This window comes from Rana temporaria, chromosome 4 (assembly GCF_905171775.1).
Source record: "Rana temporaria chromosome 4, aRanTem1.1, whole genome shotgun sequence".
Classification (NCBI taxonomy): domain Eukaryota; kingdom Metazoa; phylum Chordata; class Amphibia; order Anura; family Ranidae; genus Rana; species Rana temporaria.
The window spans coordinates 12798916-12871004 of NC_053492.1; the positions used below are offsets into that span (position 1 = coordinate 12798916).

Consider the following 72089-nt stretch of genomic DNA (forward strand, 5'->3'; position numbering starts at 1 on the left):
TATACCGCGATAAATACGGTACAAGAGAAGTTCCCCTCTATATAACCCCTCCCATATGGAGAGTACCTTATTTTTTTTTCTCCAGTGTCTAAGGTCACGGTTAAAGTGGTTGTAACCCCCACTTTTTGACTTTTACCTACAGGTAAGCCTATAATAAGGCTTACCTGTAGGTATAAAGAATATCTCCTAAACCTGTACGGTTTAGGAGATATTCCCCCCCGCAATGTGCCGCTGATTGCAGCGGCGCATGCGCAGCGGGGATCCTCGGCTAAAGGACCGGCAGCCACCGGACCTTGCCGAATTGAAGTCTCCCGCGCGCATTCGCGGGAGTGACATCATTGCCGCTCCAGCCAATCACAGCGCTGGAGCGGCGATACCCGGAAGACACGCCGGAGCAAGATGACATCTCGCTCGGCGTGGACCAGGTAAGTTCTCTTCACCTTGTTTTAAGGTAAGTATTTCATAATGAGCTAGTATGCGGTGCATACTAGCTCATTATGGCTTTTCCTTTACAGGTGTAAAAAAAAAATTTTTTTACAGGGTATACAACCGCTTTAAAGATGCGCTAAGAAGAGAGCTCTGCTGAGGGATCCTTGCAGGGGTCAAAAAGCTACACAATTGGATCTATCCCACGGGCCAAAATATGCCAAAAATGGATGGTACCCGGGCCACATGGAAGAACGAGGTTTTGCCTGTAATGTCGCTCTTGTAGGACTGGGCTCTGGGATCCAGCACATTGGGCACGTATTAAAACATGCGCACAGGTTTCTGGCAGAGTCTTGTACAGGTCCAGGGAAGAGGTCTCCTTTAAATAGGAACCCAGAACCCTGAAGGTTGGCACAACACTACCCGCTGTGATGGGTGAAGGCTGGATCTGTCTGTGTTCAGCAGCATCCTGCAGCTGGGATAAGGTAAATCTTATGGATTATCTTCTGTGATTAGTTGAATGTCTTACCTGTTTTCCACCACTAGAGGGAGTAAAGAGACATACCTGGTGTTTTACCTACATGCTCTCCAGGACAATAAGCTCAGTATTGCCGGTCTGTGGATCTGCTCACCTCTTTCGCTCAGGCTCTGCACGCAGGTAGAAGGGGGGTCCCACGAAGTTCTCCATACAGGGTCTTTTCTTGACGGTTTGGCATAGGGCTAGAGCGGTTTACCTTTCCCCTCAAACACCTTAGTGGGGCAATCCTAACCTTCTCATATGCGTAGTGTGCCTGACCCACAGGTGTGGGAGTGGCTAGGGGATAGTGGGATTGAAGCACCTGGTGACAGGACGCAGGTTAAACACGTTCCCAGAACTCTAGGCAAAATATAACCTTACTATAACTGGATGTTCTTCAGGTTTCTGCAGGCGAGGCATGCCTTCCAGCATAAATCCCCCCCAACCGTGTCAGCTCGGTCGGACCCGTGGAACGTTTTGTTGTCCTCTAAGGTCCTGATAGGCCCCTTGTCCGTGTTGTATTTCCACCTATCGGCATTCACACCAGCTATCTAAAGCCTTTACAAATGGAAGCAGAACATCCATCTCTCACGAGGAGACCCTGGGAGGATGTGTCTCCTCTTATGTGACCAATATGATTTCTGCTAGAGACCGTTTTTATACAACTAAAATCTTGCAACCAGGCTTGTTATAACACCATGCAGGCTGGCTGGCATCTATCCGGAATAGGTCCCTCCTGCCCTAAATTGTGGAGATCCGGAAGCTTCCTTTTTGCACATGTCATGTCCCCTCCTGCGGGGTTTTCTGGGTATCGGATCTTGGGGGATATTAACCATGCAGTGGGGACCTCACTCCTCTGACCTCCAGAACTCATGCTGTTGAATGTATCAACTGACCCCACAGTGAGAAAGTACACCAAAATTTTTATAGCATATTCTACCGTCTATGGCCGCAAGGAAATTTTTGCTGGAAGAGTGGGGCACCACCCACTGCCACTGTTTGGAGGAATACCCTAGAATATCTAGTCTCACCCCTGTAACAAAATAACATCCCATCAACAGGAACTGCTTGAGCAAGTTTGAAAGATCTAGTCCTCTTAAATAGATTCCTGGGGATCCTTACAATTGAAAGTGGCCCCATCAGATCCAGATGAGAAAGTGACTGCTCCGATACGAAAAACTGATGTTTTTGTTTGTGCTGCCAGAAGGTCCCAGAAAGGGCCAGGCAGCGTCAAATCTACTAATCTCTTAGCGGATTCGGCAAGTTAATTCAGGCTTATGGTTTAAAGAAGAAAATTCCTCCTTTTTCATATGAGAGCGCACTCTACTAAAGCAGTAAGTGGTTCCTGGGCAGTGCATCACCAGGCCTCCATGGCTCAGATCTGCAAGGCTGCAACTTGGTCTTCGGTCCATACATTCACCAAATTCTATCAAGTGGATGTAAGGTGGCATGAGGATATCGCCTTCGGGTGCAGTGTGCTGCAGGCAGCATTATAGGTCCTCATGTCTGAAGACGGTCTGCTTTTTGATCTGTGTCTCCCTCCCCTCAAATTGGGCATTGCTCTGGGACATCCCACTAAGTAAGTATCAAGGCTCTGTGTCCCGTGATGTGTGAAAAAGAAAAATAGTATTTTTAAAACAGCTTACCTGTAAAATCCTTTTCTTGGAGTACATCACACAGAGCTCCCGCCCCTCTTATTGGGGATATATATATATATATATTGGGATTACTTATTGCTTTGCTACAAAACTGAGGTACTCTCCATATGGGAGGGGTTATATAGAGGGCACCTTCTCTTGTAATTAGGGTGTGCCAGCTACCTCCATATTTGGTGGGCATGCCCGGCCGTTCAGCCCCTTTGGTCTCAGGTCTTTGCCATATATAATAAGCTCTATAATCGACCCCTGATGCCGTCACCGGAAATTAGCTTACTGTCCGTGTTACAGGGTTCTATAGCATCACAGAAGGATAGTCTGCTACGTTTCTTTCTATCGGCCACACGGCAACTTATCCCCCTATTCTGGAAATCTACCTCTACCCCTCCATTATCCCTGTGGGTCTCTTTAGTTAATGATATCATGCGGATGGAGGAGATGTTGAACCCTAGATTCTGACACCTACGATAAATTCAGGACCTTATGGCTCTTATGGATTGATTACTCTTCCTCTGATTCCTTGAAGACAATGGCCCAGATTCAAGAAGCAATTGCGCCTGTGTAACCGTAGGTAACGCAGCGCAATTGCTTACTTGCTCCGGCATTACGAATGCTCCTGATTCAGGAACATCGTAACGCCGACTGCAGCCTAAAATCTGCGTGGCATAGGCTCTTATGCCACGCTGATTTTAGGCTGCATTCTTGCGTTGACCGCTAGGGGGCGCTCCCATTGTGATCAGCGTATAGTATGCAAATTGCATACTAACACCGATTGACAATTGTTGCGCGGACCCTGCGTAAGCAAGTTACGTCGTTTCCGTACGGCGTGCTTAGCGTAAGGCTGCTCCTGCTAATAGCAGGCGCAGCCAATGCTAAGGATACCCGTCGTTCCCGCGTCGCGAAATTTGAAATCTACGTCGTTTGCGTAAGTGATTCGTGAATGGCGCTGGACGCCATTCACGTTCACTTTGAAGCAAATGACGTCCTTGCGACGTCATTTGCCGCAATGCACGTCGGGAAAGTTTCCCGACGGAGCATGGGCTCTACGCTCGGCGCGGGAGCGCGCTTAATTTAAATGATTCCCGCCCCCGGCGGGATCATTTACATTGCGCGCGCTTACGCCGGGCAATTTTGCCGGCGTGCCCTCGCAATTTACGGGGCTACTGCTCCGTGAATCGAGGGCAGCGCAAAATATTTGCGGGGGCGCAGGGCAAAATCGTTGCCCTGCGCCTCCGCAAATAGAGCGCAAATGTACCTGAATCTGGGCCATTGCTGACACCTCCAGTTCAGCCCTGATACTAGTTCCTTATGCTCTTTATGCAACTGAGACGTCATGGCCCGCTCGGTTCTCGGTCCCTCCCTCCCTCCTCACCCACCCATCTTTTTCCTCCTCTTCCTCTCTTCTTCCTTACTTTCTCTCCTTCTCTCTTTTATAATGACCAACAGTAGTTCTACTACTTTATGTTCTCTCAGTTCTCCCTGTTTCTCCATGTCTAACACTATTAACCGTCCGACATAGGAGACAAACTCATTAGACTCTTATAGAATATTAATTTTACTGAATTTGAAACAATATATATTAATATGTTCTATCCTATACTATAGACACCTAGGGCCATATTCTTATAGATCTCCGGCGGCGTAACGTATGTCCTTTACGTTACTCCGCCGCAAGTTTAACTGGCAAGTGCCTGATTCCCAGACCACTTACCTGTAAACTTGCGGCGGCGTAGCGTAAAGTCCACCCGCGCAAGCACTCCTAATTCAAATGATCCTGGTAGGGGGCGTGGATCATTTAAATTAGGCGCGCTCCTGCGCCGATCGTAATGCGCATGCTCCGTCGGGTAAATTACCCGACGTGCATTGCGCTAAATGATGTCTCACGGACATCATTTGTTTTGACGGTAATGTAAATGGCGTCCAGCGCCATTCACGGACGACTTACGCAAACGACGTTAAATTTTCAAATTTCGATGCGGGAACGACGGCCATACTTAACATTGAGTACGCCACCTAGGGGGCATGTTTATCTTTACGCCATGTATCGCTTACGGAAACGACGTAAAATCACTACGACGGGCAAGCGTACGTTAAAGAATCGGCGTGACTAGTCATTTGCATATTCTACGCTGACCGCAAAGGAAACGCCACCTAGCGGTCAGCGTAGATATTGCAGCCTAAGATACAACGGCGCTGGCCGTCGTATCTTAGGCATGTTTAAGTGTATCTCAGTTTGAGAATACACTTAAACATAGGACGGCCTTAGAATCGGACTTACGTCGGCGTATCTGCTGATACGCCGGCGTATCTGCTGATACGCCGGCGTAATTCTTTGAGAATATGACCCCTAATGTTTATATGTATTGTATTAAACTGAAAATAATAAAAACATATTTAACCCTAATTATGGTGTGCCAGTGTCCAATTACCTGATGGTGACATATAACACACTAAGTAATTATCAAGGCTCTGTATCCCGTGATGTACTCCAAGAAAGGGATTTTACAGGTAAGCCGTTTTAAAAAAAAAAATTTTTTCTGTTGCATTTGAATTTTGACCAGAGTTGGCGGCTAATCAGGATAATTGCCAGAACTTGGTCTGCGACGCTCCAATCTCCAGCAACCTGCTAACTGATGGGATTGATATCACTGAAACTCTCTGCAATAAGAGAAGGGATTAGATTGGAAAGCAGGAGGATGGGGTTGGTGGGGGGGGGGGGGGGCTAGTGGAGTAGAGACCTGTGGGGTGGAATCTGTTTTCTTCCCTCCAATGGTGGCCCAGTGTGGGTAGGAGAAGGGCAGCAGGGGGGAGGGGTTTGGTTGCCAAGTATGCTGCAAACAGACCTTCTCTAAGAATGAGTGCCCACCAAGGGGTGAAGGATTGTTCTTCTTCACTTCACTTAGTATCTTGTAAAAAAAATATTTGACCAGTGAGATGGTAAGAAGGTGAAGGTTGCCTTCCTTTCCTGGCAGGAGTTCTAAAAGTAAATTCAGGTGGGAGGATCGTCATAAACCAAGAGCCCCCCCCCCTCCTTTCTTATGCCGCATACACACCATCACTTTATGTGATGAAAAAAAACGACATTTTCTGTGAAGTAAAAAACGATGTTTTTGAAACTTCAATTTTCAAAGACGAAGTTGCCTACACACCATCGTTTTTCTCACAATGTTCTAGCAAAGCGAGGTTACGTTCCACCACGTTTTACCATTGAAGCTCGCTTCATAACTAGCTTCTGGGCATGCGCGGGTGTAAAAACGTTGTTTTAAACGACGTTTTTTGCTACACACGGTCAATTTCTGTGAAGTAAAAAACGACGTTTTGAAAAACGACACATAAAATTGAAGCATGCTTCAATTTTTTTTGTCGTTTTTCAGAAGACATAAAACAACGTTTTCCCCCACACACGGTCATTTAAAGTGACGTTTTTAAAAACGCTGTTTTTTTTCATCCCATAAAGTGATGGTGTGTACGCGGCATTAGGGTCCCCTGAGCTCCACAACCTTCTCTTCCCTCACAGCACTTCTGCCCACCAACCCTATCAAGGGCCCAGAGTTCTTCAGCTACACTACCTCCCCAGGGGTCCCAAAATTCTTCAACTTCAATACCCCTCAGCTTCCCTCAGAACCCTCTGACACCAATGATGGAACATCTTCTTTTTCTTGCAGGCCGGGGAATGATTTCTTCCTACTGACCAGCAATGTAGGGGGCTTTATACTCATACTCCTGCACTCTATCATTGTGTTGGCTGATTACCCATTTGTTGACTGTGTAGTGTAATAATTGCCCTTTGTAGGTCATGTATGGTCATTGTCTCATCTTTTAATTGTCAGTACTGTTCGTTTAGAGCAGTGTTTCTCAACTCCAGTCCTCAAGGCACCCCAACAGGTCATGTTTTCAGGCTTTCCATTATTTTGCACAGGGGATTTAATCAGTTTCACTGCCTTAGTAATTACCACAGCCATTTCATCTGAGGGAAATCCTGAAAACATGACCTGTTGGTGCGCCTTGAGGACTGGAGTTGAGAAACACTGGTTTAGAGGAACATATTACTAGAATTTAAGTCCCAAATTAAGAGAATATTCTGGCCCCATAAGTGGGTAAATGTTCTGACCCTGAAGGGGGTAATCTAGGTTTCCCTACTATATATGTGTGTATTATCATCTACTGGAGATAAAAGACGTCACAGTGACTATGGAGGAAGAGGATGGACATGACGGGGGTTACTGGGTGTAAAGAGAAAATAAGATCTTATTACCTCCTCTACTGCCACTTCAAGCAATATCTTCCCTCTATTTCCACCCGACTCACCTCTCACCCAGAACTTCCTGTTTGTACCTGACATCACTTCCTGTCTTCCATAGAGCCGTCCTTGACGTTAGCAGAAGTGAGATCACCAACATGTGGAGCTCAGAGGAACTGTAGAATAGCCCCAACTGTCCCTGATTTCGAGGGACTGTCCCTGATTTGGAACAAAGTCCCTCATTCCTTCTCATTTGTCTCTCATTTTGGTCTGATTTACATAGTATATAAAATGCACTTTTTATCTATCAGAAAGAGTTTTCCAGAGCTAAACCTTTCATCAAATTCTAAATTGCTGCATTTGTAAATACAAAAAGCCAATATAAAGGAATAGTAGTGGTAAAAAGCATTTGTGGGTTTAACCAATCTTTTTTTTATACAATTCTCCTTTAAGGTGGCCTTGGCAGGGGGCGTGATGACAAAGAGTTATCTTAAACTCAACGGAGCGAAAACAGAACTTCTCCTGTTTCACGCCAAGCATATGAATCAACCTGCAACAACTTGGATACCCCCGCCCATTCTGGGCAAAATCATCACCCCTAGCGCCAAAGTCAAAAGTCTCGGGGTCATCTTCGACACCTACATGACAATGGACGCACAAATAGGGTCAGTAGTCAGCGGATCTCACCATTTGCTGCGCCTACTACGCAAACTCACCCCTTTTATTCCAAAAGAAGACATAGCGGCCGTGGTGGGAGCAATTGTAAACTCCAGATTGGATTATGCAAACGCCCTTTACCTCGGACTCCCAAAGTACCAAATCGCCCGTCTGCAAGTCGTTCAAAATACGGCCGCCAGACTAGTGACTGGGAAAAAACCCTGGGAATCAATCTCACCTTCACTGAGAGCCCTTCATTGGTTGCCAGTTAAAGACAGAATTGTCTTTAAAGCACTCTGTCTAATGCATAGATGTATCCATGGGAATGCTCCACGTTATCTATGTGAAAAAATAAAAGCTCACAACTCCAATCGCGTTCTGCGATCCACCAACAAAAATCTGCTCCAAATACCAAAAGCCATATACAAGTCCAAAGGAGAAAGGAGATTCGCGGTTCAGGGCACCAGACTATGGAACGCTTTACCAACCAGCATTCGGTTGGAGGAAAATCACTTAGCGTTCAGAAGACAGATCAAAACTCATCTCTTTTGATATCAAAGGAGACAGGAACAACAAGCGCCCAGAGGCGATTTAGTTTGCATGTGCCGCGCTATATAAGTTTTTCATTCATTCATGCCTATATGCTTTTGCTTATAGGTGTCCCTCATTCCCATTTCAGAAAGTTGGGAGGAATCCTGCAGTCCTGAGAAACATCATGTAGTGTGAACACGGCCTTGTGCTGTGTGTGTATGTACTGTATATCCTTATAGATGGATCATCTCCACCCCCACCAAGGGGGATTAAAATATATTACTGCCTTGTCCAGCCTTTTTTTTCAGACAGGATTCCTCCAAAGGTTTCTAGAGGTTCCTTAAGTAATGAACAATTTCTGTCTGTCAGTAACTGACATCAATGATCTGTAATGGGGGAATCATCCGTTCGTTAGTTTTGTATCTTCAGCATTCGTTTCATTTAATTTGGAATCACTGGTTGTTAAGAAGCAGGCGACCGCTAACAACCAAAGTAAACAAAATAAGTGCTGACATAAAAAAACTCCACAAAAACAGTGTGGGCGTCCCCCCCAAAAATCCATACAAGCCCCTTAGGTCAGGTATGTATTTTAAAGGGGAACCTCAATCCAATTTTATTTTTTAAATGGCGTAGGGTCCCCCCCAAAATTTATACCATACCCTTATCCGAGCATGCAGCCCAGCAAGCCAGGAAAGGTGATGGGACAAATTTTCGGAGAGAAAAAAGCATGGGGTAAAACCTCCCGCTCCCGTGGATAATGCATGCAGATTTGAAGGGACATAATAGAAAGTGCCCATTAGTCAGTTTCCCATACACCTGAATTAAAAAACTTACCTGACAAAACACCCCTTACCTTCTTGGAGATGGCTGACCACGAAGATAATGCCATAATCCTTGGTTCTAAACAGAAAGCACACGTCTTGGCAAAAATATGGTAGTAATAAACGCAAGAAGATAAGGAGTGTAAGCTTTAAAGCCGCAATTTCACTTTTTAAATATAAATACCCCTGTAATACACAAGCTTAATGTATTCTAGTAAAGTTAGTCTGTAAACTAAGGTCCATTTTGTTAGGTTGTTACAGCATTTAGACACTTTATAAAATAGAAATTGACTGGGGCCATCTTAAGTGTGGGCATCATGAAGCCAGACTGTATGACTTCCTGGATTTCAGCCTTGAAAATCTTGCACATGCCCAGTGCTGCACAAGCAGTGTCAGATCAGGTTTCAGCACCTGTGCTGTCCAAGTCACATGATTCTTTGAGACTGGGGAGTGCACAGACTCCTGGAAAGTTACACCCACTACATTCCCAGGAGTCTGTGTGGTGTAGGTTAGGAAGCATTAAGCACCTAGGTGCAGGAAGTGGGAAGATTAACTATTCTGCCTAGCAACAACACTTTGAAGGCATCTAAAAAAAAAAAAAAAAATTGTAAAGGACTAATGACAATTTTTTAAAACTACTGATGTAATGTTATATTTATGGGTGGAACTCCACTTTAAGAGACCCACGGAAGGATGGACAATGCGGACAAAAATGTACAGTAAGAAAGATACTGCTGTCTACAGCTATAACCTGAATAGAGCAGCCACAGCACAGAAGCTGGAAGGCTCTTGGATGCCGCAGGACCTGGCCGCTGATACTTTCAAAAAGTTAAGGGGGTTGTAAACAATAAAAACAAAAAAAATAAATATGTTATACTTACCTCCACTGTGCAGCTCCTTTTGCAGAGTGGCCCCGATTCATGTCTTCTGGGGGTCCCTCGGAGGCTGTCTCTGGTCCTCCCCGCAAGTACACACATTCATGCAAGAGAGCTTGCATTGTGTGTAGTCCTTGCAGGCGCGCTCCCGTGATATAGCGAGCGGCCATAGCCGCTCACTGTATCACTCGGCCCTGCCCCTCGGCGCGCCCCTTCACTGGATGTGATTGACAGCAGCGCCAGCCAATGGCTGCGCTGCTTTCAATCCATCCGCTCTAGCCAATCAGCGGCCAGGCTGAGCGGCGAAGAGGATCTCGGGACCGAGTGCAGGACTTTCGAGGGGTCAGATACAGGGGTTGACAAATTTGCTTGGAATCTAGGAGCCAGCTAAAAAAGTTAGGAGCCAGAAAACGCACCCTGTCCCGACGAGCTTGCACGCAGAAGCGAACACCTACGTGAGCAGCGCCCGCATATGTAAACGGTGTTCAAACGCAATTTTGAAGCGTGACATGTTGGGTATGAATTTACTCTGCGTAACATTATCTTTCATAATATTAAAAAAAATGGGGATAACTTTACTGTTGTCTTATTTTTTAATTAAAAAAAGTGTAATTTTTTCCCAAAAAAGTGCGCTTGTAAGACCGCTGCGCAAATACGGCGTGACAGAAAGTATTGCAACGATCACCATTTTATTCTCTATAGTGTTAGGATAAAAAATATATATAATGTTTGGGGGTTCTAATTAGAGGGAAGAAGATGGCAGTGAAAATAGTGAAAAATTACATTAGAATTGCTGTTTAACTTGTAATGCTTAACTTGTAATACCAACGGCCACCACCAGATGGGGCCAGCTCACATCTGGTGGTAATAACTTGTAATACCAACGGCTCACCACCAGATGGCACCAGCTCACGTTTGCCCACCTTCCAAACCAAGTCGCCAGGACACTATTTCTAGTCGCCATGGCGACCTGGCGCCCGGGATTTGTCGATCCCTGGTCAGATAAGTATAACGGGGGGCCGCTATACTCTGAAGTTTTTTCACCTTAATGCATAGAAAGCGCCAAGCATCAAGGGTCCTAGGAGGATGACAAAAAAGGAGCACTGTCTCTTTCTCAAAATTCATGGGAGTGAGGTCCTATAGCATGGGTGCTCAACCTGTGGCCCTCCAGCTGTTGCGGAACTCCAATTCCCATCATGTCTCTGCTTTTGGGAGTCATGCTTGTAACCGTCAGTCTTGCAATGCCTCATGGGACTTGTATTTCAGCAACAACTGGAAGGCCACAGGTTGAGTACCCATGTCCTATAGGGTAGGAGAAAGGGCAGAGCTACCGAAACATATGCTGCCATGGAGTCTGTCCGAAAATATGGTCATCATTTCTGAAGGCTGGGCAAATTTGTGCCACTTTCCTCCTCCAAATTTTTTTTTTTTAAATAGACCTTTAAACATTTGTAAAGATTACACCACAACAATGACTCCGCCAACAAAATGTAATGACTCCATTTTTATATTTTTACTGCTATCAATGGTTAACACTTCATCCATGTGTTATGCGTTTGCGTTAGGAATTGCCTGAACGATTATGTTGCGTAATTTGATTTTAGACCAAAGCAGAAATCTTTAAGAACACAAATCGATCCATATGAATACAGACTAAATATGGAAATAAATATTTATTCATTAAGTACACATATTCACAATATTTAGTTAGATGAGTGGATGAATATAGACAACAATTTTACGTAAATATAACAAAATCGTATGCAACACTCGCTAATATGTATATCGCTAGGTATTTGAATAAAACCAAAAATGTATTTCCCACCATGGACAAAATAACCATATATATGTAACTATCAGACAATAGGCTGTGTTTTACGAAGTCAAACAGTTATACTCCTGCAGGGAGTGTAAGTATTAAACTACATAAAATTGGTACAATACTATAGCACAAAAAACAGAAAATGATTAAAATTGGAAAAACAAAAATGTAATTAAAGAAAAATTTGAACGGGTATGATATCGGGGGAGAGCAATCTAGGTATCACAAGAAAATCAATGGGGCAGATTCACGTAGATGCGCGGCGGCGTAACGTATCTCATTTACGTTACACCGCCGCAAGTTTTACGGGCAAGTGCTTGATTCACAAAGCACTTGCCTGTAAAGTTGCGGCGGCGTAGCGTAAATTCCACCGGCGCAAGCCCACCTAATTCAAATGATCCGGGTAGGGGGCGTGGATCATTTAAATTAGGCGCGTTCCCGCGCCAATCGTACTGCGCATGCTCCGTCTGGAAATTTCCCGCCGTGCTTTGCACAAAATTTTTAGACATTCGACGTGACTTACGTCCATTCCTATTCACAGACGTCTTACGCAAAAAAAAAAAAAAAAAAAATTTAAAATTTCGACGCGGGAACGACGCCTATACTTTAACATGGCATGTCTATTTTTACACCACCTAAATAGCAGGTGTAACTTTAAGCCGGAAAAAGCAGACTACAGACGACGTAAGAGAATGAGACGTTCGTGGATCGACGGAAATAGCAAATTTGCATACCCGACGCTGAAAACGATGCAAACTCCACCCAGCGGGCGACAAAGTATTGCATCTAAGATCCGAAGCCGTACGCCTGTCGGATCTTACCCAAATGCCGTCGTATCTTGGTTTGAGAATACAAACTAAATATACGACGCGGGGTAATTTGAAAGTACACCGGCGTATCAGTAGATATGCTGGCGTACTTCTTTTGTGAATCTGCCCCAATATGTCTATCAAGCTAAGCAATGAATTATTAAAATGTCAATGTATAATAGTGACCCTTTTTAAAATGGCTGTTTTTCGAAAATGGTGTCTCGTTAGGATAAAGATGCGTCTTAGTGTCCCTGAGTTGTCAGATTTGCCATGGAAAGTCACTTGATGTTTGCTGGTTTCAAGGCTTTTTAGCCAAGTTCTATTTGTAAATAATGAAACAGCTTCTTCGAGATTCCAGGTGGTAAAGAAATACACACTCGTTGATCTTCTAACCAGTTCTGCAAACAGCTTGTTTACAGGCCCTCAGAAAATTGTGAAAAACTAGAATGTCTTTGTGTGGCACTTGCATGACTTCAGACCTGGAATTAACCCCTCTAATATTTTGGCCAGTCCACAACTTAGATCAGTCAGTATTAAATCCTGAAATTTATGTCATATTTTTAATTCACTGATGCTCTGACACGTGTCTTTGGTGATCTCTGATCTCCTTATGAACTGTTTCTTACACAATGAAGATCAGCCATGGAGTATATCTGAGGTGTATATCAGGGTGTGCTTCTTCCCCACATGAGAGCCGTGATGTCCAGCAACATTCCTATAGAAGACATTTCCCACACTCAAGGAACCAATACACCTCGAGGGTTGTGTGGGATCCCTGATGTACAGGAATTCAGTGACTAACAATTCCCTTTCTCAGGACAGGAAAGTGGCTTCTCCTTCGTGTGCAATTTCTGGTGTCTATAAAGATTGAATGTATTTAAAAAACATTTCCCGCACTCAAGACATGAATATGGTTTTTCTCCCGTGTGAGACCTTTGATGTTGGACAAGCCGTGTTCTTTGTACAAAACATTTACCGCACTCAGGACAGAAATAAGGCTTCTCCCCTGTGTGCGATTTCTGATGTCTGTAAAGATGGGACTTCTGTGAAAAGAATTTCCCACACTCAGAACAGGAGTACGGCTTCTCATCCGTGTGAGACCTTAGATGTCGGACAAGCCGTGATTTTTGTACAAAACATTTATGGCACTCAGGACAGGAATGTGGCTTCTCCCCTGTGTGCGATTTCTGATGTCTGTAAAGATGGGACTTCTGTGAAAAACATTTCTTGCACTCAGAGCAGGAATATGGCTTTTCTCCCGTGTGATACATCTGATGTTTGACAAGGTCTGCTTTTTGTACATAACATTTCCCACACTCAGGACAGGAATACGGCTTCTCCCCCTTGTGCAAGCTCTGATGTCTGTAAAGATTGTACTTCTGTGAAAAACATTTCCCGCAATCAGAACAGGAATACAGCTTCTCATCTGTGTGAGATCTCTGATGTTTGCAAAGACGGGACTTCAGTGCAAAACATTTCCCACACTCAGGACAGGAGTACGGCTTTTCTCCTGTGTGAGATCTCTGATGTGTGACGAGTTCTGATTTTTGTACAAAACATTTCCCACACTCAGGACAGGAATATGGCTTCTCCCCTGTGTGAGACCGCTGATGTGTGACAAGTTCTGATTTTTGTACAAAACATTTTCCGCAGTCAGGACAGAAATAAGGCTTCTCCCCTGTGTGCAATCTCTGATGTCTGGAAAGATGGGACTTCTGTGAAAAACATTTTCTGCACTCGGAACAGGAATACGGCTTCTCACCCGTGTGAGATCTCTGATGTTTGTAGAGACGGGACTTCAGTGAAAAACATTTCCCGCACTCAGTACAGGAATATGGCTTTTCTCCTGTGTGAGACTTTTGATGTTGGACAAGCGAAGATTTTTTTACAAAACATTTATCACACTCGGAACAGGAATACGGCTTTTCCCCTGTGTGAGACCTCTGATGTGAGACAAGTTCTGATTTTTGTACAAAACATTTCCCACACTCAGGACAGAAATAAGGCTTCTCCCCTGTGTGCAATCTCTGATGTCTGTAAAGATTGTTCTTCCATGAAAAACATTTCCCGCACTCTGAACAGGAATACAGCGCCTCATCTGTGTGAGACCTCTGATGTGTGACAAGTTCTGATTTTTGTACAAAACATTTTCCACACTCAGGACAGGAATATGGTTTCGCTCCTGTGTGACATTTCTGATGCATGTAAAGAGAGGAATTTTCTGAAAAACATTTCACAGTCTGAGGTTCCTCAGGATACGAGGAATACGATGGTCCATCTACACTGTGTGGTGCCGGATGGACATTTGAGGTAGTCAGGTTTTCTCCTGGACTATACTGTGTGATGTCCTCATCTTCTACTTTACAGTCTGGAGACAAAGTGAGACAATCCTCTGAGGTTTTCCTCATCTCCCGTCCATCTACTAAAATAGAAATACAAAGATTATTACTAGACATGAGCAGATTGGTTCCCCTAAACCAGGACTCCACCCACATCAGGCAGCTTTGTCTCTGAGGATCGTAAAAAATAAATTCACCCATATTTGGGGTGTAACATGTTCTGAATGCACCGGCCCCCGGCACCTCCCGCTCCCTGCTGTGACAGTTCCCCTTGCCCCTCACTAATAATTGGTGTGCGGGGCTCTGCCTGGCCGCGTCACTCATTCACAGCGCTTTGTGAATAGAAAACTACAAGGTCCAGCCTTCCAACGGCTGTCAGCTTGCAGTTTTTAATGAACTACCATGGCGCTGTGAGTGCCGTGGTAGTTCATTCATCCTTCCTTTCAGAATTTATCAGCTTGCTTGTATGAGGTATGAGCAAGCCCATACACTGACAGATCTGCATGGAATCAGCAATCTGCTGATCATGGGTGCAATGCTTTACAGGCTCCTGCAATAAAAAATAATAAATGCTAATTTTTTCCCCTGCAAAGGTAAACGTATCCTTTAATATTTCACCTGCAGGGTAACTAATAAATGGATCTTATGAATCTCCTACCAGTTCATTTCTTTATTCACGAACCTTAGTCAGAGAGTGAGGAAACAACGAAAACTGTCTTTTATAGAAGTGACAGTGATGAGGGGGATTATAGGACGAATGTCCCCTCCCCCTCTATCACTCATTGTCATCTTCCCAACCCAAGTAGTACTGCACTTCCTTATTTAGTCCATGATTTAGTCATGAATAACAGCGGGGCTCCAATTAAATCATCATATATAAAATGTCCAGCTGGTAGAAAATGGGTGTAACAAAAGAGAATACTTATTATGTTTATATTCAGCAGTGGGTAGAGGGCAGAAGTCAGGACCATGTAATGTATAACATACTACAGATAGGACTATATAGTATCAGGACTATGTAAAGCACAATATAGAGTATATAATGTAGGGGTCAGGAGTAGGGATGGCCCGAACGACCCCCCTGTTCGGTTCGCACCAGAACTTTTGGAAAAACTGGAAAGTTTGGATACCGAATAACAAACCCCATTGTCTATAGTCTATAGGACTCGAATGTCAAAAATCAAAAGTTCCCATTTTGAAGGCTTATATGCAAGTAATTGGGCATACAATGGTTATGTTGTTTCGGATACTGCACTGGGGGACATCCATCAATGAAAAAAAAGTGAAAAAAAAAACGTAATTTTTAAATGAGCAGTGATTTATTGATGCCTAAAGTGAAAGTTTAAAAATGAAAACTTCCTTTCAATATAGTGCCTGGGGGGTCCCCTTAGTCCACCTCTAAAGTGGCACATCTGTATTGTGTATAGAAGCTGCTGCAGCAATAATTGCATTTATAAAGCCCAAAAAATTGCATTTTCCCTGCAAGCTTTCTTTATTTTGTAAGCAATGGCTTGGGCAACCAGTCTGTATGATGAGGCCACAATGTAGCACCCTGGGAACAAGATTAGATTTTTGGGATAAATTCTGGTGTGTCTACCACAAACTTTGGATTTCTATTTGTGTAACGGGTACGGATTTTTTTTTATTTTGGTGTCGGTGGGGCCCTTACACCGTAACCCTATAGCGGTACTCTTGATGAAAGCAAGAAATGGCCTTGCTGTCAAAAATTGTAATCATATGCACCTGTCAAACAGGGATGGATAAATTAGTCTTTGGGTGTTAATTGTGCCCATGAAACCTACACCAAAAACATTCTTCCAGATGAAAACAACACCCATAATGCTAGGCAGCCTAGAAGTCCTGCAGAGATTCCACATCCCAAAAACAGTTAATCAGTATCAGGTGCTTCATAGCTGCTGGTAATACAGGACCGATTAATTTTGATAAAAGTCAGACGGTCCACAGAGTCTTTGGACAAACCCGTTCTATTATCAGTAACAAAACCTCCAGCAGCACTCAATGCCCATTCAGAAAGCACGCTGGATGCAGGGCAGCCCAGCAGCTCAATAGCATACTGGGCAAGTTCTGTCCAGTGGTCTATTCTCATGACCCAGTGAGCCAGTAGATCGTCAACTGTAAAGCTTTCGACCCTAGATAATCATCCACACCATGTGATGCAGACGCTGCCGATGGGATGTGGAAGCTGACAGCCCTGTGGCGAGGACTAAAAATCGAGAAATGCATCACTTAGATGGCCGTCTTCTCCAGCACTCCTCTCTTGACCAACAGAATCCTCAAAACAATATATTTCACGATACTGTAACCAACCAGAGTCGGGAAAAGCATTCAATAAACTTCTCTTTAAGGTGTCCTCAAGAGATTTCATCTGCTGCACTCTCTGTGGGGATCCCTTATAATGGTGATCAAGGAGGGTTGCCAACCAATAGTGATCCCTTTCCTTTATGCCACTATTCTTGGGTCCTTTTGCAGGCTTTAAATTTGCGGAAGCATGAGAAGCAGACTCTTTGGGGTCACTAAGGATTATAGTATCTGGAACTGCCTCCTCCCAGCCACATACAACTCCCAAGGGTATTGCGGATGAAAAACCAACTTTTATTGTTTGACGTATGTCTTCCTTTGCTTCAATGCCTCCGAAACTGCCAGAATCCTCCTCCTCTCTCTCCTCTTGTGTGTTCTGTGGCATAGGAACAATGGTGTCTGCATAAAGTGGGCCTTGAGAGGAAAGAAAGTCCTCCTTTTCATCCTGCTGCTCTGCCTCGAGTGCCCTGTCCATAATGCCATGCAGAGTCTGCTCCAGCAGGAACACAACAGGGATAGTGTCACTGAATCATGCATTGTCACCGCTCACCATCCTTGTGGCCTCCTCAAATTATGACAGTATAGTGCATGCATCCTTTATGAGCAGCCATTGGCGTGGGGAAAAAAATCTGAGCCGGCTTGAGCCTGTTGTTGTGCCATACTCACACAGGTACTTGTCGATGGCCCTCTCTGCATGTGCAGCCGCTGCAGCATTGCCAAAGTCAGGTTCCACCTGGTGGGCATGTCACAAATCAGGCAGTTTACGGGCAGGTGGAATTCCCACTGAGTTTTAGCCAACCAAGCACTGGCTGTGTATGACCACCTAAAATGGCTACATACTATTCTGGCCTGCTTTCAGTAGATCTTCCAACCTTGGGCACCTATTTAGGAAACACTGCACCACCAAATTGATGACATGTGCTAGGCATGGCACATGTGTCAACTTTCCCTGTCTAAGGGCAGACAGGTTTGTGCCATTATCCCACACCACCATTCCTGTCTCCAGCTGGCGTGGCGTGAACCACCTCTGGGCCTGTCCCGGCAGAGCTGCAAGAATCTCTGCTCCGGTGTGGTTCCTGTCCCCTAGACACACCAGCTGAAGCACTGCATGGCACCTGCATGGGACTCATTGAATAGCCCCTTAAACGCTTAGGGGGTACTTGTTGTTCCTAGGACAACTCAGTGGGGGGGTAGAGCTTACAAATCTGGCATCATCACCAGCTGTATGGAGACATGGGGACACAATAAGCTGCAGCACTGAGCCTTGTCCTGCCTCCTTCCGAGTTGCAAGCAGATTTACCCAGTGTGCTGTGAATGAAATATATCGTCCCTGCTTGCTGGACCATGTGTGGGCAGTAACATGGACTTTGCGGCTGACTGCCTTGTCCAACGATGCTACAACATTGCCTTCCACATGATAGTAGAAAGATGGAATGACCTTACGTGAAACGAAACAGTGACTGGGAACCTACTATTGTGGTACAGCACATTCTGCAAATTCACGGAAGGGGGCAGAATCCACCAGGTGAAAAGGCAGAAGTTTTAGAGCCAGCAGCTTTGCCAAGCTTGCATTTAAACGCTAGGCATGTGGATGGCAAGGACTGTATTTTTTTTTTCCACTGCAGAAGATGGGGCAGAGAAATTTGCCGTCTATAGTCTACAGCTGGTGGTATGCTGCTGGCAGATGTGCTGCAAGGACCTGGGACACCCTGCGCTATACCATCATCCCTGTCAGTGGAGGCTGCTGAGAGGTCATGAGGTATAGCAGGGACAGACTGAGGTGAGTAAGGAGAAGGGACAGATTTGTGCCCCTATTGTGTGGCTTTTAAGTTCTCTTGCTAACGGGCTGAGTGGTGGGAGGTTAAATGCCTGGTCAAGCATGTGGTGAAGTGGGCCGGGAGATAACAGCTCCATAATGTGATGGAACAGTGTGGCTGCTCTCTACTCTTCCATGATGGCTGAATCTTTGGGGTTGTGCCTTACCCTCACTTTCCTCTGAGGTCACTGATGAGTCAGTGACCTCATCATCATCTCCTCCATCCTCAATGAACTTAGATCGAGCACATGAACACTACAATCCATAATTTCTCCAGGTATATGAGGCCTAGCTTAGTACAGGGCTTGACAAACCCCAGTTGCCAGGTCGCTGCAGCGATTACAAGATTTGAGGGGGAGGGGGCGCAGCCGGGAGCAAAATTGGCAGACGTCCGGAAGGCGTCCCACGTGTTTCCGGATGCCGGAGGTGGGAAGGGGCGGGGCAGTGAAGGTTGGGTTAGTGCGGATGCAGAGCTGTAGGGTAGTAGGAGGGGTGGGTTGGAGGAGGAGCGGACAGGGGTTGGATTGAGCCCTTGGCATGAAGTATTCCCTGTGTTTTATTTCAAAATATGTATTTAACAAAAAAATAAAAACCCCAGTGGTGACTAAATATCACCAGAAGAAAGCTCTATCCGTCATAAAAAAATGTCATATGGGTACAGTGTTGCATGAGTGTGCAATTGTCATTTAAAATGCAACGGCGCTGAAAGCTGAAAATTGGCCAGGGCAGGAAGGGGGTGAAAATAACCGAAAAGGTTGAAAAAATGGTCTCCTAACTCCAAAACAAATATGTCAAGCCCTGGCTTAGTGCACAGAAGTCACTTATAAGTTTTATAACTTCATATACCAAAAGTGGGCAGTGCATATAATTCACTATATTACCAAAAGTATTGGGACGCCTGCTTTTACATGCACATGAACTTTAACGGCATCCCAGTCTTAGTCTGTAGGGTTTAATATTGAGTTGGTCCACCCATTGCAGCTATAACAGCTTCAACTCTTTTGAAAAGGCTTCTGGAAGAATGGTCAAACATTCCCATAGACACACTCCTAAACCTTGTGGGCAACCTTCCCAGAAGAGTAGGAGCTGTTATAGCTGCAAAGGGCGGGGCCAACTCAATATTGAACCCTACAGATGAAGACTGGGATGCCATTAAAGTTCATGTGAGTGTAAAGGCAGGTGTCCCAATACTTTTGACAATATAGTGTATGTCTGACTGATTACCAATTAATATCATAAAGTTAAACTATATCTACAATTACAATTCTACAGATCACATCTCAGCTACGCTCAAAACTGCCCTACTGTTACATCTACATTCACATTTATGTTACAGGTACAGACAGAGGAAAGAATTTAGGGTTAATGACCCACCTGTGCTGATCTCTGTAGGAGTGTCCTCCTCTATAAATGTCCCCGTTATTCCATCCTCCTCCATAGACTGCTGATCATCCCTCACATACATCTCTTCTTCTTCTTCTGCTTTAACCTCAACTTTAGGATCTCTCAGGTTTCCACTCTGAATATATAATAAAAATGACATCAATTGTAATAATGCAGATAATGTTCAGATCCTAATATTAGTGATTGTTCCTCATCTACCTGATGATGGTGAGGGATGGTGTGACCTTCCTGTGTGGAATACCAGGAATACAGAGGACGGGGACATCTCTCTGGTGCATTCCTGATATTAGGCGTCTTCATTATTTTATTGTGTCCTTCTGAAAACTCCTCATCCTCCTCTTTATATTCTTCTTTAACAGTATTGCCATCCCCAAGGTTTCCACTCTGAAAGATATAATAAAACATTCACTGTGAAAAACATATTGGGCCGGATTCATAAAGATTTACGCCGACGTATCAGTAAATACGCAGTCGTAAGTCCGAATGCGCGCTGTCGTATCTTTGCACGTATTCTAGAAACCAGATACGCTTGAATTTGACCAAGATACGACCGACGTAAGTCTCCTACATCCGTCGTATCTTGGATGCATATTTACGCTGGCCGCTAAGGGCGCTTACGTTGATTTACGCGTCGAATATGTAAATGAGCAAGATACGCCGATTCACGAACGTACGTACGCCCGTCGCAGTAAGCAAAGCTGTTTACGTAAGACATACGCCGGCGTAATGATAAAACACCTCTATAGGTGGCGCAGCCCATGCAAGGTATGGACGACGGAACAGCCGTCGTATTTTACGTCGTTTGCGTAAAATACGGCTGGGCTGGGCTGGGCGTAGCAACGGCCCTTCATTTACATGGGGTCACGGTTAATTTACATGTAGTACGCCCACTACCTGCCTAATTTGAATTAGGCGGGCTTACGCCGGCCCATTTTCGCTACGCCGACGTAACTATGGGAACAAGTGCTTTGTGAATACAGCTCTTCCCATTGGCGTAGCGCATATGAGATGCAATACGCCGGAATAAAGAAGCGCCGCTCTACCTGAATCCGGCTATATGTGTATAGATCATAACTCCCAGTAATCGTTAATCATCTACCTCATCATGATGAGGGATGGTGTGATGTTCCTGTGTGGAATTCCGAGGATGGGGACATCTCTCTGGTGTGTTCTTGTAGTTGGATGACTCCACCATGGTGTCCTGGTACAGATCATTGTGTCCTTTTAGAGATTCTGACTCCTTCATCGCCCCATCCTTATCATCCTCCTCTTTTATCTCTTCTTTAACCTCAACTTTAGAATTGCTCAGGTTTCCACTCTGAATATATAATAAAAATTACATAAATGGTAACAATGCAGATAATGTACAGATCCTAATGATACTATCAGTGATTGTTCCTCATCTACCTGATGATGGTGAGGGATGGTGTGATCTTCCTGTGTGGAATACAGAGGACGGGGACATCTCTCTGGTGGGTTGCTATTACTGGAGCCATCTGTAAGAAACGCACACTAAATGAATACAGGTAGGTTAAAGCGGGAGTTCACCCAATTAGGTTTTTTTTTCTCTTTTCCCCTTAGATGGATGCTCGTTTTGTCTAGGGGAATCGGCTAGTTGTTTTAAAATATGAGCCGTACTTACCGTTTACGAGATGCATCCTCTCCGTCGCTTCCGGGTATGGGTCTTCGGGAGCGGGCGTTCCTTCTTGATTGACAGTCTTCCGAGAGGCTTCCGACGGTCACATCCATCGCGTCACTCGTAGCCGAAAGTCGGTGTGGCTCTATACTGCGCCTGCGCACCGACGTTCGGCTTCTTTCGGAAAATCGTGACGCGATGTATGCGACCGTCGGAAGCCTCTCGGAAGACTGTCAATCAAGAAGGAACGCCCAGTCCCGCAGCCCATACCCGGAAGCGGCGGAGAAGATGCATCTAGTAAACGGTAAGTACGGATCATATTTTAAAACAACTAGCCGATTCCCCTAGACAAAACGAGCATTCATCTAAGGGGAAAATGTGTTCTCTATGGGTGAACCTCCGCTTTAATTTACTAAAGGCAAATAAACTGTGCATTTGCTGTAGATCTGAAGAGAAGCTTTAAAATTAGATGAAGCTCTGCTGATTTCTATCATCCAATCGTGTACAAGCAAAAATGCTGTGTTTTATTTTCCTTTCATGAGACTGGGTATTCTTTGTAAAGTGAAGCTTTACCTTAGTTACTAAGCTCTGGAGCAAATGCACCTGCAGGGCTCATTATATTTACCTTTGGTAAATCAACCCCATTGTTTCTATGTGTTTATCAGATGATGGGGGGTCTAGGTGGAGCCTCCGTACTGCTCTCTCCTTTACAATAAAGTCTCCTCTTACCCGGTGATGTGAGGGACGGCTGATTCTCCATCCTCATTGGTGCCGTCATTTGATCTATACAGGTCTCCATGTAGACGGATAACTTTGGGAAATGAAAATAAGAATTATTTGGATGGTATTGGTCACATAATAATAGGATGTGGGTGTGAGGGGGGTAACGGGAAAATCGCTGTACATTTAGGAACTTCTGTCCCCATTGGAACTGATTAGTATTTTCTACATTTTCGAGAACCTGGGACTCTCATGGTGGATCAGAAATTCTCTTTTCTCTGTTGGGTTTGAAACTTGGCCAGAGTTGGCGGGTAATCAGGATAATTGCCAGAACTTGGTCTGTGAGGATCCAATCTCAGGCAACCTGCTGGCTGATAGGCTTGATATCACTGTCACTCTCTGAAGTAAGAGAAGAGATTGGATTGGATAGCATGAGGATGGGGCTGGTGGAATAGAGAGCTGCTGGGGAGGAATCAGTTTTCTTCCCTCCAATGGCAGCCCAGTGTGGTTAAAAGAAGGACAGCAGGTACATTGGACAGAGTGACAATGGGTTTTTGGGGCCAGATTCACGTAGATCAGCGGATCTATAGATCCGCTCGATCTACCTGATTTAAGATCCGCTCCCGCAAGTTTGGGAGGCAAACCACTTACCTCCAAACTTGCGCCGGCGGATCGCAAATCCCCCGGCGGAATTCAAATTCGGCGGCTAGGGGGAGTGTACTATTTAAATCAGGCGCGTTCCCGCGCCGATTTAAATGCGCATGCGCCGTCCGCGAAATTTCCCGGCGTGCATTGCTCCCACTGACGTCGCTAGGACGTCAGTGGTTTCGACGCTTACGTAAACGACGTCCGTCCGTATTCGAGAACGACTTACGCAAACGACATTAGAAAATTCAAATTCAACGCGGGAACGCCGGCTATACTTAACATTGGCTGCGCCTGATAAAAGCAGGGGTAAGTATACGACGGGTACGCCGCTACGGAAATGTCGTAAGAAGACTGCGTCGGGTCCGCGTACGTTCGTGAATTTGCGTATCTCGCTGATTTATATATTATTTATCGTAAATCAGCGGGAACGCCCCCGGCGCCATTTTTAAATTGAAAAAAAGATCCGACAGTGTAACACTGTCAGATCTTAGCCCTATCTATGCGTATCTGATTCTATGAATCAGGCGCATAGATAGGACCAGTGTAAGTCAGAGATACGATGGTGTATCTGTAGATACACCGTCGTATCTCTTTGTGAATCTGGCCCATGGTGTTTTAAATTCCAGCACTGGGCACTGCCAAAGCCTGTCATTGGAAAGTATTAGATTGCTTCCCCCAGATGTACAGCACTGATCCCTGGCCACCCATTACATGGTGCTCTGCAAACAGACCTCCTCTAAGAATGAGTGCCCACCAAGGAGTGGAGGACTGTCCTTCAGTCCACTTCGTATCTTTGACCAGAGAGACGGTGAAGGTTGCCTTCTTTTCCTGGCAGGAGTTCTGTAAGGAGGTCTGAAAGTAAGTTCAAGTGGGGGAATCATCATAGACCACGATCCCCCTCCCTCCCTTAGAGTTCCCCTGAGCCCTACAACCTCCTCTTCCCACAAAGCCCTTCTGCCAACCAACCCTATCAAGGGCCCAGAATCCTTCAGCTACACTACCTCCTCAGGGGTCCCAAAATCCTTCAGCCTAAATACCATCTGAGGGGCCCCTCAGCTACTCTACTTCCCTCGGAACCTTCAGTATTTTCCTCCCTCTGACACCAATGATGGAACATATTCTTCATGGCAGGCTGGGAAATGTTTTCTTCCTACTGACCAGCAATGTAAGGGGCTCTATGCTCCATACTCCTGACCCCTGCACTCCATCATTGTGTTGGCTGCATATTGTAATGATTGTCCATTGGCTGCCTGTGTAGTGTAATAATTGCCCTTTGAGGCCATCTATGGTCAGCATGGTCATCTTTGTTTATTATCAGTGCTATTTGTTTAGAGGACCATAAAACTAGAATGTTGCAGCTCCATAATTGGGGAATCATTCTGCCCTAAGAGGTTAATCTAGGTTTCCACACTATATATGTGTGTATCATCATCTGGTGGACATAAAAGACATCACAGTGACTATGGAGGAAGAGGACGGACATGACAGGGTTACTGGGTGTAAATAGAAAATAAGATCTTATTACCTCCTCTGCTGCCACATCCAGCAATGTCGTCTCTCTACTTCCTCCCCACTCGCCTCTCACCCGAAAATTCCTATTTATATCTGACATCACTTCCTGTCTTTCATAGAGACTTCCTGATTTGGCGGAAGTGAGCTCACCACCTTGTGGAGCCCCGAGAAACGTCTCATAGTGTGAACACGGCCTTGTGCTGTGTGTGTATGTAGTGTATATCCTTATAGATGTGTAGCGCCTGTGTACTTTCAGTACAGGTGCTATGTTAAATTTAGAGGGGGAGGAGAGAGTTACTTTGCTCTCATCCATGTTGATTCATTTAAATTGGGCTTCTGCCGTGCTGGGTTTCATTCCGTGTTCCAAAGATACCGTTCCATCTTTGGATAGCAGGTGACGCCAGAGGGGTCCAGGCGGAGGCGCCTTTCTCCAGCAGCCAATCAGAGGAGTGTTTCCCTTGCGGGGCATGCTGGGGGAAGGTATTTCTGTGGCAAATGCCATTTTGTGGGGTCTTCGCTCATTCCTGGTTCCAGGTGCGGCACCCACCTTTAGGGTGTGTGCACGATCACGGGCCCCGGCGAGATGGCCTACCAGGCCGGGGCGCACGTGCTACGCGGAGTTCCTGACTCTGGGCCCTCATGGTCCGGAGCAACTAAAGCTGCAAAGGGGCTCCAGTGACTTACTGGGTCCCCATACTTCATGAGGAAGATCCCAATCGAGTTATGCTGTTCGGTGGGGAGTTGGTCTGAGGTGAACCCGGAGGCAGGTGATCCAATAGGGCTTTGACAATCCATTGGGGATCTGCGTGGCCGAACACTGGGAAGTTGTATGCTGCAACTTGTCAGTCGGTGACCCAAGGGCGGATCCAGAGTCTAGTCTCGGGAGGGGCACTGCCAGAAAAAGAGATTTTTAATACAGCTTACCTGTAAAATCTTTTTCTTGGAGTACATCACGGGACACAGAGCGGCATTCATTACTATATGGGGTTATATGGAGTACCTTCAGGTGTAGACACTGGCAATCTCAAACAGGAAATGCCCCTCCCTATATAACCCCCTCCCATAGGAGGAGTACCTCAGTTTTGTAGCAAGCAGTATGCCTCCCAAAATGGTCCTCAAAAAAGAGGGGTGGGAGCTCTGTGTCCCGTGATGTACTCCAAGAAAAAGATTTTACAGGTAAGCTGTATTAAAAATCTCTTTTTCTTTATCGTACATCACGGGACACAGAGCGGCATTCATTACTATATGGGATGTCCCAAAGCAATGCTTACAATGAGGGGAGGGAGAACATCTCCAAGACAAAAGGATTTAATTTAGAGATATACTCAAATCATAATAAATCCAACTTAGTTGAGAAAAATAATTTTAAATTTTAAATTTAACTCAAAAAAGAGGAGCCCCTGGAATCCGAGGGTCTCAAACTGCAGCCTGCAGCACTGCCTGCCCGAAGGCAGTATCAGTATTCCTTCTTACGTCCAACTTGTAGAATTTTGTAAACGTGTGGACAGAAGACCAGGTTGCCGCCTTGCAAACTTGAGCCATAGAGATCTGGTGGTGTGCTGCCCAGGAGGCGCCCATGGCTCTAGTAGAATGAGCCTTTAATGATACTGGAGGAGGCAACCCTTTCAAAGCCGTAGGCCTGAGTGATTAATTGCTTAATCCACTAGAAATGGTGGACTTTGCAGCTGCCTGCCCCTTCTTGGGCCCATCCGGTAGAATGAACAGCACATCTGTTTTCCGGATCTTCTTTGTAGCTTTAAGATAGGCCTTCATGGCCCTGACAATATCCAAGGTATGCAGCAACCCTTCCTTTCTGGAAGTAGGTTTATGGAAGAAGGATGGTAATACCAAATCCTGGTTCAAATGAAAACTGGATATGACCCTTCGGTAGGAAGGAAGGATGAGGGCGGAGAACGACCCTGTCCTTATGAAAAACAAGATATGGTTCCTTACAGGATAAGGCCGCTAGCTCCGAAACTCTTCTTGCGGAAACTATGGCAACCAAAAATACTAACTTCCCTTGTCAGTAGAACCAAAGGAATTTCAGCCAACGGCTCAAACGGTTGTTTCTGTAAACTTGACAGAACAAGATTTAAATCCCACGGACAAAAGCGGGGATTTAACTGGAGGTCTAATACGTAAGACCCCTTGAAGGAAGGTCTTAACCAGCGAGTGGGTGGCCAGCGGCCGCTGAAACCCACACTGACAGAGCAGAAATCTGTCCTTTGATTGTGCTTAATGCCAATCCTTTATCCACTCCTAGCTGGAGAAAACTTAATACTCTATCGATGGTAAATTTGCGAGAAAGCCATCGCTTGGACTCACACCAGCCTACATAGGCCTTCCAGACCCTGTAATAAATCACCCTAGAGACCGGTTTCCTGGCTCTGATTAGGGTAGAGACTACTTTCTGAGACAGACCTCTACCCCTGAGAATCAGGGATTCAGCTTCCAGGCCGTCAAATTTAGATGCCGTAAGGCAGGGGGTGGAGGATCGGACCTTGCGATAGCAGGTCTGGCCGTAGAGGAAGAGTCAAGGGTCTCCCACTACCATCTTTAGGATGAGTGAGTACCATGCCCTTCTGGGCCATGCTGGAGCTACCAGGATGACTGGTATGTGTTCCACCCGGATCCTGCGCAGCAGGCGGGGGTAGTAACTGGAGCGGGGGGAAAACGCATAAAGAAGTTTGAACTGATGCCAAGGGCAAACCAACGCATCGGTTCCGCAGGCCATCGGATCCCTTGAGCGGGATATGAACCCTGTCTAGTTTCTTGTTGAGTCTCGATGCCATGATATCCACGTCCGGCACTCCCATCTTTGGCAGAGTGCTTGAAAGACTTGTGGATGCAGAGACCATTCCCCCGGCCATAGAGTCTGGCGGCTTAAGAAGTCCGCCTGAAAGTTGTCCACTCCTGGAATGAATATTGCCGATATGCAGGGCACATGCGCCTCTGCCCATAGGAGAATCAAGCTCACCTCTCTCTGAGCGGCTTGACTCCTGGTTCCCCCTTGGTGATTTATGTATGCCACGGCCGTGGCATTGTCTGATTGAATTCTCACGGGGAACCCCTGCAATTTTGACGTCCAAGCCCTGAGGGCTAGTCGAGCAGCTCTGAGCTCCAAGATGTTGATGGGCAACTGCTTCTCTGGCTTTGCCCAAGTACCTTGGCGAGTGCAACCATCCAAAATTGCTCCCCAGCCCGTCAGGCTGGCATCTGTGGTCACTATCTTCCAAGCCACTGGGCTGAAAGACTTCCCCTTCAGTAGATTCTGAGGGTCTAACCACCAACACAGACTTTGTCGGACTCTTGATAAGAGCGGCAACGGGATATCCAAGGCCTGTGGCCTTCTGCTCCATGCTGACAGGATGGCTGCCTGTAGGATGCGAGTGCCTTAGAACAGTAGGATTAATTCCTTGATGGCTTTTACCTTCCTCAGAGGTAGGAACACTCCTTGTTGTTCTGTGTCTAATCTCATGCCGAGATATTCCAACTGCCTTGTGGGCTGGAAAGCTGACTTTTCTCGATTTAGGACCCAGCCGAACCTCTCGAGGTATTGGACCGTGAGGGCCACTGCTCGCTCCAAGCCGGGAGACGAGTGGTCTATGACTAGGAGGTCGTCCAGGTATGCTAGGATCGTGACCCCTTGGATCCTTAGCTTGGCTAGGATCGGAGCTAGGACCTTCGTGAACACCCGGGGGGCCGTAGCCAACCCGAAGGGAAGCGCCACGAATTGGAAGTGACGCGAAGCCACCATGAAGCGTAGATATCTTTGATGTGGCTGATAAATTGGAACATGAAGGTAGGCATCCTTTATGTCTATGGACGCCCATGAAGTCGTCCTTCTGGAGTGTGGCAGCTGCTGACCGCACGGATTCCATCCGAAATGAGCGGATCTTTAGATATGCATTTACCATCTTTAGGTCCAAAATTGGCCTGACATCTCCATTGATTTTGGGATGATGAATAGGTTGGAGTAGAAACCCAGCCCCTGTTCCAGGACTGGTACCTCTACTATTACTTCCTGGGAAAGTAGATGATCTAATGCCGATCTTAATGCGGCTCCCTTTTCCGGATCGTTTGGAATCCTCGACTTCTGGAAATGAGGAGGAGGAAACCTTAGGAAATCTAATTTGTAGCCTGTGGCCACGGAAGACCGTACCCACTCGTCGGGAATGCTGGCTTCCCAAATCTCTGAAAAGAGTCGCAGCCTTCCCCCCACCTTCGTGGGTGGGGGCGCCCCTTCATAAGGTTGGCTTGGGGGCTGGTTTTGCTGGTTTGCGAAACCACTGCCTTTTGCCTCTAACAGCCTGTCCTTGTGATTTGCTGTTGAAGCCGAAGTTTGCTTTTGCAGGAGGCCGTCGATACTGCTTGCATTAGAGGGCCCCTGCCCAGGGGAATACTGTCGTTTAAACGCAGGCCCCCTGAACCTTCTTCTTAGTTGGCAAGAGAGTACTCTTGCCGTTTGAAATGGTCTGAATGTATTTATCTAGGTCTTCTCCGAAGAGTCGTCCTCCATGGAAGGGGAACCCTACCAGGAGCTTCTTGCATGGGGGCTCAGCCTCCCAGCTTTTTAACCATAAGAGTCTTCTCATATGGATAAGGGATAACGATAAACGTGACGCTTGCTGGATAGAATCCTTGATTGCGTTCTACCGTAAAACATATGGCCTTAGGGACATCCGAAAATTCTTCTGCCTGCTGGGCAGGAATAAGTTTAAGCATCTGCTTAAATTGATCCGATAATGCTTGAGCGACCCCAATCGCAGCCACAGCTGGCTGTACTACTGCCCCCTGCAGTAGTGAAGGAGTTCTTAAGTAGTGCTTCCAAGCGCTTATCAACTGGATCCTTGAACACCTGTATGTTTTCTACAGGGCATGTTAACGATTTGTTAACACATGAGATGGCTGCGTCCACTGCAGGAGTAGCCCATCTTTTGGAAAATTTTTCTTCCATAGGATATAGGACAGAGAACTTCTTAGGTGGTAAGAAGATCTTATCTGGCTTGTTCCAATCTTGGAACAAAACTCCCTCTAATAGAGGATGGATCGGAAACACAGCATTGCTTTGAGGCGCCCTCAGTGAGCCCAAAGCTGAAACCGTCGATACCTGGAGATCTGGTACTGGCAAGTTGAATGCCCTATGGACCAAGTCCGACAATCCTTGAATCCACCAGCTCTCCCTCAGGGAGACTGCCCCAGACTCCTCTGTATCCGGATCCTCGATCCCTGAACCTACTTGGTCCTTGTCCAAGAGGTCGTCCAATTCCCCTGAGGAAAGGACCTCCTCTTCTGAGGGTCCGCGCTCGGGCGACGGAGATCTATTCCGCTTACTGCCCCGCATAGCTGCGGCTATCATTTTACCCATGCTTTTCTGCATCTCTTTTAAAGAGGTGAGTAATACCTCCTCCGTGACCATCTTAGGGTTGGACTGACCCGCGTCAGCTCCAGCCCCAGATCCCGATGGCCCCAAGGCTCCCTGTGGGGAAAGCAGCGGCATAGCTTTGTCCGAGACCTCAGACTCTCTGGGGGAATCCCCACCTCTTGTACCCTTGTTTTTTGATGCCATGGTACAATACCGAGGTACACCTGCTACTTATTGGTACCTGGGACTTATAAATAGTTAAATGCCCAAACACCTGTTTGGGGGATAAAAAAATGCTTCCTCTCCCCTAGATGACACTTTTTTTTTTTTTTTTTTTTTTCAAAAAAAAATCTTTTTTTTTTTTTTTTTCAAATCTAGGAAAGAAAAAACATTCTGTCCCCCTGAGTAGTATTGCAAGAAAAACTATGAGATGGAAAAGAAACAGCCTATTCCTAGGCTTGAAAACAGTCTTTCTGAAGACTGCAATATTCTTTCTGGCCACTGTGTGTCCTCGGCGCCCCGTGCTTGCCGTTCTGGTCTTTCCTCCTCAGTTCCAAAGTATTGAATGAGCTATATGGAACAAACAAGGAAGGGCCGCCCCCTTCCTTAAGCCACTGACCCGCCCTTCCCCCCCAGCAATCTCAAACAGGAAATGCCCCTCCCGACAGGGGGGGGGTGGGGTTGGGAGGAAGGGACCTCTCTGCTCCAGCAAACTGCAGCCTGCAGCCTGGAACCATGAGGAGGTCAGCGTTTTGCCTGCTTTGCAGGCCGTGAGGAGGAAGACTGAATGGAGCATCGCCTGGAGGCTTGCAGGTAAGCACAGCTCTCTGACACACACATATACTTTTATATCACACAGGCCCCACTCAATGCTTTTCCAACACTACAAGGGAGGTCACATCTTATGGGGAATAATACATATAGAGCCATCCTATCTTTATGATATGTGACTAGTTTGCCAGATGCAGTGCATAACTTTAGGCATGTCCCCTGTGACCCCCCAGAAAAAACCTGCTAAGAACCAAGTTCCGCAAGTTTTCCCCTCACTTACCTGCTCCATGCCGCAGGACTTTGCCAAGCAAGAGGCCCAATCTTCCCCCATCTCGGTGGGGATGTCTAGACCTTCAGGCCCTGGGTTCCTATGAAGGATCCACTGTCCTGGGCCCATATAGCACTCTGGCAACAGAAACATTAGGCACCCAAAGGTTTCTAAGTTCTGGGCCCAGGGTCCAGCTCTCTAAAAAGAAAAGCATTATGGGCTATACCCCAAGGGTTTGGGGTCCGGTTACTGACCACTTTAGCGCTGAGGCTTTTTTGGACAGAACCGGTTAGCTCACCTAATCCCAAGGATGTGGAGGCAAGCTAAACCATGACTAACACCTAAGACACTGGCGGAAAAACTGAGGTACTCCTCCTATGGGAGGGGGTTATATAGGGAGGGGCATTTCCTGTTTGAGATTGCCAGTGTCTACACCTGAAGGTACTCCATATAACCCCATATAGTAATGAATGCCGCTCTGTGTCCCGTGATGTACGATAAAGAAAATAAGGTGTTGCTTACAGAAATCGATTACCGGTGTGTCCGCTGCAATGTTGCAGTACCGCTAAAAAAATCAATGATCGCCACCATAACTAGTAAAAAATATTTAAATATAAATGCCATAAATCTATCCCATAGTTTGTAGACGATTGTCAGGGACTGCAGACATGGTACAAGAGATGGTCAGAGACTGTAGACGTGGTACAAGAGATGGTCAGAGACTGCAGACGTGGTACAAGAGATGGTCAGAGACTGCAGACGTGGTACAAGAGATGGTCAGAGACTAGACATGGTACAAGAGATGGTCAGAGACTGCAGACATGGTACAAGAGATGGTCAGAGACTGCAGACATGGTACAAGGGATGGTCAGAGACTGCAGACATGGTACAAGGGATGGTCAGAGACTGCAGACATGGTACAAGAGATTGTCAGAGACTGCAGACATGGTACAAGAGATGGTCAGAAACTGCAGACATGGTACAAGAGATGGTCAGAGACTGCAGACATGGTACAAGGGATCGTCAGAGACTGCCGACATGGTACAAGGGATGGTCAGAGACTTCAGACGTGGTACAAGGGATGGACATGGTACAAGGGATGGTCAGAGACTGGAGACATGGTACAAGAGATGGTCAGAGACTGAAGACATGGTACAAGAGATGGTCAGAGACTGAAGACATGGTACAAGAGATCAATGCAGCCTCATCAGTGCCCATCATTGCAGCCTCACTGTACATATGAACGCAGCCCCACTTTTGTATATAAATGCAGCCCCACTTTTGTATATAAATGCAGCCCCACTTTTGTATATAAATTCAGTCCCACTTTTGTATATAAATACAGCCCCACTTTTGTATATAAATTCAGTCACACTGTATATATAAATTCAGTCCCACTTTTGTATATGAATGCAGCCCCACTTTTGTATATAAATGCAGCCCCACTTTTGTATATAAATTCAGTCCCACTTTTGTATATAAATGCAGCCCCACTTTTGTATATAAATTCAGTCACACTGTATATATAAATTCAGTCCCACTTTTGTATATAAATGCAGTCCCACTTTTGTATATAAATGCAGTCCCACTTTTGCATATAAATGCAGCCCCACTTTTGTATATGAATGCAGCCCCATTTTTGTATATGAATGCAGCCCCACTTTTGTATATTAATGCAGTCCCATTTTGTATATAAATTCACTCCCACTTTTGTATATAAATTCAACCCCACTGTATATATAAATGCAGTCCAACTTTTGTATATAAATGCAGCCCCACTTTTGTATATAAATGCAGTCCCACTTTTGTATATAAATGCAGCCCCACTTTTGTATATTAATGCAGCCCCACTTTTGTATATTAATGCAGTCCCACTTTTGTATATAAATGCAGCCCCACTTTTGTATATAAATGCAGCCCCACTTTTGTCTATGAATGCAGCCCCATTTTGTCTATGAATGCAGTCCCACTTTTGTATATTAATGCAGCCCCACTTTGTATATATATATATATATGCAGCCCCAATTTGTATATATATATGCAGCCCCAATTTGTATATTAATGCAGTGCCAATTTGTATATTAATGCAGCCCCATTTTGTATATTAATGCAGCCCCACTTTGTATATTAATGCAGTTTTGTATCTTCGGCATTCGTTTTATTTCATTCGGAATAGCTGGTTGTTAAGAATCAGGTGACCGCTGACAGCAAAATTTAAACTAAAGTGCTGGCATTAAAAAAAAATATACCAAATATATACCAGTCCCTGATGTCTGGTATGTATTTTATAGGGAAACCTCAAGCCAAATATATATTAAAAAAATGGCATGGGTTCTCCCTTAAAATTCACACTATACCCTTATCCAAGCATGCAGCCCAGCATGCCAAGAGAGGGGGGTGCAATTGGGGGAGGGAGGCTGCATCCAAGAACTTTGTTCTCATGTTGATGAGGACAAGTGCCTCTTACCCACAACCCTGGCCCAATGGTTGTGGGGGTGTGTGGGGATCTCTAATCGGAATCTAAATGCCCTCTTTAACAAGGGGGTTCACAGGTCCTGCCCCCCATGTGAAAGAGAATGGGGTACATCTCTCTTCATTCACCCCCAAAAAATTTCAAAAGTAAATAAAAACTCAGACATTTTTTGACAAGTTCTTTGTTAAAATAAAAACATCCCCCAATGTAAAACCAACATCAATCATGATAAATGACGAGCACGACCTGTCCCATCGTGAAGCACTTGCCGAATGACAGCTGCTTGCAGTTAAGTAAACATGGGGCTGGGGTCACCTGGTGACCATGCCCACATGACATCACTCAGAGACCCCAGTCCATATCATAGGGGGGCATGGTTACCTGGTGACATCACCGTGTGACCCCCCCCCCCATGTTTACCTACCAGCAAAAGGCTGTCGTATGGTGTGTTTCTTGACAAGACTGGTGGTGGCCTTTTTTTGTGGGTCAGCATTTCATGTGGGGGGCAATATAATCGCCTCCTCTTTCCAGGCTGTGTGCTCTGTTAAGGGTGTGGTATGGATTGGGGGGATTCTTCTGGCAGCGGGGAATACTGCTGACAGCAAATTAGTCATGGTTGTTAAAGAGCCAGCAGCCTCGGTGTCCTTAACAACCAGCTATTCACAATGAATGCAAATGCATTTGTTAATTTCTTTATAACTGTTTTTTCGAAATTGGTTGACGATCAATGTCCATTTGGAAATTCGGATACATCCGAATCAATGTAGCAGAATCTCTGACCTCTCCCAGTCTAATGAGAACCTTCAAGGTCAAAGATAGCTGACATCCTTCAATATGAGGTGGGTTGTGAGGCATAGTGGGTGCAAAGGTGGTAAAAGTCTTTGGGCCAGATCCACAAAAGAGATACGACGGAGTAACTGCTGTTACTCCATCGTATCCCTTGTCCTAACTTTGGAACTGATCCACAGAAGCAGTTTTCCAAAGTTAGGCAGAAGATCCGGCATGTGTAATTGAATTACACTGCCGAATCTTAGGATGCAGTACCGCATCCGCCGCTGGGGGCATTTCGAGTCGAAATGCTGCTTCTAGTATGCAAATTAGCTTTTCAGCTTAGTTTTTTCGCCGTAAGTTTTAGTTTGCAAGTGTAAAACTAGGGCTGGTTTTACAAAGTGGAAAGTTAGTCACACCATGTAAAAGCCCATTCAAGCGACGGCATTTGGTATGCATTCCTGAGGGAGAACTCCACGGCAATTTGTAAAATCAAAACCGGCATGGGTTCCCCCCCAGGAGCATACCAGGCCCTTAGGTCTGGTATGGGTTGTAAGGAGACCCCCCCTACGCCGAAAAATCGACGTAGGGGGTCCCCCTACAATCCATACCAGACCCGTATCCAAAGCACGCTACCCGGCCGGCCAGGAATGGGAGTGGGGACGAGCGAGCGCCCCCCCCCCTCCTGAGCCGTGCCAGGCCGCATGCCCTCAACATGGGGGGGTTGGGTGCTCTGGGGCAGGGGGGCGCACTGCGGGCCCCCCCACCCCAGAGCACCCTGTCCCCATGTTGATGAGGACAGGACCTCTTCCCGACAACCCTGGCCGTTGGTTGTCGGGGGCTGCGGGCGGGGTGCTTATCGGAATCTGGGAGTCCCCTCAAATAAGGGGGCCCCCAGATACCGGCCCCCCACCCTAAGTGAATGGATATGGGGTACATCGTACCCCTACCCATTCACCTGGAGGCAAAGTGATAGTTATTAAACACACAACACAAGGGTTTTTAAAATAATTTATTAGTCTGCTCCGGAGGCCCCCCCTGTCTTTTTTAGCTCTAATACCAGGGGGGGCTTCTTCTTCCGCTCTCCGGGGGTCTTCTCCGCTCTCCAGGGGTCTTCTCCGCTCTCCGGGGGGGGTTTCTTCTTCCGCTCTCCGGGGGGGGGGGTCTTCTCCGCTCTCCGGGGGTCTTCTTGTATCTTCGCCGCTCTCCGCTGTTGACTCGGCGCACCCCGGTTCTTCTCCAGGTGTCCGGTGCCTTCTCCTTCAGCGCTGGCTGCCTGCTATCTTCGTGTGTTAGCTCAATTACTAGCAGGCAGCCAGCGCGGTCTTCTGTGACGTCATGTTCTTCTCTTCTGTTCTTCTCCCCTCTTCCGATGTTGACTCGACGCCTCTTCTCACTGCAATGATGGAAGCGCGCCTTGCATCCCATTTATATAGGCATCACCGTCCCATCATGCTCCGGTAGGTACCCACGTGGTGGGTGCCTACCCACGTGCACCCACCACGTGGGTACCTACCGGAGCATGATGGGACGGTGAGGCCTATATAAATGCAGCTTATGATGCATTTCCTATTTGTCCACATGATGGCAAGCTTGAGATCGTTCAAGTATTACTTTTGACATTTAAATTTATGTTTCCCCTTTTCCTAGCCCTGCCATGTGAGCCCACTTTCTAAAACCCTTTTTCTTACTATTTATGGTCCATTTTGTTTAGTGGCCTAATCCTTTATATATGCGCCTCTTTATAAGCCTATGCTTGGCCGCGATTCACGGCTATGCTATAATATCCGTTCCGTCGTCACATCGAAAATTGCGACCTGTTTATGCGCCGCCGGAACGTGTTGGCGCGCATCTAATGACGTCATACGTCGCACGCTGACGCAGGGATGTGCCCTATTTAAGGGAGACACAGACGCATCTGCCTTGTGTTGCCTCGTGTACACCCTGGGACACAGATATCCGTTACTAACGCTGCTCCATGGTAAGTACTTATGCCTCTGCGCCTCTTGATATTCCTTGGTGCTTTCTGAGAGTGTTATGTGTTACACTCTCACGTATATCTCCTCTTATTCATAGGCCTCCTGTTTTGACTGCAGTGTATGGTTACTAGCGGCGTTACCGGCTTGAACAATTGGATTCACATGTTGTACATGCTGACTACTATCTGCTGTCCCAGTAAGCCTGAGACCATTTTAATTAGGTGAATTAAGGCTCATATTCTTGATTTTGGTTATTATCTAACTAAATTTGGGCTGCTAATCATGGGGACTCCTATATTTATTCTCATCCATATACTGTCTTTTCTCTCTCTTTGTAACCACAGTCTTTTTGAGCTGTGCAATCTGCCTGGGAGTTTCTAGCCCTGCAATCCACGGACCACTTGCTTGACCTTTATTGGTTCACCAAAGGTGATTTTCTGTGTTGCCACATCATAAACGCCATTTTATTACTATAGACATATCTGTCGTTTTTGTTTTGTTTTATTTATTTATTTATTTTTTTCTATTTATTTATTTTTCTTTTTATATTTTTTTTTATTCTTTTTTATTTTTCCTCCCTGTCTTTGTATATACTTTGGCTATATCTGAACTTCTATTATATGTTTTCTCTTCTTTTCTATGAGTGTGCATGCATTGTGGATAATGACTACCATGATTATACTGAGTATATATATATATATACATATTTTTTTTGCGAAAATTAGATTCCTGGTGCTGTGTGTGAAAATTCCTGTCAAAACTGCACTCCCGACGTATGCTGTCGTTTATTGTGCATCGCATATGCCCTATGGATACTTCCGCTGAGGACCATATGTCATGTAATTATACACCTAGATATTCATTCTTTTAATTTTTTCTTTCTTGATATATGTTATTAACCCTTTACACTGTATCATTACAGACACAAATCTGTTTTTCTGCTAAACATGCTTTCCTCGTCTTCGTCCTGAAGAAGCCCCACAGCGAAACGTGCGTTGGCGACTTCTGAGGAATATACAGTGGCTAATAATAATAATATTTTTCTGTATTATTTCTGTACTTGTTTTTGTATTTATATGCTATCAAATTAAACTTTTTTAACCTACTTCCTTGGCCTTAAAGTCTGACCATCAATGTCCACTCGTTAGATATTGTTTCCCTTCTCTAATACTTTACAGATGTGGCCCATGTGAGTGCTTTCCTTACGTTTCTTTCTATTCTCTCTATTTTCTTTCCCCCCCTTTCCTTCTCTTAATATCTATCTAATTTCCCTTTTCCCTCCCCTTTTTTTTTGCAATTTTTCCTTCCCCCCCCCCCCCCTCTTCTTATTGCCCCCCATCTATTCCCCCTCTTACTTTGAATCAATACATATACCAGGTGGTAGACACCTTTTGTCTTTTCGCACTCTGAGGGTGCGTGAAGTCCTTTGTTTTTCAGAGGCAATCACCCCTTGTTAGCACTAGTTTATGAACAATTTGTTTTTTATTTACTTTATTTTATTTTTAAACAACATATTCTTTTTTCTTTACATATACAATTTTTTGTAGTTTAAACGATATTGCGAGGTGACATTGATGGCTGACTTTACGGGCAATAATTGGGAAGGCTTTATGCTAGATATTCAAAAAACATGTTCTGTTAATACCAAATCAGAAGTTGATTTTGAGATAGTGTATCACAAACTGCTCCAAACATTTGAGAGGAAATCCAGTCTTTTCTGGCACATAAGATATTTTGAACAATATATCACTGAAAACATGAATCCTAAAGGCCTACGAGTACAAGTCTTCCCCAATATTTGGTCTATTGATGCAGACTTTAAAACTAGGTGGGAACAAAACCTACTAGGCTGTTCTAGGAAAATGATGGAACTCATGGTAGAATACTATATGAAGGAATTGAAAGTTGTTGACTGTGAAATTAAAAGAATCTATGATGAAAATGTGACCACTCTCAATAAGGAAGGTTTTGCAGCTTATGATGCACGTTTAAAAGAAAATATCCAGGGCTTTACTAGGGATCTTTTGGTTAAAAAAGAAGAGAAACTGGCACGAGACCAAATGGCATTTGCCGGTCTTTATGCCTACTCTTGGCCAACTACAAATGGCCCCAAAATAGGACGCAGGAATCTTGGACAATTCAGGGAGGGAAGAAAAGGGACAAACAACAAAGATAAAACTGATTCTGACTCCTCTACCAATTCTTATGTTTCCCAGCAAACTAGGACGGTTGAGAAAGGACAACGACATGGACGGAATACCCGGAAAAGGACTCAACAAGGTGGTGGGTACTCTAACGGTGCACAAACTAAAAAAAGATTAACAGATAATGACGATATACACACTACAAGCACTCCAGTGACAGATTCTGTAACAGAACAGCCACTCCCGCTATCTCAGCTAACATCTATGTTTCCTCCCTCCACACTGGGTGCCTCATCTGAGCTGTCTACTTGTTCTTCTTCCTGTACCCCTAGAATAGACCCAACCTTACGTCAAAACATTCTGGAATCAGCAAAAAGCCTAGCCAGACCATACAACACCAATCTATCGGGTGCAATACCTAAAGACACCCCTAAAAAATGACAGATTGACCATTATTTTGCACCAATGACAAAGACTATTCAAAATGACGGTGGAAATACACCAGACCCTAATATACACAAATCTCCCTACTTGACTCTGTCTAGACCCCCCATTATGGTCAATGATACACTTAAACTGGAAATAATTAATTTGTCCAAATATGCCCTTAATCGATCTGAGGAAGAACTTCTCAGTCTAGGTCTCAATTTCTGCCCGAATCAAGTAACAAACAAGTTCAATCTTATTAAAGATTTGTACTTGTTTGCTCGAAAACTAACATTGAAATTCATGTATGATAGGGAAAGAAAAGAAAAACAAGCTGAAGTCGTCAACCAAGAAATTTGGAAAAGCTTCACAGTTGCCGACTTTCGTGCTTTAAAAACACTAATCTCATTATTAGACGAAAATGATAGCTGTCCAACACAAGACACTACGCCTGAATCTTATGAGTCAAAAGGAGAAAGGGTACAACTATCTATATACAGGCAAGATCTAGAAACACTTGAAAAAGCAGTAAAAAAGAAATCTTTAAATTTTCCACCACTCCAAACTAACTCGAATGTTTGGGCCTTCCTTATTCAAACAATAAGGGAGGTAGAATCACTCTCTCTTGTCAAACATATTAATCCTAAATTTTCGCCCATACACACCCAAGCCCTGGATGCACTGAGTAAAAATTCAGAAATTATTATAAAACCATCCGATAAGGGCGGTAATATCGTGGTGATGAACGACTTACAATATAGGAACATGTGCTGGGATATTCTGAAAAACCGCACATGGTACTTACCAATTAATAAAGAGATCATCACCAAATTCAATCAGCAATTCGATGACCTATTACAATTGGCACTTTTTGACGGGTCTATTACCAAAGCCATCTTTGATGGTATTCAGGTCCCACACCCTAGAATCCCCACTTTTTACGCGCTACCCAAAACGCACAAAAATTTACAACATCCACCAGGCCGCCCAATCATATCAGGAGTTGGCTCTAAAACTGAAAGAGCAAGTGTATTCATTGACCAATACCTCAGGCCACACGTGACCTCATTACCCTCCTACATTCAAGACACGCCCGACTTACTCAGAACAATTGATGGATTAACGGTGCCGGATGGCTGCCTTTTGGTCTCAATAGATGTGGAGGCCCTCTATTCATCAATACCACATGATAAAGGCCTCCAAATTATCTCCAACTTCCTTGCTGAAAGGGGACCAAAAATGGATAAACTCAATGGTTTTGTGCTTAAATCTCTCTCCCATATCCTTACGAAAAATGTTTTTTCCTTTGATGGGTCCCACCTCCTCCAGGTACAGGGAGTCGCTATGGGCACATCATGTGCCCCCAGCTACGCGAACCTGTACCTGGGGGGGTGGGAGCGAAAACTTTTTTCGTCTGACTCTAACACCTATTTTTTATCATTTATACTAAGCTGGTTTCGATACATCGACGATGTGCTGATGTTCTGGACGGGTACAGTAAAGGATTTGCTTGCTTTTATGAGTTTCTTGAATTGCAATGAATTTAATTTAAAGTTCACTATGAATCATAGTGACTCGGCCATTGCCTTCCTGGACATATTGATCTATGTCGATGAGGTCAATGGCGTACAAACATCTTTATACCGCAAACCCACTGCGGGCAACACTCTGCTACATGCAGCTAGTGCCCACCCGGCACCATTGCTAAAGAGCATACCGTACAGCCAGTACCTTCGGCTACGTCGAAACTGCTCAGATAATGCGAAATTCAAAAGCGAAGCGGATAAGCTTTACACCAGACTCAGTACGAGAGGATATAGCAGATCCTGCTTAAAGAGGGCATTCAATCGAGCTGCTGAAAGAAACAGAGCTAGTACTCTGCTTAAGAGTAACCCCAAAAAAAAGTCTGACAATGCCGTGACGCGTTTCATCACGACCTTTTCGGACCAGCACGTCCAAATCCGTCAACTTATCCAAAGACATTGGCATCTAATCACGGCAGATGCCACTCTCTCCAAATATGTGGCAAAAAAGAACCCTAATATTACATTTAGACGATCCACATCGGTAAGAGATCGGTTGGTTAAAAGTACTTACTGCAAGCCTCTATCAGGTTTGTCAGAAACACCGGGCCTCTATAAATGTGGGCACTGTAATTTTTGTCACCTAATTAGAGAGGGTCAGACCATTGACCTTCCCAATGGGGAAACACACAAATTACACAAACATGTCACGTGTCAAACACAAGGGGTTATATATATAATTTTCTGTACCTGTGGATGCTTCTATGTGGGCAAAACTATCCGCCCCTTATGGAAACGGGTTAAAGATCACATGTATTATATTACCAATGGTCTACTAAATAAAACTATGGGATATCATGTTGCTTTTACACACGGCTATGTAACCCCCCGAATACAATTTTCGGTACTGGACTGCATAGCCAAGGACCCCAGAGGGGGCAACTTCGATCAGAAAGTCCTACAGCGGGAAACTCAATGGATCTATCGCCTCAAGGCAAACGTGTGGCCAGGGTTGAATGACTCAATGAGTTTCAAGTCATTTCTATATGTTTAATGATCCCCAAACAGGTTCTCTGTTGTTTATCCGTCTTTATTTATTTTTTGTATTTTTTGTGTTATTTTAAGCCTATTATCATCTTTGTTAACCCGCAACATCTTAACCTTTCCCACTTTTTCCACCTGGGATGGTTTATGCATTAGACTATATATATTCTTTGTATATGGACGCTCTTTATAAACACAATATAAATGATATTTTGGTAAATCCCAAATAAGAAGAATATTTGTTTACCAGTTATTGTTATTTTTGTCCAATATTAGTTGTTTTGTTTTTCTCTATAAACAGTAATAAAATATAGGTTATGTGCTATTTTTCAATACAATGGTAATGGGACTACCATACCAAACCCAGGAAGTAATGTGCAATCATATACCCTTGCACATATATACACAATTTATTGATGAATATTTTTAGACGTTTGGATATCTCTCTGCTGATTGCTTGATTGTCTGGTCCTCCAAGGTTGTACCAGGGGTATATGTATTTAGCTTCATCTTATGATTCTATTCATGGATATGGTTGCGACAATTCACCAATTTCTTTTTTTATGTTTTGGCTCCATAACGGTCAACCAGGATTTGGTTAATCACTGGTTGTATATTTTGTTTAGGACATAGTCGTTGCCCTCTATGTATGTACACACTCTTCTAATTTTTTCCTTTTGATCTATACTGTGTGTCTATATAATCACTTTTTCTAGAGTCGAATTGGGCAATATTTGCCTATTAATATAGGATGTGCGTTTCCTATTTGTCCACATGATGGCAAGCTTGAGATCGTTCAAGTATTACTTTTGACATTTAAATTTATGTTTCCCCTTTTCCTAGCCCTGCCATGTGAGCCCGCTTTCTAAAACCCTTTTTCTTACTATTTATGGTCCATTTTGTTTAGTGGCCTAATCCTTTATATATGCGCCTCTTTATAAGCCTATGCTTGGCCGCGATTCACGGCTATGCTATAATATCCGTTCCGTCGTCACATCGAAAATTGCGACCTGTTTATGCGCCGCCGGAACGTGTTGGCGCGCATCTAATGACGTCATACGTCGCACGCTGACGCAGGGATGTGCCCTATTTAAGGGAGACACAGACGCATCTGCCTTGTGTTGCCTCGTGTACACCCTGGGACACAGATATCCGTTACTAACGCTGCTCCATGGTAAGTACTTATGCCTCTGCGCCTCTTGATATTCCTTGGTGCTTTCTGAGAGTGTTATGTGTTACACTCTCACGTATATCTCCTCTTATTCATAGGCCTCCTGTTTTGACTGCAGTGTATGGTTACTAGCGGCGTTACCGGCTTGAACAATTGGATTCACATGTTGTACATGCTGACTACTATCTGCTGTCCCAGTAAGCCTGAGACCATTTTAATTAGGTGAATTAAGGCTCATATTCTTGATTTTGGTTATTATCTTTTTGAGCTGTGCAATCTGCCTGGGAGTTTCTAGCCCTGCAATCCACGGACCACTTGCTTGACCTTTATTGGTTCACCAAAGGTGATTTTCTGTGTTGCCACATCATAAACGCCATTTTATTACTATAGACATATCTGTCGTTTTTGTTTTGTTTTATTTATTTATTTATTTTATTTATTTTTATTTTTTCTATTTATTTATTTTTCTTTTTATATTTATTTTTATTCTTTTTTATTTTTCCTCCCTGTCTTTGTATATACTTTGGCTATATCTGAACTTCTATTATATGTTTTCTCTTCTTTTCTATGAGTGTGCATGCATTGTGGATAATGACTACCATGATTATACTGAGTATATATATATATATACATATTTTTTTTTGCGAAAATTAGATTCCTGGTGCTGTGTGTGAAAATTCCTGTCAAAACTGCACTCCCGACGTATGCTGTCGTTTATTGTGCATCGCATATGCCCTATGGATACTTCCGCTGAGGACCATATGTCATGTAATTATACACCTAGATATTCATTCTTTTAATTTTTTCTTTCTTGATATATGTTATTAACCCTTTACACTGTATCATTACAGACACAAATCTGTTTTTCTGCTAAACATGCTTTCCTCGTCTTCGTCCTGAAGAAGCCCCACGGCGAAACGTGCGTTGGCGACTTCTGAGGAATATACAGTGGCTAATAATAATAATATTTTTCTGTATTATTTCTGTACTTGTTTTTGTATTTATATGCTATCAAATTAAACTTTTTTAACCTTCCTTGGCCTTAAAGTCTGACCATCAATGTCCACTCGTTATATATTGTTTCCCTTCTCTAATACTTTACAGATGTGGCCCATGTGAGTGCTTTCCTTACGTTTCTTTCTATTCTCTTTATTTTCTTTCCCCCCCTTTCCTTCTCTTAATATCTATCTAATTTCCCTTTTCCCTCCCCTTTTTTTTTGCAATTTTTCCTTCTCCCCCCCCCCCCCCTCTTCTTACTGCCCCCCATCTATTCCCCCTCTTACTTTGAATCAAACCAACGTCCAGGGTTGTCGGGAAGAGGTCCTGTCCTCATCAACATTGGGGCACGGTGCTCTGGGGTGGGGGGGCCCGCAGTGCGCCCCCCTGCCCCAGAGCACCCAACCCCCCCATGTTGAGGGCATGCGGCCTGGCACGGCTCAGGAGGGGGGGGGGGCGCTCGCTCGTCCCCACTCCCATTCCTGGCCGGCCGGGTAGCGTGCTTTGGATACGGGTCTGGTATGGATTGTAGGGGGACCCCCTACGTCGATTTTTCGGCGTAGGGGGGTTCTCCTTACAACCCATAACAGACCTAAGGGCCTGGTATGCTCCTGGGGGGGGAACTCATGCCGTTTTTTTATTTGAAAATTGGCATGGAGTTCTCCCTCAGGAATGCATGCCGAGCGACGCTGTCAAATTTTTTTTTTTTTTTCCCGACGCAACTTTTTTAAGCCGGCGCGATCCACAAAACTCGGCGTAACGTAACTTCGCGCATGCACAGTACGGCCGGCGCGGGAGCGCGCCTCATTTAAATGGGACTCGCCCCATTTGAATAGGAACGCCTTGCGCCGGCCGGATTTAAGTTACACAGCCTGAAATTTCTAGGTAAGTGCTTTGTGGATCGGGCACTTAGTTAGAAATTTTAAGGCAGTGTAACTTAAATGGGATTTTTTAAGTTGCGCCAGGTTTTTGTGGATCTGGCCCTTTGAGCGCAAGACACTTCTTGGATGTAAAATAGGTTTTATTTCTTTGACAGTCCTTTTTATATTTTGAAAGAGGAAAAAGGGTCAGGGCCAGGACATCCTTAAGTAGTTTTCAATTCAAATGGCAGACTCCGAGACTTCAACAGGACAGCAGTACAGTGAAAGGCGCCACTTCTGCCCGTGCAGGATTGCTGTCTCCTATGGTAACAGTTCCATCAGCTGTACTACAACTTCTCCTTGTAGTTCAACCCCTTGAGCTCCTAGTCTCTCACTAGACCCTCTGATTCACTGACTCTGAATCCTGTGAGCTCCTCAAGGCCCTTGCGGTGGTATTTTTCGCAAGGGTCACCCACCCTTCCCTGCTGAGTCCTTAGCTTGACACTCCGGCTACCTTCAAGCTTCACCCCTGCTGACCGGCTCGGTCCCTAGCTTGACACACAAGGTTGCTCTGCAAGCATCACCTCCGCTGGTTGGTTCCCTGACTTGATCACCTGAAGTTTCCCAATTCTCCACCGTGCCTGTTTGGTGAGAATACTGCTCTGATACTTGCTTCAGTTACTCATGCTGGTCCCAGGTAAAGGCGATTGGTCCCTTAGTGGTAACAGTTTCCCTTCTACCTCCGACCACAACAGGTTCTCCGGTTGGCAGAACCGTCATTTGTCCAAATTTTAATTCGGAACAAAACAAACCACACAAGTCTACGCTGTAGACCACAAGGCAAGGTCTAAGTGCAGCAAAGGTGTTTATATAGCCCACTTGATGACACTTTAGTGACAGGCGGGCGTGCACGGGTCAGGCTAACAGGAATTCTCTGTCCATGGGTTTGGCTAATAGGATTTCTGTGTCTGTGGATTTGGCTAACAGAAATTCTCCGTCTGCACATAGTTCTTCTCTGACACATGTACAAATGTAAAGATAACATTCCCAATTCAAACTACAGCTGCTGAAGTTTCCTAAGCTGTCAAAAAAAAAGACAAATGTGATAGCTGTTTCTGCTTGCTAGGTGAGAAAACCCCCTAAAGGGTAAACCACTGCTAAAGGAATACGGACACTGCAGACTTCTCATATTAGAGCATCGTGATTTCACCAGGTGGCTAATGAACCTGACCCTGCCATACAGAAAGCAAGACATGAGTAAACAGTTATCTGCTCAGGACAGAAACATTTTTAGGAAACCACATGAAACATTGATCACCCAGAGCAAAGTCATCTCCATATGGATTGTTTTAGCACAAGTGGAGTTACCCCCTTAACCACTTAAAGCGGGGGTTCACCCTTAGAGGGCACTTTTCCCCCTTCGCTTCCTGCTCGTTATTACTAGGGGAATCGGCAATTTATTTAAAAATATGTGCAGTACTTACCCGTTTACGAGACGCATCCTCTCCGTCGCTTCCGGGTATGGGCTTCGGGAATGGGCGGTCCTTCTTGATTGACAGGTTTCCGAGAGGCTTCCGACGGTCGCATCCATCGCGTCACGATTTTCCGAAAGAAGCCGAACGTCGGTGCGCAGGCGCAGTATAGAGCCGCACCGACGTTCGGCTTCTTTCGGCTACGAGTGACGCGATGGATGCGACCGTCGGAAGCCTCTCGGAAGGCTGTCACTCAAGAAGGAACGCCGGCTCCCGAAGACCCATACCCGGAAGCGACGGAAGAAGATGCAGCTCGAAAACGGGTAAGTATTGCACCTATTTTAATATAAATAGCCGATTCCCCTAGACCGAACGAGCAGGAAGCTAAGGGGAGATTTTTTTTTTTTTTTTAAATGGGTGAACTCCCGCTTTAAGCCCGGACCAATATGCTGTCTAAAGACCCAAGGTGTTTTTACAGTTCGGGACTGCGTCGCTTTAACAGACATTTGCGCGGTCGTGCGACGTGGCTCCCAAACACCTCTGCGGTTTTTATTTTTTGCGCTATAAACAAAAATAGAGCGACAATTTTGAAAAAAATTCAATATTTTTAACTTTTTGCTAGAATAAATATCCCCCAAAAACATATATACATTTTTTTTTCCTCAGTTTAGGCCGATACGTATTCTTCTACCTATTTTTGGTAAAAAAAAAATCGCAATAAGCGTTTATCGATTGGTTTGCGCAAAATTTATAGCGTTTACAAAATAGGGGATAGTTTTATTGCATTTTTATACATTTTTTTTTTTTTACTACTAATGGCGGCGATCAGCGATTTTTTTCGTGACTGCGACATTATGGCGGACACTTCGGACAATTTTTACACATTTTTGCGACCATTGTCATTTTCACAGCAAAAAATGCATTTAAATTGCATTCTTTATTGTGAAAATGACAGTTGCAGTTTGGGAGTTAACCACAGGTGGCGCTGTAGGATTTAGTGTACACTTAGTGTGTGTTTACAACTGTAGGGGGGTGTGGCTGTAGGAATGACGTCATCGATCGAGTCTCCCCTATAAAGGGGATCACTCGATCGATGCAGCGTCATAGTGAAGCACGGGGAAGCCGTGTTTACACACGGCTCTCCCTGTTCTTCAGCTCCGGGGAGCGATCGCGACGGAGCGGCTATAAACGAATAGTCGCGCCGTCGTCCCGGATCGCTCCCTGAGGGAACCCGACCGCCGCGTGTAGCGGAGGGGGGTCCCGATCGGACCCCCGACCCACCTCTAGGCAGGGACGTACAGGTGCGCCAATGTGCCTGTACGTGCCATTCTGCCGACGTACATATACATGCGGCGGTCGGGAAGTGGTTAAAGGGATTGTAAAGGAATTTTTTTTTTTTCATAATAAGCATCCTTTACCTGCATACATTCCTCTTTTCACTTCCTCATTGTTCGTTTTTGCTCAGAAGTTGCTCTATTTCTTCTCTGTTCTGTTCACTTCCTGCTTGTCTGATTGTTACTCACCACCGTGAAGGGAGGCTTTACTGCGGTGGTCAGTGACGTGCTCGCCCCCTCCTGAGAACTACATCTCTACGTGTTAGAGACTTCAAGGAGGTGTGAATTACTGGGCGTGCCGCAATGCTTACTGGGAAATGTAGTTCTTACATGAACGAGCACCGCAAATCAGGAAGTGAGAGAACAGAAACTAGAATGCCGGAGGTGATATAGATGAAGGAATTTAATAGGTATTTACTCTTTTTTTAACAGAATCATTACACTATTCTGTCTGTCTACCTTGCAGACAATAATTTTAGGCAAAAAATGTTTTTCCTTTACAACTCCTTTAACTCATGTATCCTAGACCAGTGGTCATCAACCCTGTCCTGCAGGGCCCACTAACAGGCCAGGTTTTATGTATTACCTTGGGAAGATGCAGACTAGAATACTGCAATCACTGAGGAGCAAATTATATCAGCTGTGATATATTTCAGTTATCTTGCAAACCTGGCCTGTTGGTGGGCCCTGCAGGACAGGGTTGATGACCACTGTCCTAGACCTCTTCCAATGGATGCACCTGCTGGGTGAGCCGTATTCCAGAGGCAGGAACACAACTGCTGTATCCATGCTGAGAATACTTAAAAGCCACCCGCTGATAGCAGGGCTCCCGGCAAATACAAACACCCGACGATGGCAGGTCCTACATTCCAGGCCTCAAACCCAAATGTGTACCATATCACCACCCCACCGATAAGCTGGGGACACAGTGAGAACTCCTGTTGAAGCTGGAAGTCTCCTGGATGCCGCATGACTCTCCTTGTATCAGCTGTTGCCGCAAGAGACCGTCTTCTGATGCTTCCAAATAGGTATGGAAAACGCCAAACATCAAGGGTCTTATGAGGAGGACATAAAAAAAAGGAATGCAACCTCTTGCTCAGCCTCAGGATTTATGGGAATGGGGTCCTATGGGGTAGGAGAATAGGCGGGGCTACCGAAGCGTATGCTGCCAGAAAACATGGCCAACATTTCTTACAGCTTATGAAATATGTGCCACTTTCACCCAACAAATGTTTTTTTTTTTTTAAATAGACCTTTAACCACTTCCCAACCTCCTCATGTACATTTACGTCGGCAGAATAGCACAGACAGGCACATCAACGTACCTGTACGTGCCTGCCTAGACGTGGGTGGTCCGATCGGGACCCCCCCGGTACATGCGGAGGTCGGGTCCGCTCAGGGAGCGATCCGGGACGACGGCGCGGCTATTTGTTTATAGCCGCTCCGTCGCGATCACTCCCCGGAGCTGAAGAACGGGGAGAGCCGTGTGTAAACACGGCTTCCCCGTGCTTCACTGTGGCGACGCATCGATCGAGTGATCCCTTTTATTAGGGAGACGCGATCGATGTTGTCAGTCCTACAGCCACACCCCCCTACACTAGTAAACACATACTAGGTGAACCCTAAATCCTACAGCGCCCCCTGTGGTTAACTCCCAAACTGCAACTGTCATTTTCACAATAAACAATGCAATTTAAATGCATTTTTTGCTGTGAAAATGACAATGGTCCTAAAAATGTGTCAAAATTGTCCGAAGTGTCCGCCATAATGTCGCAGTCACGAAAAAAAAAATCGCTGATCGCCGCCATTACTAATAAAAAAAATAAAAAAAATAGAAATGCAAAAAAACTATCCCCTATTTTGTAAACACTATAAATTTTGCGCAAACCAACCGATAAACGATTATTGCGATTTTTTTTACCAAAAATAGGTAGAAGAATACGTATCGGCCTAAACTGAGGAAATTTTTTTTTTTATATATGTTTTTGGGGGATATTTATTATAGCAAAAAGTAAAAAATATTGCATTTTTTTCAAAATTGTCGCTCTATTTTTGTTTATAGCGCAAAAAATAAAAACCGCAGAGGTGATCAAATACCACCAAAAGAAAGCTCTATTTGTGGGGAAAAAGGACGCCAATTTTGTTTGGGAGCCACGTCGCACGACCGCGCAATTGTCTGTTAAAGCGACGCAGTCCCGAACTGTAAAAACCCCTTGGGTCTTTAGCCAGCATATTGGTCCGGGGCTTAAGTGGTTAAGCATTTGTGAAATCTTACACCACAACAATGACTCAGCCAACAAAAAGTAATGACTACATTTTTATTTTTTTTACTGCTATCAATGGCCAACACGGTACAACACTTCATCCATGTCTTTGGTGATCTCTGATCTCCTTATGAACCGTTCCTTACATGATGAAGATCAGCCATGGAGTATATCTGAGGTGTATATCAGGGTGTGCTTTTTCCCCACATGAGACCTGTGATGTCCAGCAACATTCATACAGAAGACATTTCCCGCACTCAAGTCACTAATACACCTCGAGGGTTGTGTGGGATCCCTGATAGACAGGACTTCAGTGAGGAACAATTCCCTCACTCAGGACAGGAAAGTGGCTTCTCCCCCGTGTGAGATCTCTGATGTCTGTAAAGATTTGACGTCTTTGAAAAACATTTCCCACACTCAGGACAGGAATATGGTTTTTCCCCCGTGTGAGATCTCTGATGTTGGATAAGCACAGATTTCTGTACAAAACCTTTCCCGCAGTCAGAACAGGAATACGGCTTTTCCCCTGTGTGATACATCTGATGTGTGACAAGTTCTGATTTTTGTAAAAAACATTTCTCACAATCAGGACAGGAATAAGGCTTTTCCCCTGTGTGAGATCTTTGATGTGTGTAGAGATGGGACTTCTGTGAAAAACATTTCCCGCACTCTGAACACGAATACGGCTTCTCATCCGTGTGAGATCTCTGATGTCTGTTAAGACGGGACTTCAGTGAAAAACATTTCCCGCACTCAGGACAAGAATATGGCTTTTCTCCTGTGTGAGAAATTTGATGTTGGACAAGCCATGATTTTTGTACAAAAGATTTCCCACACACGGAACAGGAATACAGATTTTCCCCCGTGTGCAATCTTTGATGTGCGACAAGTTCTGAGTTTTGTAAAAAACATTTCCCGCACTCAGGACAGGAAAAAGGCTTCTCCCCCGTGTGCAAGCTCTGATGTTTGTAAAGATGGGCCTTCTGTGAAAAACATTTCCCGCACTCGGAACAGGAATACGGCTTCTCATCTGTGTGAGATCTCTGATGTTTGTAGAGACGGGATTTCAGTAAAAAACATTTCCCACACTCAGGACAGGAGTATGGCTTTTCTCCCGTGTGAGACCTTTGATGCTGGACAAGCACTGATTTTTTTACATAACATTTCCCACACTCGGAACAGGAATACGGCTTTTCCTCCGTGTGAGACCTCTGATGTGTGACAAGTTCATTTTTTTCTAAAAAACACTTCCCACACTCAGGACAGGAAAAAGGCTTCTCCCCCGTGTGCAATTTCTGATGTCTGGAAAGGTTGGACTTCTTTGAAAAACCTTTCCCACACTCTGGACATGTATGTAGCTTCTCACCTGTGTGAGATTTTTTATGCTCATCGAGATTGAATTTGAACTGGAAGCACTCCCCACACTCAGTACAGGGAAACCTCTTATCTGTTGGAAGGACGGCACCATCCCTCACAGTCTGAGGTTCCTCAGGATAAGAGGAATACAATGGTCCGGCACCGTCCCTCACAGTCTGAGGTTCCTCAGGATAAGAGGAATACGATGGTCCATCTACACTGTGTGGTGCCGGATGGACATTTGAGGTAGTCGGGTTTTCTCCTGGACTATACTGTGTGATGTCCTCATCTTCTACTTTACAGTCTGGAGACAAAGTGAGACAATCCTCTGAGGTTTTCCTCATCTCCCGTCCATCTACTAAAATAGAAATAAAAAGATTATTACTAGACATGAGCAGATTGGTTCCCCTAAACCAGGACTCCGCCCACATCAGGCAGCTTTGTCTCTGAGGATCTTACAATTCCCCCCTCAAGGTAACTAGTAAATAGGTCCTCTGATCTCCTACCAGTTCATTTCTTTATTCATGGACCTTAGTCAGAGAGTGAGGAAACAACGAGAACTGTCTTTTATAGGAGTGACAGTGAGGAGGGGATTATAGGACGAGTGTCCCCTCCCCTTTATCACTCATTGCCATCTTCTCAACACAAGAAGTACTGCACTTCCTTATTTAGTCCATGATTTAGTTGTGAATAACAGCGGGGCTGAGCCCCACCAAAAAATATTCTTAGAAGCTAGCATCAAGATTGAGCAGGAATAGGATAGTCACTCAGCATAGGCAGTCTTCAAGGGATCCCACATCCATAGGAAATTCAATTGGTTATATCAGCATCAGGTGCTTGATAGCTGCTGATCCAAGACGGATTGATTTTTATGAATGTGAGCCTATCAACGAAGTCTGTGGACAGGCGCAATCTATGACCCATTACCAACCCTCCAGCAGCACTATAATGTGCGTTCAGAAAAAACGCTGGATGCAGGAGAGGCCAGTAGCTCAATTGCATATTGAGCAAGTTCTGGCCAGTGGTCCATCCTCAAGACCCAGTAACCCAGTGGATGCTCTGTTGGAAAGGTCGCCAAGTCTGCTCTTGCCCCTAGATATTCCTGCACCATGTAATGCAGACGCCGACGATGATTGCTTGAACCAATCAGACCTTGGCACCGTGGACTGAAAAATTGTCTGAAGGCATCGGTCAGCCAGCCACCTTCTCCAACGCTCTTTCTGTGACTGAACGAAGCCTCAGCAACACGTTGTCCAGCACCAGGAGATTGCACAAACCTTTCTTCAAGGCCTCCTGAAGATGTTTCATCTTCTGCTCCCTCTGCGAAGGCAGGATGAGTTCTGCAACCTTACCCTTGTAACGTGGATTAAGAAGGGTTGCCAAGCAGTAATGATCCCTCTCTTTGATACCTCGAACCCTAGGGTCCTTTCACAGGCTTCGCTGGACCAGGGAGGCCATGCAGCGTAAGTTTACAGAGGTATTCAATTCTGAGTCCTCTGGGTCACTAAGGATCACATGATCCAAAAAAAACTCCTCCCAGCCACATACACACTCCTTGGGTTTCTGGGGACAGAAAACGATCCCTTGAAGACTGCTGCTGAGTGTTAACCGCCACGTCCATGCTGACACAATCCTCCTCCTGTTTTATTTCGGCAGGCCCGCAGGAATACTATCTGGATAAAAGGGGGCCTTGAGAGGAAAGGAAGTGCTTCTCTTCCTCCCGCTGTTCTGCCCTAAGGGCCCTGTCCATTATTTCATGAAGCGTGTGGTCCAACAGGAAGACAAGAGGGACAGTATCACTGCTCACCATCCTTGTGGCTTCCTCAAATGGTGACAGGACAGTGCATGCATCCTTAATCAGTAGCCACTGGCATGGTGAAAAGAAGCCAAGCTCCCGACCCTGTTCTGGTGCCATACTCACACAGGTACTCATTGATGGTCCTCTGCTGCGTGCGCAACCGCATTGACAATGTTGCGTTCCACCTGATGGGCATGTCACAAATGAGGCGGTTGGTGGGCAGGTTGCATTCCCTTTGAATGTCAATCAGCCGAGCACTGGCATTGTATGACCGGCAAAAATGACCACAGACTTTTCTGGCCTGCCTCAGGAGATCCTGGAAGCCTGGGTACCTGCTCAAGAACCGCTGCACCACTAAATTCAGGATGTGTGCCAAACATGGAACATGGGTCAAGTGTCCCCGTCGGAGGGCGGAGAGAAGGTTGGTGTCATTGTCGCATTCAACCATTCCTGGCTGAAGCTGGCGTGGCGTCAACCACCTCTGAGCCTGCCCCTGCAGATCTGACAGAATCTCTGCTCCAGTGTGGCTCCTGTCCCCTAAGCAGACCAACTCAAACACTGCATGGCATCTTTTTGCCTAAGTGCTTGCGTAGCCCCTTGAATGCTTACGGAGCACCACTGTGTCAGAGGACAAATCTGCAGAAGAGGCTATAGGAGGAAGAAGAAGAGGAGGAGAGGGTGGATGAGAAAGCTGTGGCAGAATCACCACTAGCATTTTGGAGGTGTGGTGGTGGAACAAGCTCCAACAATACTAAACCCTGTCCTACATCCTTTCCGCGAATGGCCCATAATGTTCGTTCTTCGACGAACACCCGATGTTCGAGTCTAACTTATGTGCGACCCGAACATCAAGCTCATCCCTACTCATGACAGTACCAATTACTGCCTGACTGCCGCCATATAACAGTTTTGCGTGCTTCTCCCAAATACTACATATGCTACTAATACAGATTTACATGTATACGTAGCTCAACTGTACAATGTGTACCATCAGAAGGATTATTATTTTCATCCCTCTAACTAATATTTTAGCTTTTATGAGAGATAAATATAGATTCCTTAGATCTGTGGATATAAACCAAAGCTGGCAGACAGTTCAGGGCCTTCTCCCTGTACCCTCGGATCCTTGTAGCCAAAATGACTGAAACTTCAGGGAGGTGAGAATCTACATGGAAGGGAAAATTGTATTTTCATCTAGGTGCCAGCCCTATCCTAGAAGCTTGCTCTGTTCTTTTAAATACTAATAGAGGCCAGTGGTGGTGCGTCCATAGGGACGCAGGAGCGCCACCCCCTCTGGCTCGCTCCCAGCCAGTAAAATATACAGATTCATACACTGTATGAATCTGTATATTTTCGCCGCTGCCGCCCACTATTCAGCTGGCCGGATGTTGAGCGCCGGTCAGCTGAATAGCAGCAGCTGACTGGCTGTGTGGAAGTGCCTATCAGGGCCAGCGGCCCTGATAGGCTGTCCGAGTACAGCCCTGAGGCTGTAGTCGGATTCCTGAAGCTCATCCTCGGGACGTACCGGCCGTACGTCCGAGGATGAGACTGACAGGCGTCTCAGCCAATCAGGTAACCTGATTGGCTGAAGCGTCATCGAGGGCGGGACGAGGGACGTAGAAGCCATAAAGGTAACTGCCAGGGGGGTACTGGGCACGGTGGCTACAAGTGGGGGCACAGTGGCTACAAGTGGGGGCACAGTGGCGACAAGTGGGGGCACAGTGGCGACAAGTGGGGGCACAGTGGCGACAAGTGGGGGCACAGTGGCTGTGTTGGATGGCATAGTGGTGACAATTGATGGCACAGTAGCTGCGTTTGATGGTATGGCACAGTAGCTGTGTTTTGATGGCATGGCACGGTGGCTGCGTTTTGATGGCATGGCACAGTGGCTGCGTTTTGATGGCACGGTGGCTGCGTTTTGACGACATGGCACAGTGGCTGCGTTTTGATGGCACAGTGGTTGCATTTTGATGGCACAGTGACTGCAATTGATGGCATGGCACAGTGGTGATAGGTACAGTGAGTTTGCAATTGTTTTTTTTTCGTTTGCGCCCCCCAAAAATTTTGAGCACCAGCCGCCACTGATAGAGGCACATACACTATATTACCAAAAGTATTGGGACGCCTAACCTTTAACATCATCCCAGTCCTAGTCTGTGGAGTTCAATATTGAGTTGGCCCACCCTTTGCAGCCATAACAGCTTCAACTCTTCTGGGAAGGCTGTCCACAAGGTTTAGGAGTGTGTCTATGGGAATGTTTGACCCTTTTTTTCCCCCAAAAGTGCATTTGTGAGTTCAGGCACTGTTGTGGACAAAAAGGCATGGCTCACAGTCTGTGCTCCAAATCATCCCAAAGGATGACCTCATATTGAGGTCGGGACTCTGTTCAGGTCAGTCAAGTTCCTCCACCCCAAACTCACTCATCCATGTCTTTATTGACCTTACTTTGTGCACTGGTCCAAATCATTTGGTGGAAGGGGAGAATATGGTGTGTGGGTTAAATATACAAAATAATGCAGCTCAAAGTCCATGAGTAGTGAACAGAAATGCAATGTATAAATAAAATCCAAATGTGAAATCCAAAAAGAGATGACGGTGAGTAAAGTTTATATAGTGGTATGAAAGAATAATGCGTAATCCAGCCTCCACCAACATGCTCCAACACCCAATAAAAGATGGACTCTATCACGGAGTCAATCACACTCAGCTATATACGTAACAAGCAGCTGTCACAGATCCTTCCAAGGGTAAACATTAGTCAAATGATCCCATCAGATAGACGTGGAACAAAGTATCAGAAACAAGATAGAAAGTAAGGTTGTCCCGGGGATCAGAGACGCTGCTCAGCATTTCAGATGGCACAGTAGGAAGAGCTACTTTCAGACCAACAGAGGTCTTCGGTTCAGATCCGGGTGCTGACAGTGTGAATTGTTGTCAAATAACGAATTCTGTGTTCTTCATAGATTAGAACAGTGACTGCCACCTCAGTCTATGGTGTGGAGTTGTTATTTAGGGGTTGGGCTTGGCTCCTTAGTTCCAGTGAAGGGAACTCTTAAGGCGTCGGCATACCAAGACTTTTTGGACAATTTTATGCTCCCAACTTTGTGGGAACAGTTTGGGGATGTCCCCTTCCTGTTCCAACATGACTGGGCACCAGTACACAAAGCAAGGTCCATAAAGACACGAATTAGCGCGTTTGGGGTGAAGGAACTTGGCTGACCTGCACAGAGTCCTGACCTCAACCTGACAGAACACCATTGATGAATTAGAGCAGAGACTGCGAGCCAGACATCGATGCCTGACCTCCCATAGACACACTCCTAAACCTTGTGGACAGCCTTTCCAGAGGTGAAGCTGTTATAGCTGCAAAGGGTGGGCCAACTCAATATTGAACCCTACAGACTAATGCCGCGTACACACGCTCAGAATTTCTGACAAAAAATGTTCAATGGGAGATTTTGGTCGGAAATTCCGACCATGTGTAGGCCTAATCGGACATTTTCTGTCGGAATTTCCGACAACAAAAATTTGAGAGCTGGTTCTCAAATTTTCCGACAACAAAATTCGTTCTTGTAAATTCTGATCGTGTGTAAACAATGCCGATGCACAAAATTCCACACATGCTCTGAATCAAGTACGAGACGGAAGTGCTCGGTCTGGTAAAACTAGCGTTCGTAATGGAGATAGCACATTTGTCACGCTGTAACGGACTGAAAAGCACAAGGCTGAAAAGCATGAATCGCCTCGCCTGATCAAACTTCTACTAACACGACTGGTATTGAACTTCCCTTTAATAGTAACGTTGTACGTGACTGCATTCTTGGCGATCGGAATTTCCAAGAACATTTGTGCAACCGTGTAAATGCAAGACAAGTTTGAGCCAACATCCGTTGGAAAAAAATCCACGTTTTTTTTCTGGTCGGAATGTCCGATCGTGTGTACGCGACATAAGATTGGGATGCCATTAAAGTTCATGTGTGTGTCAAGGCAGGTGTTCCAATACTTTTGACAATATAGTGTATTAGCTAGACTCAGAGAGAGTTACGGCGGCGTATCGGTAGATACGCCGTCGTAACTCTGAATCTACGCCGTCGTAAATTTAAGCGTATTCTGGAAACCAGATACGCTTAAATTAGGCTAAGATACAAGCGGCGTAAGTCTCCTACGCCGTCGTATCTTTGGGTGCATATTAACGCTGGCCGCTAGGTGGCGCTTCCGTTGTTTGCAGCCTCGAATATGCAAATGAGCAAGATACGCCGATTCACGAACGTACGTGCGCCCGTCGCAATTAGTTACGCCGTTTACGTAAGAGATACGCCGGCGTAAAGATAAAGCTGCTCTCTAGGTGGCGCAGCCCATGCAAGGTATGGACGTCGGAACAAGCCTATCTTTTTACGTTGTTTGCGTAAGTCGTACGCGAATAGGGCTGTGCGCAAGTTACGTTCACGTCGTAGGCAGTGTTCGACGTATCTTAGGCATTCTTTCTGACGCATGCGCACTGGGATATGTCCACGGACGGCGCATGCGTTAAAAACGCCAATCATGTCGGGTCATGGTTAATTTACATAAAACACGCCCACCTCGTCACAATTTGAATTAGGCGTGCTTACGCCGGCCCATTTAAGCTACGCCGCCGTAACTTAGGAGGCAAGTGCTTTGTGAATATAGCACTTGCCTCTCTGACTTATCGTATTTACGCTACGCCGGGTCAAAATTAAGCCGCCCTACCTGAATCCAGCTACAAGTCTATGATGGATTACCGATTAATAACACAGAATTAAATTCTAACTACTATTACAGATCAAATCACACCTCAGTTAATGGCAAAACTGCCCTACTCTCATATTTATATTACATTTAGGTAACAGGTACAGACAGGGGAATGTATTTAATGTTAATGACCCACCTGTGCTGATCTCTGTAGGAGTGTCCTCCTTTTTAAATGTCCAGGGACATCTCTCTGGTGGGTTCCTGGTATTAGGTGGCTCCATCATATCCTTATGTCCTGAAAGCTCCTCCATTTCTCCGTACTCCTCATCCTCCTCTTTAACAATAATATTATAATCCCCGAGGTTTACACTCTGAAAGATATAATATGACATTCATTGTGACAAACCTATTGGCCCGGATTCACGTAGAAGCGCGCATCTTTGTGCGGGCGTAACGTATCCTATTTACGTTACGCCTCCGCAACTTTGACAGGCAAGTGCCGTATTCTCAAACCAAAGTTGCGGCGGCGTAGCGTAAATAGGCCGGCGTAAGCCCGCCTAATTCAAATGTGGAAGATGTGGGCGTGCGTTATGTAAATTTAATGTGACCCCACGTAAATGACGCTTTTTACGAACGGCGCATGCGCCGTCCGTGAAAATATCCCAGTGCGCACGCTCCAAATTAACCCACAACAAGCCAATGCTTTCGACGTGAACGTAAATGACGCCCAGCCCTATTCGTGAACGACTTACGCAAACGACGTAAAACGTGAAAAATTCGACGCTGGCCCGACGTCCATACTTAACATTGGTACTCCTCATATAGCAGGGGTAACTTTACGCCGGGAAAAGCCTAACGTAAACGGCGTATCTGTACTGCATCGGCCGTGCGTACGTTTCGTGAATTGGCGTATCTAGCTGATTTACATATTTCTAGGCGAAAATCAGCGTACACGCCCCTAGCGCCCAGCATAAATATGCAGTTAAGATACGACGGCGTAAGAGACTTACAATGGTCGTATCTTAGTGAAATGTTGGCATATGTGATTCTTTGAATCAGGCGCCAAGATACGACGGCTTAGACTCAGAGATACGACGGCGTATCTGGAGATACGCCGTCGTATCTCCTACGAGAATCTGGGCCATGGTGTTTAGATCATAACTACCAGTAATTGTTAATAATCTACCTCATCGTGATAAGGGATGGTGTGACCTTCCTGTGTGGAATCCCGGGAATGCAGAGGACGGGGACATCTCTCTGGTGGGTTCCGGGTATTAGGTGGCTCCATCATATCCTTGTGTCCTTCTGATAACTCCTCCATCACTCCATACTCCTCATCCTCCTCTGTATACTCTTCTTTAACAACAATATTATCATCCCTGAGGATTCCACTCTGAAAGATATAATATGACATTCATTGTGACAAACCTATTGGCCCGGATTCACGTAGAAGCGCAAACATATTGTGTATAGATCATACCAATAATTGTCAATCATCTACCTGATGATGGTGAGGGATGGTGTGACCTTCCTGTGTGGAATCCCGGGAATACAGAGGACGGGGACATCTCTCTGGTGGGTTTCTGGAGCTGGATGACTCCACCATGGTGTCCTGGTACAGATCATGGTGTCCTTTTAGAGACTCCGACTCCATCACCCCGTCTTTATCATCCTCCTCTTTTATCTCTTCTTTAACCTCAATTTTAGAATCTCTCAGGTCTCCACTCTGAATATATAATAAAAATGACATCAATTATAACAATACAGATAATGTACAGATCCTAATGATACTATCAGTGATTGTCAATCATCTACCTGATGATGGTGAGGGATGGTGTGACCTTCCTGTGTGGAATCCCGGGAATACAGAGGACGGGGACATCTCTCTGGTGGGTTCCCATTACTGGATCCATCTGTAGGAAACACACACACTGACTGAATACATTGTTTCTATTAGCCGGATTCAGTAAGACTATCAGTAGAGCCATCGTAAGTCCGAATGCGCGCCGTCGTATATTTAAGCGTATTCTGGAAACCAGATACGCTTAAATTTGGCTAAGATACGACCGGCGTAAGTCTCCTACGCCGTCGTATCTTACGTGCATATTTACGCTGGCCGCTAGGGGCGTGTACGTGGATTTACGCGTCGAATATGTAAATGAGCAAGATACGCCGATTCACAAACGTACGTACGCCCGTCTCAGTAAGATACGCCGTTTACGTTAGACATACGCCGGCGTAAAGATAAACCACCAAAAAGATGGCGCAGCCCATGCAAGGTATGGACGACAGAACAGCCGTCGTATTTTACGTTGTTTGCGTAAGCGTACGTGAATGGGGCTGGGCGTAGGTTACGTTCACGTCGAAAGCATTGACCCAACGTTGTTACGTAGGGAGTATTTGCAACATGATTCTGAGCATGTGCGTGCATGCGCTGTACGACCGGCCCTCATTTACATGGGGTCACGGTTAATTTAAATGTAGCACGCCCACTACCTGCCTATTTTGAATTAGGCGGGGTTACACCGGGCCATTTGCGCTACGCCAACGTAACTTAGGAGGCAAATGCTTTGTGAATACAGTAGATGGGCCAGATTCACAAAGAGATACGACGGTGTATCTACAGATACACCATCGTATCTCTGACTTACACTGGTCCTATCTATGCGCCTGATTCATAGAATCAGATACGCATAGATAGGGCTAGATCCGACAGTGTTACACTGTGTTACACTGTCGGATCTATTTTTAAATTTAAAAATGGCGCCGGGGGCGTTCCCGCTGATTTACGATAAATAATATGTAAATCAGCGAGATACGCAAATTCACGAACGTACGCGGACCCGACGCAGTCTTCTTACGACGTTTCCGTAGCGGCGTACCCGTCGTATACTTACCCCTTCTTTTATCAGGCGCAGCCAATGTTAAGTATAGCCGGCGTTCCCGCGTCGAATTTGAATTTTTTAACGTCGTTTGCGTAAGTCGTTCTCGAATACGGACGGACGTCGTTTACGTAAGCGTCGAAACCACTGACGTCCTAGCGACGTCAGTGGGAGCAATGCACGCCGGGAAATTTCGGGAACGCGCCTGATTTAAATAGTACACTCCCCTAGCCGCGGAATTTGAATTCCGCCGGGGGAGTTAGGATCCGCCGTCGCAAGTTTGGAGGTAAGTTGTTTGTGAATTAGCCACTTGCCTCCTAAACTTGCGGGAGCGGATCTTAATTCACGTAGATCGAGCGGATCTATAGATCCGCTGCGCTACGTGAATCTGGCCCCTTGTCTCACTATGTTACGTCGGCGTAGTGCAAATGGGATGCGCTACGCCGGCATAAAGATACGCGCCTCTATGTGAATCTGGCCATATGTGTTTATCAGATGATGGGGGATCTAGGTGGAGCCTCCGTACGGCTCTCTCCTTTACAATAAAGTCTCCTCTTACCCGGTGATGTGAGGGGCGGCTGATTCTCCATCCTCATTGGTGACGTCATTTGATCTATACAGGTTTCCTTGTAGACGGATAACTTTGGGAAATGAAAGTAAGAATTATTTTGATGGTATGGGTCACACAATAATAGGATGTAGATATGAGGAGGGTAATAGGAGGGTTGCTGTAAATGAAAGAACTTCTGTTTTCATTGGAACACATTTAATCTGAACTGTTTAGTATTTGCTACGTTTTTGAGAACCTGGGACTCTCTTGGCCTGTTGGAGCAGAAATACTCTTTTCTCTGTTGGGTTTGAATTTTGGCGGCAAATCAAGATATTTGCCAGAACTTGGTCTGTGATGCTCCAATCTACGGCAGCCTGCTTGATGTCACTGTCTCTCTCTGCAGTTAGGCCTCGTACACACGACGGGACATGTCCGATGAAAACGGTCCGCGGAATGTTTTCATCGGACATGTCCGCTGGCGGATTTTGGTCTGATGGCTGTACACACCATCAGACCAAATTTCCCGCGGACAGCGAACGCGGTGACGTGGCCGCGCCGACACGGCGACGTGCGTGACCCTGGAAGGTCAATGCTTCGACTCATGCGGGCTTTCGGCCGAGCGGACATGTCCGGTGAGTCGTACAGACGACCGAACATGTCCGACGGACAGGCTTCCAGCGGACATGTTTCTTAGCATGCTAAGAAACATTTGTCCGCTGGAAACCTGTCCGATCTGCCGGAAAATTGTCCGGTCGGCCGTACAGACGACCGAACATGTCCACGGAAACTGGTCCGCGGACCAGTTTCAGCAGACATGTTCGGTCGTGTGTACGAGGCCTTAGGCCCCGTACACACGAGAGGATCGATCCGCTGAAATTGATCCGCGGACCGGTTTCAGCGGATAGATCCCCTGGTGTGTACGATCCAGCGGATCTGTTTCCGCTGATTTTTTCCCCCGGGGATGGATTTCCAGCGGATCAAAATCTCTTAACATGCTAAGAAATCGATCCGCTGGAATCCAGTCCAACGGATTGATCCGCTGGTCTGTACAGACTCACCGGATCAATCCGTCCAAATCCATCCCCCGCATGTGTCGTAATGATTCGACGCATGCGTGGAAGTCCTTATATGAAAGCGTTGCGCACGTCGCCGCGGCGACGGCGCGACACCGGAATTCCGCGGGGTTAGTACAACCATGAGATCAAAATCCGCCAGAGGATTTATCCGCGGAAACGGTCCGGAGGATAAATCCTCTCGTGTGTACTAGGCCTTAGAGATTGGATTGGATTGGATAGCAGGAGGATGGGGCTGGTGAAGTAGAGAACTGTGGGGGAGAAATCTGTTCTCTTCCCTCCAATGGTGGCCCAGTGTGGGTAGGAGGAGGACAGCAGTGGGGGAGAGCTTTGGTTGCCAAGTATGCTGCTGTATCCAGGACGTTGTACAGAGTGACAATGGGTTCATGGTGTTCTGAAATCCTGCACTGGCCACTGCCAAATCCTGTGTCATCGGAAAGTATTGGACTGTGCCTTGAGGTGATTTTTTTTTTTTACTTGGGAAAACCAACATTATTAATACAAAGCACATATTACATGACAATCAAGTACATCAGTCAATAAAAGTACAGTTGCATATGGTAAAATGCATAGAGATTTTTGTTCACCTAGAAACCACTACCCGTGTTTCCCCGAAAATAAGCCCGGGTCTTATATTAATTTTGGCAACCAAAAACACACTAGGGCTTATTTTCGGGGTAGGTCTTATCATGCCATATGCGGTCTTCTCTCCCCCTGCCTGTCAAAAATCCCCTGTGGAACTGCTTGTAAATTCCTAAAATTCACAGCACCACATATTGCAGAATGTGTATGTCTGCAATTCAATTTTGCCACATACCTTCGTCTAGTACTGGGCGCATCTGTAACCCTTTGAAGCTCTCTTCCCCTCTTCAAGCACTGCAGATGGAGGGGGGCCCGAGATCCCCCGCTGACAGTTTGCAGAAGAGCAGAGCAGCCTGACATCAGCTGAGCGCTGCTCGGCGATTCCGTTGCCCCGTCGGAGGCCTTATCCCAGCTCTAAGGAATGCAGAGGGAGGGGGGGCGCGAGATCCCCCGCTGGGAGGAGAGGGGAAGAGGAGAGCAGCGTGATATCAGCTGAGAGCAACGGGAGGTCAGCGCTATACCAAAAGGTATTTGGCACAACTAGAACACACACAGTCTACACTATGTAACACTGTAAGAGTGGACTCTAGTATTTCACCAGCACTTTAAACTAGGGCTTATTTTCGGGGTAGGGCTTATATTGCAGCCCTTCCCGAAAATCGGGGTAGGTCTTATTTTCGGGGGAAACACAGTATATATACATTCACTTGGTCATAAGGACACTTTAGCATTTTGATATAGGACACCCTCCAGGTGAGGCATAATCAGACACATGTTTCTCCATCCTCTAACCACCTGTCCCATACTTTGGAATATTTTCGTGTGGAGCCCCTGTGTGTGTGTATATCAACTTTTGGCAAAGTATCATTAACAGCCTTTTTCCACAGCTGTAGTAGAGGGGGCAATTCCTGCATCCATCTCTGGGAGATCACCTTTCGTGCTAAAAATAGAGTTTCAAAAAGGAAAATTGTATGATATTTATCAACCTCTACGTCAGGCAGTAATCCCAGAATACACAACTTAGGGTCAAGTACCACAGGGGAGCCCATATTATCACGCAAAAGGCGAACCACCTGTGTCCAGTACGTCTGAATATTTGGACAGCTCCAAATGAGATGGTAAAATGAGTGGACTGACACAAGCGACAGGTTCGGATTGGATGTGCGTTGGAACTTGGCCAACCTCAGTGGTGTTAGGTAGGCTCTGTGAACAATGTAAGTTTGTGTCAGTCTATCTGACAGCTTAGGGGATGCAGTCTTGGTTCCCTCAAGTATTTCGTCCCAGTCTGCATCTTCTATTGGGCCTACGTCCTGTTCCCAAGCCATCTTGGCCTTCTGAGAGACGGCCACTGTGCCTCTGCGCCTGATGGTGTAGTACAGGTGCGAAATTAGCTTGGAGGGATCACTCCCCAAAACTATACCCAGCACCGGCGGGGGTTCCGTTTCTACATCCAGAGACGGTAAATGGGCTCTGAGTGCATGACGGAGCTGCAGGTATTTAAAAGCTAAGTGCCGCGGGAGCGAGAATTCCTCTCTAAGTGCCTGAAACTGTTTGAATCCAGGGTTCGATAGGACTTGGTGTAGGTATATTATGCCATATCTAGCCCACAACACCGAGTCGGGAATCTCTGTGAGTTCTGGCATATGACTGTTAAGCCACAGTGGGGTATGAGAATAAAATTTCCCAACATTTTGTTTAAGGGATATTTCCCATATTCGTTGATGATGCAACCAATGGGAATTAAGTCTCCACAGTCGCTCTGGAGAGGCAGCTCGAAGAGACACCGTAAGCCAGCATGGGGAATGGTCTGAGAGGATCCTGGAATTAAACCCCGAGCCCGTAACCTTAGGCAACAGGGCCCTGGAGACAAGGATAAAATCTATCCTGGACATGGTGTTGTGACTTGTTGAGTGACAAGTGTACGCTCTGGTCGCGGGGTTATTATGTCTCCAGACATCAATAAGGGCAAACTCCGTCAGTGTACGGTATAGTCTAGTGTGTAATGGTTCGCCCGGTCTGGGGTCAGCTTGTATTGGGCGGTCCAGTGTCGGGGTCATCGTATTGTTGAAGTCCCCCATTCACACCACCTGCAGCAATGGGTACTGTGCCATGTAAGCCAGACCCTCCGTCACTACATCAGACCTGTAGGGAGGGGGGATGTAGCTAGCTAGGAGCAATATAGGGGCACCCCCCACAATGGCATGCATAAAGAGATATCTAACCCTGCTGGTCCGACACCAGCCTTGAGGCGATTTAGTTCATATTTAAAGCGCTATACAAGTTACTCATTCACTGCCTCCCCCAGATGCATAACACTGATCCCTGGCCACTCATTACATGATTCTCTGCAAACAGACCTCCTCTACGAATGAGTGCCCACCAAGGGGTGAAGAGCGATTGTTCTTCATTCCACTTGGTATCTTGGAAAATAAATATTTGACCAGTGAGATGGTAGGTTGGTGAAAGCTGTCTTTCTTTCCTGGCAGGAGTTCTGCAAGGAGGTCTAAAAGTCAGGGACGTGCGGTGAGATGATAGGAGCCCCACATTTGACTAGTGGTGGGGGTAGAACTTCAGCTACATACCTCCCAAATGTGAGGTCTCTGTGACCCCTGGTCGCCAAGCTACGACCCTCAATCCTTTTTTTTTTTTATGATCATGCCTCCCCTGCCTCCCCTGACTGCACGTCCCTGCTAAAAGTAATTTCAGGTGAGAGAATCATCATAGACCAAGAGCCCCCTCCCTCCCTTAGGGTCCCTCTGACTCCTACAACCTCCTCTTCCCACAAAGCCCTTCTGCCCACCAGGCACAGGGCACAGAGTCCTTCAGCTACACTACCCTCCTCAGGGGCCACAAAATCCTTCAACCTCAATGCCCCCTCAGCTCCCCTACTTCCCTCAGAACCAGAACCGGTGCATTGCCACGAAATGAGATTTGCCATCGGATGAGATGGTCCGCCTCCATCACATCCTATTGGCTCACTCCTGTCACGTGACATATTTAAACGTCAAGTATCGACGCGAACATCAGTCTCAGCTAGGCTATCATAGGGAGAGGATCTCCTCTCCCTGTGATAGCTGAAGCTGCACGGAGCTGGTGCACGGAGCTATTTGCGTAGTGCTGCGCCTGCGCACTACTACTTTACCTGCACCCGATGCTCTACTTTCTGTTCCCCGTTCCCTGAGCCTTAACGGGGGACGGGGAGTAGAGCTGCGGGCGCGGGGTGTAGTTAGCGCTGGCGGGAGGCACGCTGACAGCGCTATCGGGCATTGGGATCCCGATAGCGATGTGGATCTATCGCGCTCGCGGGGAGGCATGACAGCGCTATCGGGCAGAGGGATCCCGATATCGCTGTAGATCCCGAAGTGACATTGTAATGAAGGAGAACATTTATTAGCCTGACATTGTAATAAAGGAGAACATTTATTAGCCTAGTAAATGTATGAGCTTCTGTGGCCCGATTCCGCTCTCGGAATCGGGCCACAGAGGCCATGTGAGCTCCGTGCACCAGCTCCGTGCAGCTTCAGCTATCACAGGGAGAGGAGATCCTCTCCCTATGATAGCCTAGCTGAGACTGATGTTCGCGTCGATACTTGACGTTTAAATATGTCACTTGACAGGAGTGAGCCAATAGGATGTGATGGAGGCGGACCATCTCATCCCATGGCAAATCTCATTTCGTGGCAATGCACCGGCACCACTCAGAGCCTTCAATATTTTCCTCCCTCTGACACCAATGATGGAACATATTCTTTATGGCAGACTGGGGAATGTTTTTTTCATCCTGACCAGCAATGTATCAAATGTATCTCCAAAATGAAGAGAATGTTCCAGCCCCATAAGTGGGGAAATGTTCTGGGCCTGAAGGGGTTAATCTAGGTTTCCACACTATGGGCCAGATTCAGAGAGAACTTACGCCAACGTATCTGTTGATACGCAGCGTAAGTTCTAGGATGCGTCTGAATTACGACCGACGTAAGTCTCCTACGCCGTCGTATCTTGGGTGCATATTTACGCTGGCCGCTAGGGGCGCTTCCATTGATTTACGCGTTGAATATGTAAATGAGCAAGATACGCCGATTCACATACGTACTTACGCCCGTCGCAGTAATCTACGCTGTTTACGTAAGGCGTACGTCCGGCGTAAGTTTACCCCTCATAAAGCAGGGGCAAGTAATGTTAAGGTATGGACGTCGGAACAGCCGTCGTATTTTACGTCGTTTACGTAAGTCGTACGTGAATGGGGCTGGGCGTAAGTTACGTTCACGTCGTACGCCTTGAGCCGTCGTATCTTAGGGAGTATATGCGACGTGGTTCTGAGCATGCGCGCGCATGCGCCGTTCGTACGGCCATGCATTTACATGGGGTCACAATTCATTTTAATACAACACGCCCACTACCTGCCTACTTTGAATTAGGCGGGCTTACGCCGGTCTATTTACGTTACGCTGGCGTAAATATGGGAGCAAGTGCTTTGTGAATACTCAGCTTGCCTCTCAATGTTACGTCGGCGTACCGCATATGAGATGCGCTACGCCGGCACAAAGATACGTCAATTTACCTGAATCTGGCACTTTATATGTGTGTATCATCATCTGCTGGAGATAAAATACGTCACAGTGACTATGGAGGAAGAGGACGGACATGACGGGGTTACTGGGTATAAATACAAAAGCTCTTATTACCTCCTCTGCTGCCACGTCCAGCAATGTCTCGGCTTTACTTCTTCCTGACTCACTTTTCACCCGGAACTTCCTATTTATACTTGACATCACTTCCTATCTGGACTGACATCACTTCCTGTCTGTATTCCTTAGACTTCCTGACTTGGTAGGAGTGAGATCACCACCTTGTGGAACTAAAAGAAACTGCAGCCTTGAAAAACGTGAAAATAGGCCTTGTGCTGTGTGTATGTACTTTATATCCTTATAGCAGTGTTGCCAACCCCCTCAAGTGAAACTTACTGGTGGCAAGATGCCTAAAAATTACGAACGACACCGATTTTTTACTGGCCCTTCAAAAAAGCACCTAAAATGGCTGTTTACAGTGCTAAACTGTGCAATTTTTAGTATTGAAACTATAAACATGTTGCTAGTGCTATTAGCAAGGTGTTTAAGTTAAACAAAAGTCAAAAAACTAATTTCTCCATTTACATGAAGATCAGGTTAATATAACACAACCAGCACAGCATTCCCCATTACAGTGCAAGGGAGAACCTTGATGTAAAGGACGATGCCACAGATCATGATCTAAGGGGGAACTCTGATGTAAGGAGGGGCTCTGCGCTCCCGTTTACATCAGATTTCCAACTTACATCAGGGTCCGCAGAGTTCTCCCTTGCGCTTTAAGAGGAAATCCTGCAGACTCTAATGTAAAGGGGAACATTGGGAACTCTAATAGGGGGGGGGGGAGGACTCTGGTAACCAGAGATTACCTTCCGCAGAGTGAATACACTAAGTCAGAGACTGCAGACATGGTACAGGAGATGGTCAGAGACAGCAGACATGGTACAGGAGATGGTCAGAGACTGCAGACATGGTACAGGAGATGGTCAGAGACTGCAGACATGGTACAGGAGATGGTCAGAGACTGCAGACATGGTACAGGAGATGGTCAGAGACTGCAGACATTGTACATGAGATGATTATGCGGACAGGATACACTCATGCGGACAGGATACACTTATGCGGACAGGATACAGGAGATGGTTATGCGGACAGGATACACTCATGCGGACAGGATACAGGAGATGGTTATGCGGACAGGATACAGGAGATGGTCATGCGGACAGGATACAGGAGATGGTTATGCGGACAGGATACACTCATGCGGACAGGATACAGGAGATGGTCATGCGGACAGGATACAGGAGATGGTCATGCAGACAGTATACAGGATACACTCATGCGGACAGGATACAGGATACACTTATGCGGACAGGATACAGGATACACTCATGCGGACAGGATACAGGAGATGGTCATGCGGACATGATACAGGAGATGGTCATGCGGACAGGATACAGGATACACTCATGCGGACAGGATACAGGATACACTCATGCGGACAGGATACAGGATACACTTATGCGGACAGGATACACTCATGCGGACAGGATACAGGATACACTTATGCGGACAGGATACAGGATACACTTATGCGGACAGGATACAGGATACACCCATGCGGACAGGATACAGGATACACTTATGCGGACAGGATACAGGATACACTTATGCGGCAGGATACAGGATACACTTATGCGGCAGGATACAGGATACACTTATGCGGACAGGATACAGGATACACTTATGCGGACAGGATACAGGATACACTTATGCGGACAGGATACAGGATACACTCATGCGGACAGGATACAGGATACACTTATGCGGACAGGATACAGGATACACTCATGCGGACAGGATACAGGATACACTTATGCGGACAGGATACAGGATACACTCATGCGGACAGTATACAGGACATACTCATGCGGACAGGATACAGGAGATGGTTATGCGGACAGGATACACTCATGCGGACAGGATACAGGAGATGGTCATGCGGACAGGATACAGGATACACTTATGCGGACAGGATACACTCATGCGGACAGGATACAGAATACACTTATGCGGACAGGATACAGGATACACTTATGCGGACAGGATACAGGATACACTTATGCGGACAGGATACAGGATACACTTATGCGGCAGGATACAGGATACACTTATGCGGACAGGATACAGGATACACTTATGCGGACAGGATACAGGATATACTCATGCGGACAGGATATTCACAGTGCTTTCTCCAAAGTACCTTTGCCTTTGCAGTCATGGTAACCCAACCTTAGTGTTTTTTTCCCCAGTACCATTCCTAGACAAAGGATCTCTCTGGAATGAATGAAGGTCAGAGTTTATCCCGAAATCTTTCAGTGAGTCTGGGGGAACAAAAAACTAAAGACGGTTTTTCAGTGTGGTAGAAATGACAGCTGGTGCTACAAGTGGTCATGCCAAGTGTGAGAGCACACTTGGGAGATAAACCCATTCAGAGAAAAGAAAGAGATGAAAGAACACTCGTCTACTAAGAGGGGTGGGGACACTAGTGCTGTCACAGAGTTAATTTGGGGGGGGGGGCACTACAATGGGACATACTGTATACACTCACTGTAAAACAGAGCGATCAAAAGAATTCAGTCAAGGGTACGGGTCACTCACTTTTACACAGGTTTTTGTTACCAGCCAAGTCCCGATCTATTCAAAAATGGCGCAGAGCGGCGCCATTACGTTACTGCACATGCGCCGCCCGGGCCGAACGCATACGATCTTTCCTGAGCCCGACCTAACAGTGCCACCAACAAGTGAAACCTTTCATGACAGTTTCCGACTGTTAAGAGACACCTGCTGGTGGACACCAGTACTACGATCCACAGGACCGACAGCACCACCAACGGGTGAAACTTTTCCTGACAGCCACCCACGCTGTAGACATCTTTGGGCTAAAGCGCAGGCTTCAAGTGGTTAAAATAGCACAGTGCTGAATAGTAAAAAGTGGCCTGATGTCACCAGATGTACCTTTTTGGGAATCCCTGGCTATGTAAGCAAATGGGTGGGGAATAAAGCATTACATCACTGTGTAAATACATGGCCATATTTGGATAATGATGTCACCACTGTCCCGGCCCCTTCCAACAATATAGCTGATGGCAACTCGGGAAGCTGTAATTCAGCTTTGTGTAGAATCAGGATCGTCTGGAATTTTTTCAGTGAGTTTTTAGCAATGGCCATCGTGATTGACAATGGATTTACAAGGAGGAACATTGTTTAGGGATTTTACTTCTTTTTTCAAATGACTTGTCAAACTTTTGTGTTTGTTTATTTCTGGGTGATATATTTTTTTTGTTTTTGTGAATGAGCAGGGGTAATATGTACCTCTACTCATTCACGTAGGGTGGCGGCATCTGAAAGCTCCCTTATTTTTAAAGGGAGCTTCTAGATTTTGATAAGCCCCCTGCAGGTAGTTTCCCACAACCACCAGGAAAGGATTGAAGGCATGTGGCCTGGTATGGTTCAGGAGGGGGGAGCACACTAGTTCCCCTTTCCTGGTCAGCCAGGTTGGATTCTCAGATAAGGGTTTGATATGGATTTCCTGGGGACCTCGCACATTTTTTCTTGTGTTTTTTGCATAGAGTTTCCTTTTACTGTTCATTCCAGACCTGAAGGACCTAGTATGAATTTTGAGGGGACCCAGTTCAGTTTTTCTTTTACACTTTGTTTACATTCACCTGTCAGGTGAAAATCCAGAGTTGACAACTGAATAGGCTGGGGCAGTGATTCTCAAACTGTGTGCCACGTTAGATTTGCAGGTGTGGCATTGGAGTTTTGAAAAATATTTAAAATTGCTAGCGTTTTGAAACCTTGAACATATCGAAAAATTTAATGGCAAATTAATGTCACAAAAGTTCAAAGTGCAATCTCTGTCAGTCTGTCATTCATTGGTTCCTTTCGTAACACGAGACCTGTGAGAGATCTCGGGAGAACACGCATACCTACCACCCGTCCCGGATTTCGCGAGAAGTGCTATTGTCCCGCGGCCCCCCCACGTTTACCGATATTCGCGGACCCACCCCCCCCCCCCCCCGCTCAACAACTTTGATCCACGGACCCCCCCCCTCAACAACTGTGATCCACGGACCCCCCCGCTCAATAACTTTGATCCGCGGACCCCCCCCCCCCGCTCAACAACTCTTCGTTTGAGGGTATGCTCATTTGTCCCTCATTCTGAAGTTCAAAAGTTGGGAGGTATGGTCAACTCGATCGATCTAATAATATTATAATATTAGAGACCTTTCCATTTGTCGACTTTGAAGGCTCGCTTCAATCTGAATCTGATTTGCTCTCGAAAGCAGGCACATCCTTCACATTAACTTTAAAATTAAATATATACAGTATTTATCGGCGTATAACACACACAGGCGTATAACGCGCACCCTAACTTTAAAGCGGGGGTTCACCCTAAAAACTAATTTCTAACATTACATCCAGCTTCCTAACGACATTTTTCCGTAAATAGCCGAGCTGCGAGTCGGCGCTATACGGCGCATGCGCCCGCCATGTAGAGCTGACTGCGCAGGCGCCGTATAGCGCCGACTCGCAGCTCGGCTATTTACGTAAAACTGGTGACGTGCCTTGTGCGACATAGTAACTGTTTCATTAGACGTCAATCATAATACCCAGGGATAGGAACGCCCAGCCCCGCAGTAATCAGAACCCGGAAGCCCTGGGAAAATGACAATATAGCGGTAAGTACGGAGAAAAAAAAAAAAGACCTGCATAATGTAAATGTCGTTAGGAAGCTGGATGTAATGTTAGAAATTTGTTTTTAGGGTGAATCCCCGCTTTGAGATGAAATTTCCAGGAAAAAATCTTCCCACAGCCCCCCGCGTATAACACGCAGGCACAGTTTACCCTCTATTTTCAGGGTAAAGAAGTGAGTGTTATACGCCAATAAATACAGTATGTAAAAAT

The 72089-nt window shown here is 45.8% G+C and overlaps 1 protein-coding gene across 1 annotated transcript; it reads right to left on the reverse strand.

Moving 5' to 3' along the window:
* Positions 1-13067: 13067 nt before the first annotated feature.
* On the reverse strand, positions 13068-53627 carry LOC120935531 (zinc finger protein 850-like). Its single transcript, XM_040347581.1, has 3 exons — positions 53590-53627; positions 49956-51120; positions 13068-14644 (listed from the first exon to the last, which is right to left on the reverse strand). The coding sequence occupies exons 1-3, from the start codon at positions 53625-53627 to the stop codon at positions 13151-13153; spliced, it is 2697 nt and encodes an 898-aa protein (XP_040203515.1). The 3' UTR covers positions 13068-13150.
* Between the last annotated feature and the right edge of the window lie 18462 nt (positions 53628-72089).

What these genes read in the sequence shown, in the direction of transcription:
- LOC120935531 (XM_040347581.1), bottom strand. Translation starts at nt 53,627, where the DNA reads ATGAGTAGGGATGAGCTTGATGTTCGGGTCGCACATAA. An exon ending in GATGTTCGGGTCGCACATAA is followed by an intron (nt 51,121 to 53,589) that starts GTTAGACTCGAA and finishes GAGGGACGGTGC; the next exon opens with CGGACCATTGTATTCCTCTT. An exon ending in GATCTCACACGGGGGAGAAG is followed by an intron (nt 14,645 to 49,955) that starts CCACTTTCCTGT and finishes GTCCATCCGGCA; the next exon opens with CCACACAGTGTAGATGGACC.